At 41.5% G+C, this 72,089-nt stretch overlaps 1 protein-coding gene across 3 annotated transcripts; it reads left to right on the top strand.

Annotated features, from left to right (window-relative positions):
* The first annotated feature begins 24,162 nt into the window (after positions 1 to 24,162).
* taf1a (TATA box binding protein (TBP)-associated factor, RNA polymerase I, A) lies at positions 24,163 to 56,047 on the top strand. Of its 3 annotated transcripts, XM_072265189.1 has the most exons (12): positions 24,167 to 24,382; positions 24,770 to 24,826; positions 27,712 to 27,869; positions 30,019 to 30,188; positions 31,342 to 31,455; positions 31,868 to 32,066; positions 33,493 to 33,620; positions 40,242 to 40,400; positions 42,938 to 43,004; positions 44,057 to 44,180; positions 48,120 to 48,274; positions 49,457 to 56,047. In XM_072265189.1, the coding sequence occupies exons 3-12, from the start codon at positions 27,743 to 27,745 to the stop codon at positions 49,570 to 49,572; spliced, it is 1,359 nt and encodes a 452-aa protein (XP_072121290.1). In that variant the 5' UTR covers positions 24,167 to 24,382; positions 24,770 to 24,826; positions 27,712 to 27,742; the 3' UTR covers positions 49,573 to 56,047. The 3 variants fall into 3 exon arrangements, with proteins under 3 accessions (XP_072121291.1, XP_072121290.1, XP_072121289.1); XM_072265188.1 differs by lacking the exon at positions 24,770 to 24,826 and having other exon boundaries at positions 24,168 to 24,382; positions 49,457 to 56,046; XM_072265190.1 differs by lacking the exons at positions 24,770 to 24,826; positions 44,057 to 44,180 and having other exon boundaries at positions 24,163 to 24,382; positions 49,457 to 49,545.
* The last annotated feature ends 16,042 nt before the right edge of the window (positions 56,048 to 72,089 follow it).

The following is a 72,089-nucleotide window of genomic DNA, read 5'->3' as shown; positions in this document are numbered from 1 at the left end:
GTTGTCTGACGTTAGAGCAGGATATCAATAGGATGCAGAACTGGGCTAAGAAGTGGCAGATGGACTTCAACCCAGGTAAGTGTGAAGTGGTTCATTTTAGTAGGTCCAATTTGAAGACAGAATATAATATTGATAGTAAGACTCTTGACAGTGTGGAAGATCAGCGCAATCTTAGTGTCTGTGTCGATAGGACACTCAAAGCTACTGCACAAGTTGACAGTGTTGTTAAGAAGGTGTCTGCTGTGAAGGCCTTCATCGACCGTGGGATTGAGTTCAAGAGCTGTGAGGTAATGTTAAAGCTATGTAAGACTTTAGTTAGGCCCCATATGGAGTGCTGTGTTCATTTCTGGTCACCTCACTACAGGAAGGATGTGGATACTATAGAGAGAGTACAGAGGACATTTACAAAGATGTTACCTGGATTGGGGAGCATGCCTTATGAGTATCGATTGAGTGAACTCGGCCTTTTCTCCTTGGACTGATAGAGGATGAGAGGTGACCAGATAGTGTGTACAGGTTTTCCCCACCATCCGAAGGTAGAGCATTCCTATGAAACTGTTCGTAAGCCAAAATGTTGTAAAGCGAAGAAGCAACTACCATTTACTTATATGGGAAAATTTTGTGAGCGTTCACAGACCCAAAAATAACCTACCAAATCATGCCAAATAACACATAAAACCTAAAATAACAGTAATACATAGTAAAAGCAGGAATGAAATGATAAATACACAGTCTATATAAAGTAGAAATACTTTTCCACAATCATTACTGCACTGTTCTCCGTAGCGAAAATCTCACGCAAGCACCGTTGGCAGAAAATCTCACGCAAGCGCTGTTGGCAAAGACACGGTGCAAGCGCTCTCCAGTAATCTTTAAACTATGAAGCTGCCAAATCATACAAATAACACGTAAAAATACACAGGCTATATAAAGTAGAAATAATGTGTGTACAGTGTAGTATCACTTACGGGAATCGGGAAGACAGCGAGCACACTGATGATGGTGTGTTAGACTGAGTCGTCACAGGCTGGGGTGGTGCAGTGACCCCCCCACCCTCCAAGCCGCTGAGTGATACATTGCCGCAAAGAACGCAGGGGTCCAGCGGTAGCCGGGAGACACACAGCACATCTTTAAGAAAAAAACCGAAACAAACATGCTAATTAATTAGGTGCTGCCCGTAATTGTCGGCTCAGATCACTGCCGATTTCCGATTGCGTCTTCTCTGATCTGGGCCAACAATTACGTGTCGGCGGCACCTAATTAATTAGCATGTTTATTTTGGCTTTTTTCTTAAAGATGTGCTGTGTGCCTCCCGGCTACCTTTGCATTCTCTGCGAATTGGTATCTGTCCGTGGCCTGGGGGTTGGAGTGGTGGGACATTGGGGTGTCACCTCATTGTCGCCTGTTTCCATTAGAGCAGGCAGCTCATCTTCTGCTATTTCTGCCTGCCTCGATGTCGAAGATCAAGGTTCGTTTTCTGCTGTGGCTGATGTGGAAGGCTTGCTTGACTGCTGAGCCTCGAGCATTTTTCTGTCACACAGTTCTTTAATAAGGACTCCAACCATCCTGCAAATATCCCCTAAATCGACGTACCCTTTCAAAATTAAAGTCGTACTTTATCATTACTCATTCGGTTTTGATTGTTATCCTTTTTCCTTCCAATTGCATCAGCTCTTCATCTGTCAGTTCTTGGTGATGGGATGCCAAAAACTCTTCAACATCATGTTCGTCAGCTTCCACAAGCCAAACTCACGTTGTCCTTACTTCGTTCACCACGATCAAAACGCTTAATTATGTCTAGTTTTGCGCTAAGTGTAACACCCTTACGAGCTCTTTCAGGCTTTTCCGATACCATAGAACTCATCTTGCAAACGGCTGCTCACAGGCACATGTTAAAGCAAAGCAGCTCCGAATCCGGGGGAGAGCGGCTGCTCGGGGCGTGCTGCCTTTTATCGCGCGCTGATTTTTTTTTCGTAACAGTGAAAACACCTTCTGAAAGCGGAAATAGGGTACTAATGTAGGTCTTTCATATCAGTGAGGTTTCGTAAAGCGAATGTTCGAAAAGCGGGGGACAACTGTATAAGATGATGAGAGGCATTGATCGTGTGGAGAGTCGGAGGCTTTTCCCAAGAGCTGAAATGGCTAACACGAGGGCGCACAGTTTTAAAGTGCTTGGAAGAAGGTACAAGGAGGATGTCAAAGGTAAGTTTTTCACAGAGAGTGGTGGGTGCATGGAATGCACTGCCAGCAACGGTGGTAGAAATCAAACTGGGTGAATTCCAACCAAACTAAAAGGAGAGGGTGTGGCAGATGTGACAGCTTAACCTTCAAATCATCAATGTCTATACCATGGCAAAAGTGAGCATAGCAACAAGAGACAAGGTGGTCATCCTGCATCAGCAATGTCTCTCGCAGGAAGAAATTTCACGACAGACAGAAGTTATAAGGTATGCTGTCCAAGCTCTTCTGAAGAAGTAAAAAAAAGGGAACTGGCAAGGTTGAAGACCGTGTGGCTTGTGGCCAAGTGGTTAGGGCGTTAGGCTCAAGATCTGAAGGTCATGGGTTCAAGTCTCGGCCAAGGCAGTGTGTTCTGCCTTTGAGCAAGGCACTTAACCACACACTGCTCCAGTCCACCCAGCTGAAAATGGGTACCGGCAAAGTGCTGGGGGTTAACCTCACAATAGACTGGCGTCCTATCCGGGGGGAGGTCTCATACTCTCAGTTGCTTCACGCCACAGAAACCGGCATAAGCACTGGCCTGATGGGCCACAAAGGCTCGGGACAGACTTTAACTAAAGGTTGAAGACCAGAAATGCATTAGTTGCTCACTGAAACTGAGTGCAGCAGGCAAGAGATACATCAAATGGATGTCCCTTCTAAATCAGAAGAAGTGTGGCATTTCTATCAGCTCTGAACTCACAGAAACCTCTGGAACCCAAGTATAACCCTCTACAGTCTTGAGAAGTCTACTCAGAAGTGGTGTTCATGGAAGAGTTGCTGCCAAAAAGGCGTTCCTCCAAAGTGGAAACAAAGCCAAGAGACTCACCTTTGCACAAAAACACGAGGACTGGGGTGCTGAACAATGGCAGCAAGTGCTCTGGTCTGGATGGGTCAAAATTTGAATTTTTTTTTGAATCAAACAGGAGGTAGTTTGTCTGTAGAAGAGCTGGAGAGTGCTGTATGGATGATCGTCTGCAGACAAAAGTGAAGCATGGCAAACGTTCCCTACAGGTCTGGGGTAGCATTGCTGCAAATGGAGTTGGTGATCTGGTCAGAATTAATGTAACACTCAATGCTGAGAAGTACAAGTAGATTCTCTTCCATCACACAATACCATCAGGGAGGCATCTAATCATCCCAACTTTATTCTACACCAGGACAATGACCGCAAACACATAGCCAAGGTCATAAGGAATTACCCTGCAAAAAGAAGTACGAGGAGTTCTGAAACAGGTGGTGTGCCCACTACAGAATCCTGATCTCAACATCATTGCAAAGGTAAGCTAGCCAATAATATAAAAGAGGATTAGAAAAGATATTTTCAGAAATACAATACAATGTAAAAGCCTTAGGCATATGTAGAAAAGTCAGTAAATTGAAGATGCTTTCAAATAAAATGAAAGGAGAAATTTCTAAGTATCAAAAAAGTACAATTATGAACAGTAAACTAAATCAAATAATATTTGGTGTGCTACCCATTGCCTTTTAAAATTGCATCAATTCCCTTAGGAAAATTGGCTGGTAGGTTGTTCCAAGCATCTTGGAGAACTGGCCACAGTTCTGCAAACGTTGGATGTCTTGCATGCTTCTGTCTCTCCCGATAATCCCAGACAGCCTCAATGATATTGAGATCAGGGCTCTGTGGAGGCCATACCATCTGTTGCAGAACTCCTGGTTCTTATTCTTGCCGAAGGCAGTTCTTTATGACCTTGGTTATGTGTTAGAGGTTATTGTCCTGCTGCAGAATGAAGTTGGGACTTGTCTCTGTCAGCATTGATGATTCCACTAATTCTGACCAGATCACCAAAACCATTTGCAGAAATGCAACCCCAAACCTGCAGGGAACCTCCGTCGTGCTTCACGTTTGGTTGCAGTCACTCATCCATGTAGTGCTCTCCATCTCTTCTATGGATAAACTGCCTCATCTTCAAGCCAAAAATTTCAAATTTTGACTCATCAGTCTGGAGCATTTGCTGCCATTGTTCAGCACCCCAGTCCTTGTGTTTGAATGTGTGTGTAGGTGAATCTCCTGGCATTGTTTCCATTTTGGAGGAATGGTTTTTTGGCAGCAACTCTTCTATAAAGACTGCTTCTGGCAAGACTTCTCCAGACTATGGATGGGTTTGTTTGGGTTCCAGTGGTTTCTCTGAGTTTAGAGCTGATAGTGATTCAGGACTTCTTCCAATTTAGAAGGAACGTCAATTTGATGTATCTCTCATCTGCTGCACTCATTTTCTAGAACTGACCACTGCATTTCTGGTCCTCAACCTTGCCCATTTCTCTGCGCATCACAGCTGTAGGTCTCCAGTGTTGGCAACATCAAATGGAGCGTAAAAAAGATTTAGCTCACCTGGGAGGTCTGCGATGGTGTGCAGACCTTGCCAAAGCTGTGCATGCTGTTGGTGGAAAGTTGAGTCTGAATCTTGTCCCTGTATTGTTGTTTTGCCGCCTCAAATAAAAGCCACAAATGGAAATCTTGGTGAAGGGAAGACCACAACTAATCCAATTTTCTTTTCAGATCCCTAAATCCTCTAGATTCATCTTATGTTTTTCAACTGATTCCATTATCATGCCTATTTGCTTTATACCATTAACTTTTTGCTTAATTTAACATATTGTGTGAACAGATGGTGAATAATATCAGGGATTACAGAAGTGGAAAATATTGAGAAAAAATGTACGGCAGCCCATCCTATTTAAAGAAAAAAGATATTCTAGATATATAATGCCAATGAATGATTTTCAGGGATGCTACATGTGCATTTTGTACTTTATTCAGTATGTGAATCAACAGTGGTCTAGTGGGAAAGTTTAATCAAGTGTTGGAATGCATCTCAAATGCCCTTGATTATAAGGCGAGGCAGGTCAGTTTAATCCTTTGTAATTTTACTTGGAAAGCCACATTTGGAAGATGGAATTTGAATGAAATTTAAGTGAGTTTGCTTTCAAACTGACATTGATGTATTAGATCAGGTTCAAAAGGAAGAAAAAATAATGATTCTGGGAGCTACAATGCTGCATTATGATGAAAGACAATTGAACACTATCCCTGGAGGGAAAAAAATATTGAGATGAAACAACAATCCAACTTTATGTTGCGAGAGAATATGTAAAATAAGTGTGGTGATTTTTAAAATTGACAATAAGTTGTCAAGCCTGGACAGTAAAGGCCACTCTCAGTTTACAGAGACAGAACATGAGCACTCGTTGCTATTCTTTCAGTGCTACCACCTCTACGCCAAGGAATTCAAATAAACATATGCTCATACAGCAATGTATTCAGGTAAACCATTTGATACCTAAAACGATCATTGGACTAGAATATGTTAATGGGGGGAATATATTATACAGTTCAAGGCATGTCCATAAATTAGTTATCATGCTTTCCAATTTTGTTTTTGTTAGTTCAGTGGCCTGCAGTTAATCCATAAAGGAAAATTGCTTCTTCGCTTTACGATATTTCGGCTTATGAACCATTTCATAGGAACGCTCTACCTTCGGATGGCGGGGGAAACCTGTATACCTTCCTGTAAACTCAGTGGAGCATAGAATGACCCACAGCTCAATTATGAGTTGAATTGGTCTCTGTAATGTTTACTCATACAATTGATGGTAAGTGCATTGTACATCACTGTAATAAGGTTCTGAAAACAAATGCACCTGATTATGTCAATGAGCCAGCTGATCTGACAGCAGTGTTGCTAGTTTAGACCTCACTCTCCAGTCTGTTCCTTGCCTTAAACCTCTAATTTCAAGCAGTATTGCTTCACCCTCTCCCTTACAGACATACACGCCAACAATAGTATATTTTAAAGGGATTGGTTGCTACATGCTGCTACATTTGGTGCAGTTCCACATGTTTTTGGTGCTCTCCGGTTTCAAATTCCAAAGATTTGCAAGCAATTGTGTTGCAAGTGCTTGAGTACCTTTTTTTTAAATCAAACTTTAAAACTTATATAGACATCAAATACTCCCAGGTTTGGATGCACACATCATCACTACCCCTGGAACCTAACATGTCAGTGAAAAAGGTCTGAGATTGTGCAGCGCAGATCAACCATTTAAATGATGAAGGAAAGGAAAGGAGAGTTTTCATCTGAAGTTTCGTTCAAGTTGCTACACCTTCTGCCTGAGAAAGGGAAGAGGTTGGTGATATTATATAATCATTTGGAAATGCAGCTGTCATGGTTCGATAGATGTCAGTATGTACTAAATATCAGGCTTGCAAAAATATTAACTATTTGAGGAAGAACTGAAACAGATTTATTGACTGTGATAGGTTGAGACTCTTGGTATTGGGATCAGTGAGTACATTATACTTGTCTGGATAGCAATGTAGTTAAATTGAAAAAATATTCCCTCTTCCAGGCTGTTCACTGAAGTCCATAAGACCATAAGACTTGGGGCAGAATTAAGCCATTTGACCCATCCAGTCCGCTCCACCATTTCATCATGGCTGATCCACATTTCCTCTCAGCTCCAATCTCCTGCTTTCACCTCGAATCATGTCCTGACTAATCAAGTATCTATCAACCTCTGCCTTAAATATATATAAAGACTTGGTCTCCACAGCTGCCTGTGGCAAAGAATTCCATACATTCACTATTCTCTGGCTAAGGAAATTCCTCCTCATCTCCATTCTAAAAGGATGCCCCTCTATTCTGAGGCTGTGTCCTCTTGTCTTAAATTCTCCCATCATTGGAAACGTCCTCTCCCATCATTTGAAACATTCTCTCACATCTACTCTGTGAAGGTCTTTCACCATTCGATTGGTTTCAATGAGGTCACCCCTCATTCTTATGACTTCTTGTGAATATAGGCACAGAACCATCAAAAGCTATTCATATGATAAACCATTCAATCCTGGAATCATTTTCTTGAATCTCCTTAGAAACTTCTTCAGTTTCAGCACATCCTTTCTAAGATAGGGCCCAAAACTGCTCACAATACTCCAAGTGAAGCCTTACTATTGCTTTATGAAGTCTCATCATTACCTCCTTGCTTTTATATTCTAGGTCTCTTGAAATGAATGCTAACATCACATTTGCTTTCCTCATCACAGACTCAACCTGCAAGTCATCATGTTTCTTAGAATATAGCATCCAGCTCACTAGGCTGCTGGTCCATCAATGAACTCTTCAGCTGTCTACATCCACTCCCCTCTTTGTTAGGGATTATGGATCTCTGTGGATACAGACCACTTCTCTTTTCTACTGTGAGCACCTTAGAAGCATTGTGAAATATTGGTGTCTGCTGCTACTCTCTTGATCACTCTTTGTTTTACAGCACTACTCCAAATGTCATAATGTCATTAACAATTCCAACGTCCACTTTCATGTTCTGTTGAGGTGTAAAGGCTAAGCAAGATATTTTAACAAGATATGATTTTGAACCACCTGCTTATGCTAATGACAACACAGTCAGTGTTGGCTGCGCACAGAAATTACGCTAATGAGCAGGCAGGTCTACAATGCCAGGCTGCCTGCTCTGCATTCGACAAGTGCACAATGATCATGGTTTGTAGATCCCATTCCCTGCTTCAGCAAATATCTGATTTAGCTGAAAATATTTTCAAAATCAACCAGATAGAACAATCACGCATAACCAAACTTCATGATAAAACCATTGTCCATCATTTAACTGTAAAAGAGTACTTTTTATAGATTTAATCTACAAACGTTGTAATACACATTATGAAGTTTAACAAAGTTTATCAGGTATTCTCCATTTAGTTAATACCCTCACAATGTGATTGATATTCTAAATACTGTAATCTTCAATTTCCCAATATGTTATCAGAATCAGAATCGGGTCGAGTGTCACCAGCATATGTCGTGAACTTTGTTAACTTTGCAGCAGCAGAACATTGCAATACGTGATAAATAAACAAAATAAAACTGAATAACTGTAAGTACATAAGTGTATATTAAATAGTTAAATTAAGATATGTAGATAAAAAACAGAAGTTAATAAAGTAGTTAGGGAGTATTCATGGGTTCATGTCCACTTAGAAATCGGATGTCACAGGGAAGAAGCTGTTCCAGAATCACTGAGTGTGTGCCTTCAGGCTTCACTTTAAAAAGTTTAGTCTTTACCCTTTAAGTTAGCCATTGACTTTGAAAATGAAAGAATCCAATTTACAACAAAGAGAGCTAACTGAATAATTAAAATGTTTCAATTAGCTGAAAACCACAGTACACCTGCCCCACTGGTGACACTTTCTAATTTAAGGTGGTGCTTTCTTCTTAAATGCCATTAGAACTCATTAAGAGAAATTCAGGTATCTACCAGTTGACAAATTGTACCCTTTCAGTACATGGTGTATTTTGTAAATGTTACAGATTGTTGTGACATACTGCAATACTGACGCACATGTTATCACAGTTTATTTGACTCATGCCCTGCAGCAGAATAGTTTGTCTCTACTTAAGGCAATTCTAAAAGTCATTTCCTATGAATGCAACACATTTCCTTTAATGTGACATTAATAATTGTGAACAGTTGCAAGCATTTTCCAGATTCTGATTAAACTACTTTATTTTCATATTGCAAAATTATGTTATTAATAACTATAAAATTCCACCTGTCAAATGAAATCCAGATCTTATTTTAATTAAAGATACATTGACATCTGTTATGTATATAATCACACAACACTTCTGTAATTTGAATAATGAACCAGATGGAATTTAAAATTTTACATTTCTGTTATTTTTTGCAGTTCCAAAAATATTTCCAGTATAAACTGCTGCATATCAGAATTATAAAGTTCATGTGAACCATGCTCCTGTAGATTTTCATATAGTCAGTCAGAAGTGTACAGCCAACCAGGCAGGTTAGAGAGTTTACAGTGTGGGAAAACAGGCTTGGTGAGTTAAAGCAAGTCTAAATAAAGAGATAAATAATTAATATAAAAGTTGATTAAAGTTGTCAGTAGTTTAATAAGAGTAGATTAAGTTTTGTGTTTATCTGTAAAGCAAATTATTCTAAAAAAAAATTAGAGGTATGGAAAGACACATAAAATCTTTACCTTACACTACCCTTGTGCTGGGCAAACACAAGAACAGGATGTGGTTTGATGGAGGAAGCTTGAACTCCAGGTTTTGGAACGTGAGCATTAGTTGACACAACCAGTGCACTCATGAGGCCAAAATCTTGTGGATAGCTTTTTTTATGGGGTGGTCAGAGGAAGCCAAAAACATATGGGGACTGGATAACTGCCACGCAGTCATATTCAAAAGACAGGTGATTGCTTCATGAATCCTCTAAGGGTCAATTTCCTTCAGTACTGAAAGTTGATGGGAAAAGGCTCTTCTGGGGAGAGAAGCTACACACATGGGATCTCAGGTGTACAGAAAGTTCAAGAAAGAAATAACCACAGGTGATTGTCTAGTCTGAGAGACAGAAAGACATCACTGTATTTCTAGATCATGTGTGCTACCAGGATTAATGATGCAACTGAGAAAAAAAAAATTCTGTAACAGGTGAGTAAGCAACCAAGGTCACTGTACATATTAATGCCAATGACATGGGTAGAAAATGGGATGAGGACCTACAGGCAGGATTAAAGGAGTATTGGTACTGGTTTGTTATTGTCACGTGTACCAAAATATAGCACATGAAAAGCCTAACTTGTCTACTAAATGGAAAGGTGAAAACCAGGACTTCAGAATTGGTTTTGCTGCACTACTCCCAGTCCTGTGCACCTAGAAGGACTGAAATACAAGGACAATATAGATGAACATGTGGCTGGAGAAATATTGCAAGGATTTAGATTCTTGGTCCAGGTCCACTGGAATCAATTCTATAGAAGTGGAGCCTATGCAACTCAGATGAGTGGCATCTCAAAAGGGCTAGAAACAACTTCCTTGCAGCTAAATTTTATAATTGGGAGATTTTAAACTAGTTTAATGAAGGGGTAAGATATGAAGCAAAGATTCAGAAAGAAGGAAAGCAAATTAGAAAATGCAGGACTAGCAAGAGAATTTCACAAAGTTTGAGAAATAGTCAGAAAATGAGTCCACATTTGTTTGATGATAAAAAAGCTAAATACATGAATTGCAGTGTATAAAGCAGGTGAGCTGCAAGCACTAACAGACTCGTAATTATAATATTACAATTAACATGGAAACTTGCTTAGAAAGGAATTGCATCTTAACTTTTCTGGTCAGTGTTTTAATACAAAACAGAAGATAAAAATATAGTAACAGTAATATTAGTTTGAGAAACAATTACAGTTGTGGGAGCGGATGATAACACTGGAAGGATCAGTAAGTTGTCCAACGTTGGATGTTGGTTGGATGTTTGTTGATCTTTGCTGTATGTGATTTTTCATACATGCTATTTGTTGTGTATTTATTATTTCAGTAATATTTGACTAATATTGCAAATCTATTGATTGATTAAGAACTTTCTGTTGTTCACATACAGTAATTCATTACAGCAGGGGTCCCCAACCTTATTCGTAATGCAGACCGGTTTATTATTGACAATATTCTTGTGGACTGGCTGACCCGGTGGGGAGGGGAGGGGGGTAGGGTTGCCAACGGACAAGAGTAGCAGTCAAATACGTTGTGTTACCCCGAGAAAGACTACAATTATCATGAAGCCTTGCACAGGCACCAGTGTGCATGCGTGTACGTGCCGATTTTTTTCTACAAATCGGTTTGGTGATTCTGTATGGGGGGGGAATGTTAATCACGACCAGAATATAGGTGATAAGTGGCTAATACACTCAATTTCATTTCTAGAAGGGTTTATCTAACAAATTTAATATTAAACACACAGCGCATATTTTCCTCGCATGAATATAGTGATAAGTCAATTATCAGGGGAGGAGAGGGGAGCTTGAAGTAAGTGTTGAACGAACTTCCAGTAGAAGTGGTAGAGGCAGGTTCGATACTATCATTTAAAGAAAAATTGGATAGGCATATGGACAGGAAAGGAATGCAGGGTTATGGGCTGAGTGCAGGTCGGTGGGACTAGGTGAGAGTAGCGTTCAGCACAGACTAGAAGGGCAGAGATGGCCTGTTTCCGTGCTGTAAAATTGTTAGGTATATAGTTATATAAGTTACTTATAAGTCAATAACATCATAACATTTTAAGTAACATTTGGATATTAAACACACAGCACATATTTTCCCCATATGAACATATAAAATCATTGCAACACACCAATATCGGTGAATCAGTGGGAGCTCCGGGCTTGTTTTCCTGCAACAAGACGGTCCCATTGAGGGGTGATGGGAGACAGCGATACTCGAAGGGGGTTCCTTATGTCCAGTCTATTCAGCAATTTAGTTTTTGTTGCATTCATTGCAGAGATATGTTGGAAATGGAAGCAATGTTTTCAGTGCTTTTGTGGCTATCTCAGGATATTCAGCCTTGACTTTAATCCAGAATGCCGGCAGGAATGTTGTATCAAACATACTTTTCAGCCCGTCGTCATTTACAAGCTCGAGGAGTTGATCTCCTTCCCGCGCTGACATGGATGACGCGCGAGTAATGACCTCGCGTGCGTTCAAGTTCAACAGTGGGCGTGACAGGGAATGAGGAAAGGTGCAGCTGACTCATATGGCCAAATCATTTTGTTTCCTCGCGGCCCGGTAGCACATGCTTTGCGGCCCGATGGTTGGGGACTGCTGCATTACAGGTTGTACGTAAAAGTATGTGAATGTCATGTTTGTGTGCCTCACTGCAGTAAAAAATGAAGGGTATACATTTATCCTGGTTTTCTGTGTTTTCCTTTTGATATGGAGTTACAGAATGTAGCAATCATGATGAATAAGTTTTAAAATGAAGCTGAGATTACTGCCTATCAGTTAAATCATAGTGAGACGGTTGTATCAAAAAAAGTGCAGCATTTTATTTTTCTTTGCAGAGGAAGAAAGATGGTTGACTTAAAAAAACAGGGCAGAAAACAGACAAATTTCACAAGTTCATAAACAGTGGGTAGCAGGTGATAATAATAATAAACTTTTAAAAAGCGGAAATAGCTGACTACATCAGAAAGAGTGGTGCATACAATTGCATGGCAGATAGCTGGATCATGTATACTGAACGAATTGATCAGTATTTTGAAGCAAGTGAAGTAGTTAATGAAAATGAATGCCAGTCTTGTTGAGTGTAAAGGATGGAAAAGAATACAGTTTTGTTAGAAGTTTGACTGCTCCAACCAAAGCAGCCAATATGACCTTTACTGATATTGTGAAAGTAATGCTGGAACATTCAGACCAAAACCATTGTTGATTGCAGAGCACTTAAGGTTTCATAAATGGAATCAAAAGGAAAGGGAGTCCATTTCAACTTACAAGTCTGGATTGAAGAGATTGTTAAGCATTTTCAGTTTAGTAATGGGCTTAATAATGCTCTGAGAGATCATTTAGTTTGTGAAATCTTCAAAGAAAGCTTTCAAAAATGACTCCTAATTGAAGCAGAAATCACATTTAAAAGAGCAGTTGAAATTGCTGAATCAATGGAAACAGCAGTCGGAGATACAAGTGAGTTGCAGTCAGGAATGAAAGTGAGTGTGAACAAAACTGCAATGCCTAAAGAGAAACCTGCCTGGCCAAACAAATGGTGTTACTGTTGTGGCAGGGGTTCACATACACTAGACCAATGAAGATTGAAAAGCAAAACTTGTTGAAAATGCTACAAAATAAGACACATACAAAGGGCATGTCGGGCAGACAAAAATAAATGGATTGCACAGGAAAGAAGTAAGTTATGAAGTCAATTTGCAGTTTCAAAAAGAGCACTAATCTGTAGGCTGTTGATGAAAAATCTGAAAATGATGAGAGTGACTCAGGACAGCATAGCCTTGAGATTTACAATGTGTAAAAAATAATAGACAACAATATAGCTTACATCAGAAGTGAACAGCAAATCAATTAGAATGGAATTAGACACTGGCTCAGCTGTTTCAGTCATTCCACAAAACGATTCTGAATGGCATTTCAAAGATACTGAATTGCAGATATCCAGCTAAGGACTTGCGCTGAAGAGATGAAAATTCCTGTGGGAATGACATTCATCACAGTGAAATACCACATCCAACAGGCCACATTGGGCTTGCACGTGGATAAAACAGGAGGGCCAGAATTGTGGGTCTGAGATGGGCTGCGACAACTACAACTTGATTGGAGATCCATCCATCAGTTACATGCCACATCACCTACAATACAGTCAACTGAAAGTGAACCATGAAAGTTACTGGATGATGTCACAGCAGTGTTCAAGGATGGCATTGAAAAACTCAAATATATCAAGGCTAAAATAGTGTTAAATGAAAATGCCACACCCAGGCTTTACAAAGCCCACCCACTTCCTTGTGTCATACATAACAAGGTAGCAGGAGAGCTAGATCACCTGGCGACTAAAGGAGTTCTTTCCAAGGTTGAGTGGAACCCATGGGCAATGCCAGTGATCCCAGTAGCCAAGAAGAATGAGTCTGTCAGAATCTGTGGTAATTTTAAGGTCACCATCAACCCAATACTGAAAGTAGATCAATACCCTCTGCCCAGGATAGAGGATATCTTAACATACCTTTCCGGAGGGAAACACCTCAGCAAAGTGGACTTAGCTGAGGCCTACCTACAGATGGAGATGGGAGAAGAGTCCAAAGAGTTTCTCACCATAAACACACACAAAGTGCCTTATCACTATAATAAACTTATTTGTGGAGTAGCATCTGCTCCTGCACTCTGACAGAAAGTTATGGACCAGCTGGTGCAACACTGTCCAGGCACTCAGTGTTACATGGATGACATCGTTGTTATCAGTAAGAATACAAGGAACAGCTCCAAAACTCTAAAGACAGTGTTAAAAACATTAGAAGATTATGGACTTAGAGCGCAGTGCAACAAATGTGAGTTTTTTAAACTTACACCATTCACACACGAAGATTACACAAGTGTGCTGAGAAAATTCAAGCAGTGGTGGATGCCCCAAGGCCAAAGGACTTGTCACACCAGTGATCCCTTATAGGATTTGTCAATTACGATGAAAGGTTCCTGCCGAGACTGGCTACTGTGCTCCACCCCTTGAACTCATTCCTACAGATCAGGAAGAAATGACAACGGACAAACCTGTGTAAGGTGGCTTTCCAAAAGATCAATAAAATGGTGATGTCAGACACTATGCTTCATATCATCCAGTAAAACTTGCCTGTGACACCTCGCCTTACGGTACATGTGCGATCATGTTAGATGTTACGAGTGATGGAAGAGAGCGCCCCATAGCCTTTGCATTACTTTTCCATAGTTCTACAGGGAAAAAATATGCACAGATTGACAGAGTGTCGTTGAGTCTGGTTTGGGGTGTGAAATATTTCAACCAGTACTTGTATGGGAGAATCTTTACCCTCATTACTTATCACCTACCACTATCTTCAATCCACAGACAGGTGCTTCACTAACCACAGCAGCACAAATGCAGAGATGGGCTCTGTATCTTGGAGGACACAATCACATGACTGAATTTAAGAGGATGACTAATCATGTAAACGCTGATGGATTGTTCCATTTACCATTGAAGTACCTGAAAAATCTACAAAAGAGGACACATCTCTTGATGTATTCTCCTGAAAGCAATTTGAAAGTCTCTCTCCTACAGCAGAGGTGATCCAAAGGGAAACTAGGAAAGACCTTACATTGTCTCATGTCAGTATAGCTGTCCAAAATGGCTGGACTGTGCAGCAGAAATTTCATTTTCCCCATTTTTACAAGGGATAAGTTTGCCCTTGAAAGGGGTTGCCTTATGTGAGGATTGAGAATTGTTGTTCCATCCAAGCTGACAGCCGGCATCTAGGCATGGTCAAAATGAATGTGTTGGTTTGAAGCTTTGTCTTGTGGCCTGGGATAGATCAGAAAATCAAGCAGCTTACTTTCCATTGCTCGGGATTTCAACGTGTCCTGAAGATGCCAAGAGCAGTGCCTCTCCATCCTTGGGAATGTCCTGCATGGCCCTGACAGAAGATTCATGTAGATTTTGTCAGACCATTCATAGGCACAAATTTCTTGGTTGCAATGGATGCAGCTACAAAGTAGCCAGAAGTGTTCCCAATAGCCTTCACGCAGCCTTGCATACTGTTGATGTGTTGAGAGGCCTCTTCTCAAGCACTCGTGTTCTAGAACAGCCATTCTCAACGGGGGCCATATGGCCCCCTTGGGGGCCCTGGCACATTTGAACGGGGCCACCGACTGAAAACTGTGAGAAGGGGAGCCTCAGGGATTTATGAGGGCCCTGGTAACTGAACCGATGAAATACCCAAGCAGCAAACTTCACTGGAGTCAATGGTTTCCCTCCAATTTATAATAACTTTCCAACACACCGTTTGAATTCGGCGCACCTGGTAAATTCATTGCTTAAGCTCCTCCCACACAGCCTCACTTCGAGTCAGTTGTGAATCAGACTGCACCGGGTCAACGTATTCAGTCAAAGGTTCTCGCATCCATTATCGCCATACTTCATTCTCCGAAGATCAACATGTCTTGCTAGGCCTTTTTTAGCCTAGTAACTTTAAAGTATATGTGTTTGGATATATTATACGTTAAGGTAGGTTGTGAAAAGTGTTTATTACTGCATATAAAGTCACCAAAAAAAAATCCCTGGCTCCGGGTGACGGTATCTTTTGTCAGTAATGTATCTGTATTTCGCGCGCTTATTCCCAAGTCAAAAACATTTAGGCAGCCTTCCTAAATGACTTCTGTTCATGTTGTATCCCTGTTAGAAAGGGAGGCCTTGGAACCTGAAAAGAGCTCCTAAGGGGGCCGTGGCCAAGAAATGATTGAGAATCACTGTTCTGGAACACTGACAATGGGCCATAGTTTGTTGCCCAACAGTTTCTGTCATTCCTGAAAATGAATGGAATAAGATATATTACATCTGCTCTGTACCTGCCAGCTACAAATGGCTTAGTGGAAAGCTTTATCCAGAGTACACTGCGAGCAATGTCAGCAGTACTACGAGCAATGTCACACTAGCACTGAATCTGCAGCTCATCAATTTCCTCCTTGTATATCACAATGCAGCTCACTCTACAACCAACAACTCACCAGCTATGCCCTGCATGGGTCAACCATTACACTTACACTTGGATCTCCTCAAGCTCAATCTCAGAAGGGGTATGCAGGACAAACTGCCGAGACAAATTGAGGGTTCCTCAAACAAGCAGGCTTGTTGTTTCACTCCTGGACAAATGAGTGACTACAGAGGTGATCAAATGTGGGTACTTGGAAAGATTAGGAACAGAACTGGACCACTTTTTTACAAGTGGAGATTGCGTCTGATATTGTCTGGAGATGTCACATTGAACAATTGAGGAGAGCAAAGTCAATTGTTATGGAAGAAATGAGTCCAGAGCTGTCAGAGCTACTACCTGCAGTCCCAGAGTCAACTCCTACAACCACCAGGGAGGAGGACCCAAAACCTGAGATTGTTTCACTGCCACAAGTTTCTCTTGCTAAGCAGAGTGACCACCCCACCCCCTCCCTCCATCAAGAAAGATGTTATCACACAAGAGTAAGAAATCCTCCACAGTGATTAAATCTTCAGGCCTGAATGGTACAATTCAAAATTAATGACCATGCTCTCTCCCTTTGTTGAGGGCTGTGAGCTTCACATCATGAATTTGACTGAAAGGACATAATAGTCAATTTTGATGTGGTGTCCTTGTTCATGAAAGACTATAGGGAGCTTGCTAAAATAGCTGATAGTCTACACTCAGCCAGGTGGAGGTGGATCATTCCTCTTACTTTCCCTCTCAGTAAACCCTGACAGCAGAGCCTCCAGCAGACTCACACCTGTGGCTGCAAACCAGACAATGCTGGATCTACGCTTTTACCATGCACTCTTTGACACGATCACCAAGAAGTGCCAACCGCCTTGCAGCTTCAGCAGTCCCAGTACTTAAGGACATCGGAGGTCTGTGAACACCGTGGGTTCCAGCTGCCAGAGTCGTCTATTGTTCATTATGAACAGCCTGTGGGTGATGATTCCTTGGGTGACATGGGCGCTCAAGTGAGTGTGCTGTCAGCATCACCAATAAGGCAGAGAGTGATGGGCCCTCACTGGAGGCCACCCGCAGCGGCAGGATCTGGACTTCTGGGACATGACGTGTGACTCTTTGTTTCAGGAGATGACACTACACATGGGATGTTGTCTTGACTAAAGTTGCTAGAGTTCTACTTGGCGCAGATCTTCTGTGCGCCAAAAGAATGTTGGTAGATCTTAAGAACAGCTGGCTTGTGGATGCAAAGGACTTTGGGTCAAGTCAAGTTTATTGACATTTAATTATATACACGTATATCCTCAAATGAGACAAAGTTTCTCCGAACCAGGGTGTAAAGCACAGTAGTACACATACCACACATATAACATACACTAACATAGGAAAGTAAGGATAAAATCTACAGATGAATTACACATAAATAAACAAAGTAAAATGCATAACTTAAATATTGTCAGCTACAGAACAGATTAACCAGTGACACTTGCAGTGCAATGCGACAGGGAGTTCAAAAGCCTAATGGCATGAGGGACGAAACTGTTTTTAATCCTCCCTGTTCTTGTTTTTATGCATCAGAGTCTCCAGCCCGATGGTAGAAAGTCAAAGAGGATGCTGGGTGGATGGGTGGGATCCTTGATAATATTAAGGGCCCCTGTACCTCTGTATGATGACTCTGTCTAGTACATTCACCACCATATGTGAATTCACTCAGCTGCTGGGTGAACTCCCAAACCTCACCAAGCTCACATTTTCTACGATAGTCATGAGTCATACAGTTGAGCACCACATTTCCACAAATGGCTACCCGGTCCATGCCAGTGTGCGTAGACTAGCCTCAGAAAAGCTGGCCAGCGCGGAGGCTGAGTTTGGTAACTTGAAATGCTTGGCATTGTTTGCAGGTCAAAAAGCCCTTGACCTTTATCCCTCCACATGATCCCTAAGCCCAATGGTGGTCGCCATCCATGCGGTGATTTACCGCTGCCTTACCGCTATCAACCACAAATGATATCCGATCCCACCTGTTCAAGACTTTTCAGTATGTTTAGCCAGAACAATAATTTTTTCTAAAGTGGACTGTCGGGGGCTAACACCAGCTGGCTCTGTGCACTGAAGATGTACCAAAAACTGCTGTTATAACATCATTTGGTCTATCTGAGTTTCTGTGCATGCTGGTTGGGTTGAAAATCGCAGCACAGACTTTTCAGCGACTAATGGACTCCGCGTTAAAAGACTTAGACATTATTTTTGTTAACCTGAATGACATACTTGTCACCAGTGCATCCAAAACAGAACACTTTTCACAGTTTTGCACACTTGTCAAGCACCTAAGTCAACATGGGCTGACTATAAAACCCGCAAAATGCCAGTCTGGATTGTCCACTACTGACTTTCTCTGCCGCCATATCTGCAAAATGTGCGACACTCCCTGCTGTCATAAACCGCCGCTCTTATGGACTTTCCACTGCCCTGCATTACCAAAGCACTGCAAGAGGTTTTAGGTATGGTGCATTTATATCAGCGTTTCATTGCACAAGCTGCTGAACTTATGTCCCCTGCTATAGTGCTCTTAAAGGCAGTGCCCCTAATTGCATGCTTGAGTGATCAACAGACAGGATCAGAGTATTTGACAACGCCAAACGAATTCTTTTGAATGCAGCCCTACTGGCACACCCGCTCTCCAACATACCTATAGGCATTACTACTGATGACTCGGACTCTGCTGTGGGCATTTGGCAGCCACTCACCGACTTCAGCCAGCAGCTCCACACCTTCTCCACCCACCCCCCCCGCCCCCGAGGAAGCACAGCACATTTCACTGCAAGCTTCTCAGTCTCTTTTTGGCCATCCACTATTTGCATTTTCTACTGGCCATTTGCTCATCACAAACCCCCATGAGCATGCAGTGCCAAAGCATCATACCCTTGGTCTGCATAACAGCAGCACCACCTGGCCTCACATCTGGCATACAGCACATCGAAGGGAATAATACTGCTGTGACTGATTGCCTGTCACGGCCGCTGTCGATGCCATACACATCGGGGTTGACTCTGTTGCCATGGCAGCTGACCGAGCTACCGAGCCAGGGGTCCAGGCTTACATGACAGGAGTCACGGGCCTGCCGTTGGCCGAGGTTAAGTTCGGGACACAGCAGTTGCTCACTTGTGCAATGTCTCAACCAGTAGTCCTTGCTCCATAGTGCCTGCAAACTGAACCATTTTTAACACCATTTGTGGCCTCTTGCATCCTGATGGGAAGGATTCACAGAAACTGGTTTCTTTAAAAACTTGTGCCGTAGCACCTTAGAAAGGATGTGCGAGACTGGAGTGCAGCCTGTGTTGTGTGTCAGTGGATGAAAATTACCCATCACGTTTGGGTATCATTGGCACCTTTCAAGGTCCCTGAGCCATGGTCTGACCACTTCAATGTGGACCTGGTTGGTCCTCTTCCTCCCTCCCATGGTTTCACGCATCTCCTTCGCATGGTGCACCATACCACCAGATTCCCAGAGGTTGTCCCTCTAGTGTCGACGAAGGCTGTGGACATGGCTCAGGTGTTCATTAACACCCAGGTTGCTTGGTTCGACACCCCATCTTAGGTTTTTTTTCCACCACAGTTCCTGGTTCACGTTAGACCTCTGGGCCACAATGGCTCAGAATCTCAGAATTAAATTGCATCACATCATGGCGTATTTCTGACAGTCCAAAGGCCTGTGTGAGTAGTTTCACTGTTTCTTAAAAGCTGCTCTGAGGGTCTCCCCGATGGCCAGTTATTAGCACGATTGTCTCCCGTGGGTTCTGCTGGGGCTTGGAATGGTTACAAAAGAGTACCTGCGGTCCTCCGCAGCTGAACAGGCGGCCACTGCGGGTGCCAGGTGATTTTATTCCTGATGCCATGACTGCCTGGTAAGCACCTCAGCAGCGTTCCACCCTCCTCAGTAGATTAAATTCCTTTGTACCTATTCCTACCTCCCATCATGGCCTACAGCATTCTTGAGTTCCACTTGACCTACGTTCTACCTTGTTCGTTTTTGTCCAGCATGGTCATGTTAACACCACCTTAAGCTCCCTTATGATGGTCCATTCCATGTTTTGGAAGGGGGCAAAAAGACTTTATTGCAGGTAAGAAGGATAAACCTGAATGTATTTCTGTAGATCACCTTAAACTGGCCCACCTCATCCTGGATGGTACCACTGCCATACCCCCTGCATCACAACATGACCAAGTACATTTCAGCACACCCCTGGAAGAGTGAAAGGCACATGCTGTTATGCCAACCAAGGCACATAGGACCCGAGCTGGGTGGCTCGTACGAACTCCAGACAGACTCACAATGCCAGTTTCGATCAGTTCTAGAGGTCGGGGGGGGGGTGGGGGGAGGGTGGTGGTGCCTCTGTCAGGTAATGTAATGGGTGACAGATGACACGTATTGTTCATTATAGAAACTATCCTACATAATTCACAGACACCATCATTGATTTGTCGTGTTCACTTTGAGCGATGGTGTATGATATAGTAACGTCAGTGTAAGGCAACTGCTTTTGGTCTGTTTGTAATGCAAGGAAAGGGCTGAGGTTTTTGTTAAACACATGAAATGACTCTCACTTGTCTTATTGACAAATTTCTACACTGTAATAATTAAGTGGTAAAGAAGTATGACGGACCTGGATAGAGTTGCTAAAAATAATCTATTTCTCTTAGTAAATGGGACTGGGTATACTGACAAACAGGACTGTCTTGGATGGGCACCGTGGTTAGTATGGACCAGTTGAATCAAAGTGCTTGTTTCAACTGCTGGGTGACTCTACAGCACTATATGGATTAAGACGGAGGGTGGGGCTTTGAAATAGTTAGTAGAAGGATTAACAGAGCTGAGGGAAAGTCATTTCACCATGCACGTTACCTGTGGTATAGAGGGGAAAACAGCAAGGGATATTGCATCCCTTGGATTTAAGGAAATGAAGATGGAGATACTGTAAGAAGAAGGCTGAAGGTTAGAGATTACATATTTTACCAGGGTCAAGAAATAAAGGTGAAAGAACAGTAACAAATCCTCATGATATTTGAGACTTGCCATTCAGAAAATCTAATGTGTCCTATAACTGAGTTGTGAGAAAGTTTTCTTTCCAGATTTGTAGACGGAAGTAAGTAGAAAGCTTGCGGAGGTTTTATTGAAGAATACAAGAAATCAGAGGTGGCCTTATTGGAGAGTGCACTGAGAGAAATGGTAAGCTTTCTATGGTGGCAAAATGGAAGCAATAAATATATATGATTGGGTTTCTCCAAAGAGTTCATGGGGTATACGAGAGCAGTGAAAGAGAAGAAAGGGGTGGTACTGAGTTGTACTATCAGTTGTTTGCCTTTGCTAAGTGTTGTAGCCATCAGCTGCCTTTGGAAGACTTCAGCATAGAGTTTTCCAGAACAGGAGCCTTCGTCCCTTCACAAAGGTCGCCTTATACCAAGCGGTCTGTGTCACCACCCTCCTTTATAGCTTTGAGCTTGGGTAACCTACAGCCGTCACATCAAGTCCTTGGAGCGCTTCCACATAAGCTGCTTCCAGTGCATCCTGGGAATTACCTGGCGTGAGCGGGTGCCTCACACTGAAATACTTGTAAAGACCAACTGCAGGAATATTGAGGCCATGATCACCCAGCGTCACCTGCAGTGGTTGGGGCACGTGATAAGGATGCCCCCATGTCGGCTACCCCGCAGGGTGTTATACAGCCAGCTACATCATGGTCGACGCTCAGCTGGAGGGCCGAAAACGCGCTATAAGGATCAGATGAAGAATGCTTTAAGAAAGTGCAAGATCAGACCTGAGGACCTGGAGGATGTTGCTGCTGATCGTACCATGTGGCGATAGCTGTGCAGGGATGGGGATCGTATCCTGGAGATGGAAAGAACAACCAGAAGACAGCGGAAGAGAGCCAAGAGAAATGCAGCCATGGTTGCCACCATTACTGCATATACATGTCCAGACATCCCACCCTGCAAAAACTCATTTCAGGGAGGTAGCACCCCCGCCTCCGCAACCCCATATCCTCCCCCCCCCCCCCGTCGACCTCCCAGGGTGCATGTAATACTTTCTTTAGTGATTTTGTATAATCTGTAAACCAAGTTGGGTATATCCAGCAAATGTGATATTAAAATATGTACTTATATTATCATGTTTATTCTATTACAACTTTAAGCAAGTCTGCAGGGAGTTTGGCCTCATCACATAGGACATCAATAGCGTAGCTCCTTAGCAGCTAGCCAGCTAGTTTAAATCAGGGGTCCCCAACCTTTTTTGCACATAAATGTCGGCCCAGATCAGAGACGACGCAATCGGCAATTGCCTCTGATCTGGGCTGACATTTACGTGCCAGGCGGCACCTAATTAATTAGTTTGTTTATTTCGGTTTTTTTCTTAAAGATGTGCTGGGTGCGTTCCGGCCACCACTGCATTCTTCGTGGCCCGGAGGTTGGGGACCACTGAATTATAAGTCATTTATAAGTCAATAGCATTATAACATTTTAAGTAACGTTTGGATATTAAACACACAGCGCATATTTTCCTTGTATGAACATATAAAATCATTGCAACACACCAATATCGCTGAATCAGTGGGAGCTCTGGGCTTGTTTTCCTGCAACAAGACGGTCCTATCGAGGGGTGATGGGAGACAGTGATACACGAAGGGGGTTCCTAATGTCCAGTCTATTCCGCAATTTAGTTTTCGTTGCATTCATTGCAGAAAACTCCGCATTGCAGAAATATGTCGGAAATGGAAGCTTCGTTTTCAGTGCTTTCGTGGCTATCTCAGGATATTTAGCCTTGATTTTGATCCAGAATGCCGGCAGAGATGTTATGTCAAACATACTTTTCAGCCCACCATCATTTGCAAGCTCGAGGAGTTGATCTTTTTCCCGCGCTGACACGGATGATTCACCGGGGACATTCACAAATGGGTCACGGACCCATTCCTTTGCACGTCTTGGGTCACTGATGACCTCGCGTGCGTTAAAGTTCAACAGTGGGTGACAGAAAATGAGGAAAGGTGCAGCTGACTCATATCGTTTCATATCGCCAAAACATATTGTTTCCTCACGGCCCGGTGGTTGGGGACGACTCTTAGCATGAAGAGAGACCAATCAGGATGCTCGCTCTCCCTCTCCCTCTCAAAAAAATCTATTTCCAGGATATTGCGTATAATTTCCGAGCATCAGGGAGCCACTATTGATATGCGGGAGACACCCAGCACTTCTGGGTGAGGTGGAATGTCTGCATGTCCCACCTGCAATTGAGCTTGTGGGTCCAGGATAGGATTGCATAGTCATCAAAGAGCTCGCCGTTAAAGGAGCGGATTTCAATGACAACTGAGGAAGAAGAAGAGTAGTCACTGCACTCAAAAGAATTGCATTGAATGAAGGACATTTTCATATTAGGCGCTATATAAGTGAAAATCCTTTAAAATAACTTCACTTCTTTTTAGTGAAATTCTATTTTTCTTTCTTGTAAACAAGCCAGGATCCATCCCTTGTGTTTCATGTGGCTTTTCTATGGTTCAATTTAAAATACCCCTATCTCACGACAGCCTAGCCTTCTGTTGGAGGAACTCAACTGATGAGAGTATCTATGAGGGGAAAGATATTGTTAACATTTCTGGTCTAATAAATACGTCTAATCTTTAGCAACACACAAAAATAAATGCTGGGGAACTCGGCAATATCTCTGTAGGGAAATAAACGGTCTACTTCTCAAGACGTGTTTTTATCCCTGTAAGAACTACGATACATGTATTAGACATGAGATGGCGACTATGCAGCCAAAGTACGGAAAGGCAAAACAGTAAATAAACCCTGATCCCATAATTAGTTTACTCTTTGGACGTAACGAACTGGGAGGGGCGGTAAAATATTCAATGAATGCTCGAGTTACCATTAGCTTTGCTTAATGAGCAAAGAAAAGGATGTGGGCTCCAAGTGCTTGCTAAAGTTTAGAGCAACAATTGAGTGCGTACCGTGATCCCGGAAGTAATTGCAGACCGTACATCGGAACTCTGCAGGCTGGAGAGGAAGAGAGAGCATTTTCGGTGGCTCTGTTTGCTCTCGAGCTGGCGAGGAATTGGTAGATTACGAAACATCCTCTTAGATTTAGCGCTACTTTAACATACGGTAAGTTCTTCGAGGATTTACTTAGGTTAACCCCTTGGAAACTACAATTGAGATTTCGCTTTTATTCTGAATCTATTGCAAATAGCGCTCTGCAAAGTGTTAAATGGAAAGATATTTGTTAATACAGCGTTTGTGTGACGCCTTGGGTAAACCTGAGGTTGTGAAAGTTCTTTACAAATTAACAGCGCCTGGAAGTTTAGTTAACGTCGGCGTCTTAACTTCACGTACAATGGCATGCAAAAGTTTGGGCACCCCAGTCAAAATTTCTGTTAGTGTGAATAGCTAAGCGAGTAAAAGATTAACTGATTTCCAAAAGACCTAAAGTTAAAGATGACACATTTCTTTAATATTTTAAGCAAGAAAACATTTTTTTTCCATCTTTTACAGTTTCAAAATAACAAAAAAGGAAAAGGGCCCGAAGCAAAAGTTCGGGCACCCTGCATGGTCAGTACTTAGTAACACCCCCTTTGGCAAGTATCACAGCTTGTAAAATGCTTTTTGCAGCCAGCTAAGTGTCTTTAAACATTTTATTGACTCTGCCTCTGGTCGCTTCTGCCGTCAAGCTCTGAAGGCGACCCTCTCCGCCATGAGGAGGTGTTTGGCGTCCCTATCCCAGACCTCATATCCCTTTTGCCAATCAACTGTCCAGCTCTTGGCTCCATCCCTGCCCCTCCTGTCTTTTCCTATCATTTCGGATCTCCCCACTCCCTCTCCAACTTTCAAATCTCTTACTAGCTCTTCTTTAAGTTAGTCCTGACGAAGGGTCTCGGCCCTAAACGTCGACTGTACCTCTTCCCAGAGATGCTGCCTGGCCTACTGTGTTCACCAGCAACTTTTATGTGTGTTGCATGAAATTCCAGTATCTGCAGATTTCCTTGTGTAAGAGTCTTTCAATTCTTGTTTGGGGGATTTTCACCCATTCTTCCTTGCAAAAGGCTTCTAGTTCTGTGAGATTCTTGGGCCGCCTTGCATACACTGCTCTTTTGAGGTCTATCACAGATTTTCGATGATGTTTAGGTCAAGGGACTGTGAAGGCCATGGCAAAACCTTCAGCTTGTGCCTCTTGAGGTAGTCCATTGTGGATTTTGAGGTGTGTTTAGGTTCATTATCCTGTTGTAGAAACCATCTTCTTTATTCTCCAGCTTTTTTACAGACAGTGTGATGTTTGCTTCCAGAATTTGCTGGTATTTAATTGAATTCATTCTTCCCTCTACCAGTAAATGTTCCCCATGCCACTGGCTGCAACACAAGCCCAAAGCATGATCGATCCACCCCCATGCTTAACAGTTGGAGAGGGGTTCTTTTCATGAAATTCTGCACCCTTTTTTCTCCAAACATACCTTTGCTCATTGCAGCCAAAAAGTTCCATTCAAAAGGTTCAAAGGAACATCGAAACAAGCCTGATGCATTTTGGAAACAAGTCCTGTGGACTGATGAAGTTAAAATAGAACTATCAAGTCTATTGATGGACTACATTACTACTTCAGTGTTTTTGTGGTATTTGATGTTTTCAGCCTACTTTGAAGTTAGTAGGTTCAGTTTGTACCCAGGGATCCAGTTTACATTTTCAGCAGGCTTTCTAGTGTTGTGGGAGGTAGAATAAGTGGAAGGCATTGCTCTGCTTGTCCCCTCTTGTGAACTGTAACAGGGACTCAATGATGTGGCCTCCATAGCTGCCTGTGACGATCGGTTCCACAGATTCCGCATCCTCTGGCTAAAGAAATTACTCCTCAACTCTGTTCTTAATGGACGTCCCTCTATTTTGAGGTTGTGCCCTCTGATCCTGGACTCGCCCACTATAAGAAACATTCTTTCCACATCCCTTTTATGTAGGCCTTTCAATTGTCGATGGGTTTCAGTAAAATCCACACCCCATTCTTCCATCCTCCAGCGAGTGCAGACACTGAACCACCGTATGTTAACCATTTCATTCTGAGAATAATTCTCGTGCACCACCTTTTATGTAGGCCTTTCAATTGTCGATGGGTTTCAGTGAAATCCACACCCCATTCTTCCATCCTCCAGCGAGTGCAGACACTGAGCCACCGTATGTTAACCATTTCATTCTGAGAATAATTCTCGTGCACCACCGTTGGACCCTCTCCAGTGCTAGCACATCTCGTCTTAGGTAAGAGGCACAAAACTGCTCTCAGTACTTCAAGTGCAGTCTGACCAATGCCTTATAAAGCCTGGGTATTACATCCTTGCACTTGTATTCTAATACTTTTGAAAAGAATGCTAACATTGCATTTGCCTTCCTCACCACTGATTCAACCTGCAAATTAATCTTTAGCGAATCCTGCACAAGGCCTCCCGTCCCTTTGCACCTCCGATTTTTCTCCCTATTTAGAAAATAGTCCACATGCCTTTATTCCTTCTACCAAATTGCATGACCATACACTTCTCTACACTATATTCCATCTGCCACTTCTTTGCCCAGTTTGTCTAAGCCCTTTTGCAAAATCCCTGCTTCCTCAACACTTGGCCACAAAGCCATCAATTCTGTCATCCAAATCATTGACATCATATAGTGTGAAAAGAAGTGGTCCCAGTACCGAACCCTGCGGAACACCATTAAACATTGGTGCTTTCCCTTCAGCCCACTGGACGCACAGAAGGAAATGGAACAACACTGAAGGGTTAAGAGTGCAGTTTTTGCTCTTCTCATTTAATTTTCATTCTAAATAACCATGCAAATATTTTATTGCTGTTTTATTGCGTAAGCTGTGAACCTAGAATTATTAGTTCTTTGCCAGTTGTACCACCATTCTCTAAACAATTCCAGCATTCGTTATCAGCCCCTAACTTGGACTTGCGGGTGGACACTCAATGAATTGAAGAGTTCGGATAAGTGTGGCTTCCTGCCCTCCCAGGGATACCCTGCGAGGTATCTGATGGTACCTAACATGCAACAGGAGCCCAAGTAATACTGCTAGAACAGCTAGGCTTTTGATTTGTGTTTAGTAGCATGGCCTTGCTATTCATTGGGTGTGGCGAATCCTCTGCACACAAGCCAGAATGCCAGCGTAAGGGGCACTTTTGGATTGCACATCATATTTGGGAGAGGTGTGAGGGTGTTGTGGTTTCAGTGATGCATACTAACCTAAATAGTCATGTACATTTCTGCATATTGTTTTCTTCCTTCCAAAACTGATTTCAATCTATAGACTAATCAATATGAACATTTGTTTATGTTACAGTAAATATTCCATTGGGTCATTTTAATGTGAATTCAGGAAAATTTTTGATCCTGCTTTATGCTGAATATTATTGTCTTTATATTATGACATTGAGTTCCTGCCTCCTTAAATACAGTGTCTAATTTCCAGGTTATTTTAACTTCACATTGATAAGTTGAAGATGAATGATGAGATAGAACAGTTAATGGCAGAAAATGATCATTCCCTTAATATGGAACAAACTTGGACCAGCAGTTCCCTTCCGGAAATCCATTTGCACCTGCCTACAAGTGTACTTCAATTTCAAAGTATGTCCATCTCAGTAAGCTATTTATATATTGTCTCTTAATAATTTTATTACATGTCCACTTAATTAGAAGGGGCTACGTGTAGGAGCATCAGTAGACAACAGTACCTGTGATTAAAGGGATATGGAAAAATTGTTCAAAATAATTTTGCTGAATGTGATAAACCGGTTTTTCCATGATAGACATCTTGAAGTATAAATAATGCAAACATTGCTAGACATGTAGGCTGCTTTTGATCAGGGAAATGGTGTCTGTGGTTCACAAGATAGACCTGAATCCGCTATGATTTTTCAGTGACAAAGCCTCTCGCTGATTTCTTAAAGTTGCTTACCATGTGCAAGGCTTGAGTCAGGAGTCTGATGGAATTTTGTTTGCTTGTTTGAATGAGTGCAGCTCCAAATATTGGAAACATGAGAAGATCTGCAGATGCTGGAAATCTAAGCAACACGCACAAAATGCTGAGGAGCTCAGCTGGCCAGGCAGCATCCGTGGAAAAGACAGTCTTTATCCGGTCTTGGCCTGAACATCGATCGCATTCTTTTCCATAGATGCTGCCTGGCCTGTTGAATTCCTCCAGCATGTCGTGTGAGTTGCTCCAAAAATTGGAGCGTGCAGGTTTTGTATTTGGACCAGAGCGTCCACTGAGGTGTGAGTAGTATGAAGCAGTGTGTGTGAGATCCAATGGTGTCCATTGTAACACTTTTATTGGACATGTAGGTGATAGTTTTTATTTATATAAAAATCTTTTGATTTCAAAAGCCAATTGAGAGGAGTTCTGCTTGTAGCTACGAAGTTAATAGAACATAGAATAGTACAGCACAGTACAGGCCCTTTGGCCCACAATGTTGTGCCGACCCTCAAACCCTGCCTCCCATATAAGCCCCCACCTTAAATTCCTCCATATACCTGTCTAGTAGTCTCTTAAAATAGTGTATCTGCCTCCGACACTGACTCAGGCAGTGCATTCCACGCACCAACCACTCTCTGAGTGAAAAACCTTCCTCTAATATCCCCCTTGAACTTCCCACCCCTTATCTTAAAGCCATGTCTTCTTGTATCGAGCAGTGGTGCCCTGGGGAAGAGGCGCTGGCTATCCACTCTATCTATTCCTCTTATTATCTTGTACACCTCTATCATGTCTCCTCTCATCCTCCTTCTCTCCAAAGAGTAAAGCCCTAGCTCCCTTAATCTCTGATCATAATGCATACTCTCTAAACCAGGCAGCATCCTGGTAAATCTCCCTCTGTACCCTTTCCAATGCTTCCACATCCTTCCTATAGTGAGGAAATCATACATTTGAGGACAACCTATATTAGTTACAATTTAGCTGATCAACTAGGTAAAAATCACAAACTGCTTTGCTAACCAATAAAGCAAGTAGGTGGTATAACATTAAAAACATGGAAAATTTCCAACACTTTGTTGAAGATCACCAAACAGGCTTTTTGTCTGCAGGTTACAGCAGGTTTCCAAATAGTTCGTAAGTTGCATATGCAACTCCTGAAAATTTGTTTAAGTGCAGAGGCCAACCTAAGGTTTAGCAACCAAGATGTTTAACTCAGCCATTCTGATTTCTCAGCAGGACGGTATTCCTGTAAGGCAGAAAATGCAGAGGTCAGCAAATCCATCCCGCAGGTCCCCAGACATATTTGTAATGTATGGGTTACACACAAGTCAGCTGTCACTAGCCTGGGGAGGAGCTGTAACAAAAGATGCTTTCTGTTTTCCATATTCAATACGATATGATTGAAAATATTCTAAGCAAGTGAATGCCACAGTTCTGACTCTTAACAGATTTGATTGCTTTTTGTAGTCAAAGTTGGACTGTATTCTGTGTAAAAGATGAGAGGCTAACACAGCAAAAGGGTTAATGTATGATCTCTGTGCAGTGGTGTTTTACCTGTTCAATTCAGAATGCAAACTATACTAAAGATAGTACATGTCAAAAATATCTGGAGACCTAAAAATAATTAATTATGCAATAAATAATGGCTTTTTGTAAAAAGCTACTTTATAAAATATAGTTGATATTAGCTAGAAGAGTATTGTTGGTTCCAGCAATAAAATAATATGGCTCTGCTGTTCTAAGCTCTGTGTTAACCTTTCACAAGGATGCTACAGTTCTTAAGACTAAATTTCCAACATATAGATCTCAAAGATGGAAAACAAAGTGGCTTCCAAAGAACAGCCAAAATCTGTCTGAGACGGATTCACAAAGCTGTATTGCATCATGACTGGCAGACGGCGGCCGAACTGATGACCAACTACTTCCAGATGTTAGAGGACACCTCTCCTAGAAATCAACGATCAGCTTGTAAGGTAAAGAGCACCAGGAACATTGTGGAACGTGCACAACCTAATTAGCTGCAGTCATTTCAAAGTGTTGTTATCTGCCTCCAGTAATTAAACAGCTTATCAGGCACTTTAAGTCATTACTGATGGTCTAAAGTCACATGTAAAGCAGATAAGTTAGAGCAGTCATTTTCTTTCTGAAATTATCACTGGCAAGTTAATAGGATTTTTGCCGCAATCCAACAATCTCTTGGCCCTGTAAGTTAATTTCACATTATTAAAAAAATAGTAAGTTGATGTTCTCGGATAAGATTAGACATTCAGGCATTGCTGGATTGTCAGTAGAGTGGCACACCACCATTCTGTCAATATTTGCTGCAAATATGGCTTGATTTGACTTTGATTATAGGATGGGGTATATAGTGTGGTGTAGTGGTGCCGGGGCGACTAAGATTATTTTTGCATATGATTTGCGGTTCGTGCCTCTTGATGACAATTGTGACGAGCATTTCTGTGGGAAAATCACATTAGGGTATGGTATGGTAACCATACTGATCTCAAAGAAAGCTGTTAATCTGGCACTCTATATTAGTTTTCTGGCTTGCATCTCTTCTGTAATGTGTTCATCTTGTCATACTAATGGGGAATCTTTTTGAAGTTTTTGTTCTATTCATAGGAAATGATGATTGACCATTCATACTAATTTATGGTTGATACAAAGTATTGTTTATGCAGTTTAAAATGTAAGCCAGCTTTGTACCTGGTCTGTGTTTGTATAAGAATAAATCAAGCAGCAATTTGAAATTGCAATCTGGTGAAATAGTTGTGGGGAATCTGAGGAGAATTTCACTCAGAGGATAGTGTCAGCCTGGAGCAAACTGCCGGTGGAATTGATAACATTCACTTGTAACTTTTAAGAGAAGTTTGGATAGATACATGGAGAAGAGAGAAATATGGAGAGCTACAGTCTGGGTACAGATAGACGGGACTAGGCGCAAGACAAGGCTAGTATGGACTAGATCGGCTGGAGGGGCTGTAGTACTGTCCTGCCTTACCCTGACAATCTTTTGAAATTTCTGTTTTTAAAGATTTTGGTTTTTGAAATTAAGACTTCTGCATAAAGTGAGAATTTTATCTGTAGGCTTGTATTTAATTAACGTGCTCCCTGATGATATTTTAGGCAATTTGGAGGATGGGAGCCATAATCCTTCAGCATCATCCAAGCAGCTCTGTGGACGACATTGAATCCTTCACTAGGAAAATGAAAATCATTGGAGTGAAATATTACTTAAAGGTAACAAGAAAATTCAGATTAATGTAACATATTTCTTGGTTGCACAAATACTGCTGTTATAATATGAAATCATTAGATCCCTGGCACACAATTTCCTATATGGTATGTGTCACAAATTGGTTTTGCTTCATACAATGCTTTTGTTTAGTATTTTTACAGTTCATGGTAGAAGTCTTCCTTAATGCCTTTTTTTTGGGAATTAGACTCATGGGCTCAATATACTCTGAGGCTTATTTCAGTTGTATTTATTTAATGTGAGCATTAAATAAATCAGTACTTGGGCATTAAATGACCCTGGTTTGGTCGTGATAGACTGCATTGAGACATCCAGTGCATTGGCGTATATTTGGGTGACAAGCCTGTCCTGCTGCATGGTACCATCTGTAAATGCTGCTTTACATTCTATCCTAAGGCCTGCTTGGAGCATGCAATTCACCTACTGTGTAACGGAAAGACAGATGAAGCCTACAGGGAATTGTCTGTCGCTGAAACATGGCGATATGGAGAAAAATCAGCAACTCAGCAAGAAGTACTTAAACTCATCCAAGGTTACAGGGCATTGCTTGATTACTACACGTGGGCTAAAAAGAATCGTGCTGTTGATGAAAGGGGTGAGTGATGACTGTGAGCCGTGCTTTGTTCTGTATGGATATGATGGAGTAACAAGTCATCCTGTAGTTGGAGTTTGCATTGGCAACAAATGCAGCAATTAAATTTTTACAAACGTTCGTGTTTGGGAGAATTAAGTGTGCAGTTTTGTGCTCTAGTCCTACGGAATAGCAGGCCTTAAGTAACATTCTGCCTGCCTTAGGTACTGTAGCAATCCAGGTTGAGTGCTGGCTGGCAATGAAGTTTGCAGATAATACCACCGTAGTTGGCCATATCTCAAATAATGAGTCAGAGTGCAGGAGGAAGAAAGGGATCTAGTGACATGGTGTCATGACAACAACCTTTCCCTCAATGTCAGCAAAGCAGGAAGTTCATCTTTGATGTCAGGAATGGGCTAGTGCACTTGTTCCTGTTTACATCAACAGTGCTGAACTTGAGAGGGTTGAGAACTTCATGATCATAGGAGTCAACATCGCCAATAGTCTGGCCTGGTCCAACCACGTTGATACCGTGGCCAAGAAAGCTCATCAATGCTTCTACTTCCTCAGAAGGCTAAGGAAACTTTACATGTCCACCTTGGAGCCTCACCAATTCTGATCAATGCACTGGCTTGCTATGGCAACAGCCCTGCCTATGACTGCAAGAAACTGCCGAGTGGTGGACATTGCTAAACGTGTTATGGAAAATGCAGCCCTCCCCATGCCCAGATTCTGTCTATACTTCTCCCTACCTTGGTAAAGCAGCCAGTATAATAAAGAGAACTCCACCCATACCTGAGCCAGAGGTGGGACGGTTACTGTTTCCCTGGTTCTAGGGCAATACTGCAGAGGCTGTTGCTTGCTGCAGTCAACAGTTCTTGCATGTCAATTAGCAAATAATGCAAAACTGAGTTAAATTCTGGAGTCCCATGAGACTTACTGGCTCTTGTGATTACTTAAATGAGAAAATGTTGCCTGCCCCATTTGAGAATTTTAAATTTGAACACCCCTAAAGCAAAATGTCTTTTCTTTCTTCTGATGTGTTTATGTTATTCACTGGAACTGCAATAACCCCATACTTGTCAGTGTAGTGTTCCAATCCTGATCAGTGTTACACATAATATTTAATGACAACTCAACATCTTGCTTGTCCACTCCTCAACTCTGATGCATTGACCATGCTCTTCTCCTGTCTTGTTGTACAGCTCATTCACACTTGACTTCTAAGATTTGTACTAATGTCTTCTCCTCCCATCCTCACACCGTCCTCAGAGTTGCATAGGTATCTATCCCTAAATGCTTCTCCTTTCCTCAGACATGTGCACCTCATCCAAAGGCCCAGTGTGTTTTATCTGGAAAGTAATGTTTGTGTTTAAAGTGCTATATAAATCCTAGTTGTTTACTCCCTCCTCCCCAGCCAAAGAAATAATAATGTCTACTCTAAACCTAGCTAATGATGCAGTCGATTCAAGTACAGCACAAGAAATGCACAAGTATTTCCGACAAGCTTCAATCGGCCTGCATGATGCTGTCCAAAGCCCTGGTGTGTGGGATCCCTTTATACTCGGCTACATCAATGTAAGTTTTAGCATGTTTAGGTGTTTAAGCTAGAACTTCACAAAATCTTAACAGGATTGCAAGGATTTTACTATTTTCTCGGTATCGCTTTCTAAAGGTTAAATACAAATTTTGAAATGAGTAAATTTGCAGACACGTGAGATAGTAGATGGTGGAATCTGTTGTCACAAGTAATCTGATTAACTTTGATCTAAAACATCAAAAATTGTTCCCACTCCTCCCCTCTCCAACTGGTGCTGCTCGACCCACTGAGTTCCTCTAGCAGACAGTTTGTTTTTAGTCACTTGGTTCTGTTAGACACCAAACGTTTTGAATGTTTTAGGTATTGCTGTGTACAAATTGGCTATCACATTTCTCTGGGTCACAGAAAGAATGTCACAGAGCGTGAAATCTTTTGAGCCATCCTAGGGTCAGAAAATGTGTTAAATAAATGGAAGTACAAACGTTTGTATGTTTTTGGCTTCAGTCATATACTAGTAGACTTACTGGTGCTTGAAAGAATCTGTTTTACTGATACGACTTGAAATAAAGTGAATGTAGGTACAAGGAAAGGACAGGAAATGTGTATTTTTTTATCAATTAAATTTAGTTAATTTGAAGGAGAGAACTTTGAATGCAAACTTTGGTGTGTGACCACTAGATGGCGCTCCTGATATACCAAAACAGTCAAGTGTGACACCTTGGAAAGCCAAGTGATTTTTTTTTCCATATTTTTTCCATAAACCATAAGATATAGGAGTAGAAGTAGGCCATTCAGCCCATCGAGTCTGCTCCACCATTCAATTGTGGGCTGATCCAATTCTTCCAGTCATCCCCAGTCCCCTGCCTTCACCCCATACCCTTGAATGCCCTGGCTAATCAATAACCTATCTATCTCTGCCTTAATTACACCCAATGACTTGGTCTCCCCAGCTGCTTGTGGCAACAAGTTCCACAGTTTACCACCCTCTGACTAAAGTAATTTCTCCAAGTCTCTGTTCTAAATGGACGTCCTTCAATCCCAAAGTCGTGCCATCTTGTCCAAGACTCCCATACCATGGGAAATAACTTTGCCATATCTAATCTGTTTGGAACCTTTTAACATTCGGAATGTTTCTATGAGATCCCCCTCATTCTCCTGAACTCCAGGGAATACAGCTCAAGAGCTGCCAGATGTTCCTTTCATTCTTGGAATCACTCTTGCGGTAACCCTTTCATTCTTGGAATCACTCTTGCGAACCTTCTCTGAACCCACTCCAATGTCAGTATATCCTTTCTGAAATAAGGAGCCCAAAACTGCACACAATACTCTGTAAGTATGGTTTCACAAGTGCCTTATAGAGCCTCAACATCACATCCTTGCTCTTATATTCTATACCTCTAGGAATGAATGCCAACATTGCATTCGCCGCCTTCACAACCCACTCACCCTGAGGTTAACCTTTAGGGTATCTTGCACAAGGATTGCCAAGTCCCTTTGCATCTCTGCATTTTGAATTCTCTTCCCATCTAACTAATAGACTGCCTGTTTATTTCTTCCACCAAAGTGCATGACCATACACTTTCCAACATTGTATTTCATTTGCCACTTCTTTTCCCATTCCCCTAAACTATTTCAAGCTCTCTGTTTCCTCAACACTATCTGCTCCTCCACCTATCTTTGTATCTTCAGCAAATTTAGCCACAAATCCATTAATACCGTGGTCCAAATCTTTGACATACATCGTGAAAAGCAGCAGTCCCAACACTGACCCCTGTGGAACTCCCCTGGTAACTGCCAGCCAGCCAGAATAGGATCCCTTTATTCCCACTCTCTGTTTTCTGCTGACCAGCCAATGCTCCGCCCATGCTAGTAACTTCCCTGTAATTCCATGGGCTCTTATCTTGCTAAGCAGCCTCATGTGCGGCACGTAGTCAAAGGCCTTCTGAAAATCCAAATACACCACGTCTACTATATCTCCTTTGTCTACGTTGCTTGTAATTTCCTCAAAAATTGCAGTAGGTTAGTCAGACAGGATTTTTCTTTCAGGAAACCATGCTGGCTTTGGCCTATCTTGTCATGTGCCTCCAGGTACTCCGTAACCTCATCCCTAACAATCGATTGCAACAACTTCCCAACCACCGATGTCAGGCTAACAGGTCTATGATTTCCTTTCTGCTGCCCCCCACCCTTCTTAAATAGCAGAGTAACATTTGCAATTTTCAGTCATCCAGTACAATGCCAGAATCTATCGATTCTTGAAAGATCATTGTTAATCCCTCTGCAATCTCTCCAGCTACTTCTTTCAGAACTGAAGGGTGCATTCCATCAGCTGCAGGAGATTTATCCACTCTCAGACCATTAAGCTTTCCTGAGCACCTTCTCAGTCGTAATTTTCACTGTATCTAGACAACGGGGTGACCAGTCGGGGCACCCTTTGAGAGAAGGGTAGTGCAGTCTGATGTGACCAGAATGACCATTAAATTTTTCTTAATGCTATTGGTATCGCTTTGCTTTGGAAATTGAAGAGGAAAACCTCAGTTTATTAAAGATGAACGACGCGTGGCAAGGCAAATATAGCTCCTCCTCATTTAACGAAGGACACTTTTGATGGCATCATTTCTGGTTGATCTGCCACCCTTGTGCCTCTCGTTGTCATTCTGGAGACGTGCAGTCCTTTCATCCCCTGTCTCTTCATCTCTTCTACTGTTTATTCTTTGTCTCTGATCTTGGAGATGTGCATTTCTCTGTGTCTCTTCCTCTCCCCTCCTCCTGTGCCTGTTTTTGTCATTCTGGAGAAATGCAGCCCTTTCATCCCCTGTCTCTTCATCTCTTCTGCCGTTTGTTCTTTGTCTCTGATCCTGGAGACGTGCATTTCTCAGCTCCTTTGTCTCTTCGTCTCTCCTCCTCCTGTGCCTGTTGTCATTTTGGAGACGTGCATGCCTCTCCTGCTCTCTCTTCTTCTCTCATCTTTTTTGTCCTGATTCTTTGATCCTGGAGTTGTGCGGCCCTGGGTTCTTGTCCTCTCCCTCTCCTTGCTGCCTCCTGACGATGTTTGGTGTCATCGTTTGACATAACGTCCCCCTTCTCTTTCCACGCGGCATAATTAGGCTGACCGTATTTTTCTTACGCTAATGCTGGAAAGAAGACACGAAGCAGTAACTCCAAAGCCTCCAGGACGCTGATTATTCTTGATGATGTGGTTGGCACTCTCCTAATGGACGTGATATAGTCACCGCTGTCCTTTGACTGCAGCAAAGGGTTTGATGGGTGTCTCGATGTACGTCATTACAATAAGACTTAATTATCTCTTATTGATGGATCTCAGTTTGATCTGTCCCAATCCTGCACATGCTGATGGTGATTAGCAAAATGTGACCGCTCGAAATAGAACTGCTTTGCCCTTTTGCTCCGGTTGGTGTCACTGCTGTGAGCATCGTGAGTCGCTTCTGAGGCTGGCCGCGTGCATGCGTCATGGTGTCGCGTCGCGGTTTCCATCATGGCTGACATCGGCTCTCGGGTGAAAGTGGGGCTGTTGATTTTGGCGAGTGAGCAATTTTATATGAATATATAACCCTGAACTCTGCCTGCATTCTGTAAGTTAGCGCATTTTAAGTCAATTTAGCCAAAAATAGTGCCGCTGTAATGCACTGTTTGTGCTACTTGGAGGTCACAAACAGACAAACAGAGCATGAGATTTTTAGTAGTATATAGTTACTTCACTTCCCTGACACTCTTGAATGTCCAGTATGCTGCAAATGTCTTCCACTGTAAAGAAAATGAAAAATACTCATTCAGTTCCTCTGCCATCTCTGTGTCCCTCATTGCAATATCTCCAGCGTCATTTTCTATTGGTCGTATATCTACCCTCAACTCTCTTTTACCCTTTATATACTTAAAAAAGCTTTTAGTATCTTCTTTGATATTAGTTGCCAGCTTCCTTTCATAATTCATGTTTTCCTTCCTAATGACCTTCTGAGTTTCCTCCTGCAAGTTTTTAAAAGCTTCCTAATCCTCTATCTTCCCACTAGCTCTGGCTTCCATATATGCCCTCTCTTTTGCTTTTACTTTGGCTCTGACTTTCATGGTAGTGTCCTTCTTCCCTTTGAAAATTTCTTCATATATGGAATATATCTGTTATGCACTTCCCTCAGTTTTTTGCAGAAATTCCAGCCATTGCTGCTCTGCTGTCCTTGCAAATGTGCCTTTCCAGCCAACTTCGGCCAGTTCCCTCTCATGCCATTGTAATTTCCTTTATTCCACTGTAGCTAGCCACCTGGACACAAGCTGGGGTCTGATCAGCCCCAGCTGGGTCACCTGGAGGAGGTTGTATGATGTTGAAAGACCCGAAACACCCGATGATTCCAGGAACATCACTGAAGATGTGTCCAGAAGCATTAATAGATGTATGTACACAGCCTCTCATGCCATTGTAATTTCGTTTATTCCACTGAAATATGAAATACTGACACATTGGATTTTTTCCCCCTCAAATTTCAATGTGAACTCGATCATATTGGATTACTATTCCCTAAGGATTCCTTAAGCTTAAGCTCTCTTATCACCTCCAGATCACTGCACAACACCCAATCCAGCACAGCGAATCCCCTAGTGGGCTCGACCACAAGCTGTTCCAAAAACCCATCCCTTAGACATTCTACAAATTCTCTCTCTTCAGGTCCAGTACTGGCCTGGTTTTCCAAATCCACTTTCATGTTAAAATCCCCAACGATTATCATGACATTGCCTTTCTGACATGCCTTTTCTATCTCCTGCAGTAATTTGTAATCCACATCCCGGTTTCTGTTTGGAGGCCTGTAGACAACTGCCATTAGGGTCCTTTTACCCTTGCCATTTCTTAACACAACCCATAGAGACTCTACACCTTCAATCCCATATCATCTCTTTCTAATGATTTAATATTATTTCTTGTACACAGAGCCACACCACCCCGTTTGCCTACTAACTTATCTTTCTGATATCTACCGTATATCTTTGGACCTTCAGCTCCCAATGGCAGCCATCCTTTAGTTAAGTTTCAGAGATGGCCACAACGTCATATTTGCCAATCTGTAGCTGAATTTCAAGATCGTCCATTTTATTCTTTATGCTGCGTGCATTCAAATACAACACTCTCAGTCCAGTATTTGTTGCTTTCTGTTTTAACTGCACCACACCTCTATTGCCCTGTAACTCATGCCACTGGCTTTGTTTAAGCCTCATCTCCTTCCTGTTCTTTCTATAATCTCTGTTGCATGCTATCTTTGATTTATTTCTGTTTTCCCCTTCCTCAATCCTATCACTCTGGTTCCCATTCCCCTGCCAAATTAGTTTAAACCCTCCCTAACAGCTCTATTAAATGTGCCCGCTAGGTTATTGGACCCCTTTGGGTTCAGGTGTAACCTGTCCTCTTTGTACAGGTTGTATCTCCCCCAGAAGAGGCCCCAGTGATTCAGGAATCTGAAACCCTGCTCCCTACACCAGTCTCTCAGCCACACATTAATATGCCTGATTGTGCTATTCTTGCGCTCGCTAGCACATGGCACAGGCAGCAATTCTGAGATTACTACCCTGGAGGTCCTGCTTCTCAGCTTCCTATCTAACTTTCTGAATTCTGTCTTGAGTTGATGAAGGGTCTTGGACCTGTAACATTAACTGTGTTTCCTTTTTTAAAGAAGCTCTGTGATTGCTGAGTCTTCCCAGCATTTTGGTTTTAATTTGGATTTCCAGCATCTACAGTTGTTTTAGATTTTCATTATCAATAAATTTGTCCATCTTTCTTCTATGTCAACCTAGCAAAATAGAAAATGGGGAAGACATTTTTGTTTTATTTTAGTGTAGGGTTGAGCCAAAGAACAAGCAATATTGACTGACCTCTAATTAACCATTTCCATTAAATTATTTGGTTCAATCTGCACAACCTTAATCACTATCTCAGTATAGTAACATGATGTCTACTTCTCAGTACAATGGACTATATGTTCATTTATTCTGATTGTTTCTTGTAAAAAAAATGTGCATAACTTATGCTTATTCTTGTGATCGTTGTGTATCTGATGATGAGCCTGTGATGCTGCTGAAAGTAATTTTTCTCATTGCACCCATGCGTGCTTGTGCATACGACAATAAATTCAACTTTGACAGGGGTTTGGCCAGCTTTATTTTGATCTGATGGACCATGTACCTTTGGGTTGATCAGCCCTTTGGGTGTCAAGTTCAGAAAGCAGATCACTTTTAACCAACTAGTTCAATCTACTGCAATACCATTTTGGGTAGCCAGCCAAATGTTTGCACTAACCAAGAGTAATTTAATTTTGTTTGACAATCATGAGAAAATGTATCCCTGATTTTGAGATGTTCGTTTGAACATTCTCTCTGGTGAGTCTCTGCCCTCCATCTCTTTGACAGATTCTCAACCTTGATTGTTCTTTTATGAGATGTCGAATATTCAGTGTAGGCTGTCTCCCTTCCAAATATGCAACACTTTTACATCACAAACAGAACCAGATTACTCAACTGGTTAGGTGAATGTTACCTTGTCAAGAACAATTATGAAATGTTCATGAGCTGACATTTGGCTGATGTATCTTTACTTGGAATTGAATATCTACAGAAAGTGCATTATTCATAAACACTCAATAACATGTTGCTTTTTATTTCAGCTGCTTGACTTCTATGATGGATTTGAGGAAGCCCTAAAAGTGCTGAATGATTATGCTTATGACAGCAGATTCCCTCCAAATCCAAATGCTCATGTATATTTATACGAGTTCCTGAAGAGACACGATAGCTCACCTAAGAAGCTGTTGAAAGTACTGAGGGTAAGAGTCGTGTATCCAAAGTCTTTGCTGTAGTTCAATATTAGCAGTGATTTATTTTACCTCTAGATTGTACTCTGAGTTTGTTCTCTTCTGGCATAGAAACAATACTTCCTCTTTGTCACAGGTTTTGTGTTGAGTCAATGCTGTCTCCTGTTCATCCATGTACAGTACTTGCCTGTGAACTTTTAAGCACTGTCTTTAGCCTCTTCTACTTGCATTCAGAGCTCTGGCCACTACATCGGCAATAGAGGACAGGACAGGGATAATTGCTTGTAGTTCTTTACTCTTGTGTGTGGAATGATAAGTTCATACAGAACAAGAAATTCTGCAAAATTTAAGTCCTAGGATTGTGAATTGGGGTGGGGGGGGTGGTCTCCACTTGGTGATTTAAATTGACAATAGACCTATTTGGACTACAAGCACTGACTGAAAGTACTTGTGTATACAAGTTAAAACAGGTCAGTAAAGCTACCTTTGTTTTAACAATTAGGATTTACTTAAAATAGTTCACCTGTTCAGTTTTGGAGGTTTACTATTGTGTCTCCTTGTGCCAGTGTTAGAAGGCCTGCATTTGAAGCCAGCTGGATTAATTGGGCCAGGATGTAGTTGGCAGTTCCTTAAAGAACCATCAGCTAACAAGAATGCACTGGTCATTAATGTCCAAACTTTGTGCTCACCCGTTGCATCTCACAGATCAGCATCAACGTGCAGGTCAGATGCAACTCTGCTACTGAGCAACACACACAGAATACTGGAGGAACTCATCAGATCAGGCAGCATCTATGGAGGGGAATAAACGGTTGATTTCTCAGGCTCAGACCTTCATTAAGACTGGAAATTCAGGGGACTCAGAAGCCAGAATAAGAAGGTGGGGGAGGGAGATGAAGTAAGAAGCTGGGAGGTGATAGGTATAAGAGGTAAAGGGCTAAAGAAGAATGAATCTAATTGGAGAGGACATAGATCAAGGAAGAAAGGGAAGGAGGAGGGAAACCAGAGGGAGGTGATGGGCAGGTGAGGAGAAGATAATGGGTTAAAAGGTAATCAGAATGGGAATGGGGGGGGGGGGGGGAGGAGGAAAGGGGAGAAGTTACCAGACGTTTGATGTTTGTGCCATCAGGTTGGAGGCTGCCCAGATAGAATATGAGGTGTTGCTCCTCCAAACTGAGTTTGGCCTTTTCATGGCAGTAAATGAAGACGTGGATAGGCATGTCAGATGGGAAGTTGAATTGAAATGGGTAGTTTCCTTTTGTGGCAGACAGAGTGAAGTGGAGTCCCAATATGCATTGAGTCTCACAATGTAGAGGAGGTTGCACTGGGAGGTTCAGATGCCCCTGACAGACTCTGAGGTGAAGTGGCGAGGGAGGAGCAGGTGCTGCAATTGTCATGCTTGCAGGGACAAGTGTGAGGAGGGAGATCAGTGGGAAGGGATGAGAGAACAAGGGAGTCACCTGGAGAGCAGTTCCTACTGAAATTGGACCGTGTAGGGAATGATGTGCTTGGTGGTAGGATCCTATTGGAGATGGCACAAGTTATGGAGAATGATGTGCTGGATGTAGAGGCTCTGGGGGAGGGAGGCAAGGAAAACGGGAACCCTATCCTTGTTGTGACGGCAGGAGAATGAGGTGAGGATGAATATGCGGGAAATGGGAGGGATATGGGAGAGGGCAGCATCTATTGCAGTGGAAATGAAAAATGAGGACATCTTGTGTTCTTCATTGGAAAGACTCATCTTGAGAAAAGATGCGGCAGAGACACATCTCAGTTCCTGTCTCTCTGCCTCAATATTGGTTGTTTATTCCCCTCGATCTATTCTTGCTGCGTTCTTCCAGCATTTCATGTGTATTGCTGAAGATTTCTAGTATCTACATCATGTGTTTAGAACGCTATTACTGGAACCATTACTGAATGCAGCAGCAAAGATCCTGAGAGATTGGATGTCCTGAAAGGTGTTTAATTGGGTAACCAGCCATAAAATAAAAAAAATTTAAAAAAAAATAAATAATTAGTGGGTTCTGGACTCAAGGTCTCAGAATCTGTAAAATTCAGGCCATATTGTGGCTCCCCCTCCACTCAGCTTTACAAGACAGCCAAGGAATCCAGGCCTGGAGGCAATTGATCCCATGGAATCACAAAGGTAAGTACTGTCATCGGGTAAGGGGGCTGGTGAGTTCAGGCAGTGAACAGCACTGGGAATGACCCAGCCCATGATATCTCCACTTCTTTTCTGCCTGAACATCCCTTACCCAAGGACCTGGATAATTTACTTGAGTGAATAGCTAGCAGTTTATTGTCTTTCCTGATCATTCATTGGATTTGGCCATTTCTGTGAAGTGTATTGACTATAGAGTTCTATGTTCATTGAGAAGTAATCATTTATTCTCTCAAAGCTATTAACAAATCAGACATTCATTCGTTTTTAGTCTCTCCATCATTCTCCTTCCCTGCAACCTAAACCTATTTGATTTCTCATCCTTTCGCAGTCATAATGAAAAGCCAAAACTGACAGGTTTGCTGAATGTTTTTTGTTGACTTTCCAGGTGTTGTATCATCTGGTTCCTTCTCATGAACTCATGTTGGAATTTAATTCCCTGCTCCTGAAGTCAAGTAAGTAGACGTCATATCTTTTTTTTCTCTTCATGGTTATTAAACACCATTGGAGTATTATCTGCTGAAGTGGGATTGGCTGAGGCAATTTATCAGGGTAGTGCAAATGGAATTGGGTTTAGCTTACAATGTTGATCACTGTTCAAATGTTCTGTGTACAGAAATGGTCTATTTTTATAAATTCACTAAATCCTGCATTGCATTATACAGCCAGGGAGTAATTTTTCAAATGCAGTCAATGTTATTTACCAGGGATAACAACTGGCATTTGTACAGTCTGGTCCCACTCACGGTAAATGAATCAAAAGTAGGATGGCTTACTTCAGATGCTGTTGTCTGAGTAAAGGGTGATGACCAGAGCACCCAGCAAAAAATATGGAATAGTAACAGAACCTGAGCATAGAACCTTCTGAAGATGACAAATCTGATTTTTGACACATTAACACCATTTTCTGCTTTTACGCTGTTTTTCATAACTCAATTCCCTGAAGTCCATTCATATTTTAAGGAAACTTATTTGAATATTGTAATTCAGTATTTTGTAAAATAGCTCAATTTTAATGTCTTATTCATATCTCCTTGTGATGTTGGAGAGGGAGGCATTCAGCCCATCAAGACCATACTGGCTCAAAGAGAAATTGCATCAATTCATTGCCTTACTTTTTTCTCTTTCTTATATCCATCAACTGCTCCCAGAGTTTGTCCCACTCACCCATTCCAGGGCAAATTTGTAGTAGACAAGTTGTTAACCAACTCACTTCTTTGACAAGTGGAAGGAAACCGGAGTTCCTGAGGTAAAGCACACAGGGAGAACATGCAAACTCCCCAAGGACAGCACTGGACATCAGGATTGGGCATGGGCTGTTGGATCTGTGAGGCAGCAAAACTATTTGCAATGCCACTGTCTGCTCTGCACTGAAGTGTCTAGGACTTGAAGCCCTGATCACCTGAGTAAAAGAGCGGGTGGTAGTCAATACCAAATGTAACTTGTTAAGTGAAATCTAACATGGGTGCAACCACAGACCTACTTCATGTAGTTTTGTTCTTTTCAGAAAAAAGTTGTCATCATAAGGAAGGCCTCAGTGTTCTCTTCTGTCTGCTGGATTTCCCCACGTGGAAAGAAGACTGCAGCACATGGAAATGTTTAATGAAGCAAATGAAGAAAGCTATAGCCCAGTATGTACATTTGCAAAACATCAAGTATTTTTCACTTCAGTCAGTTCAGTCAATAAGCTTCTCTCAATTGGCAAATTGCCATATAATTGACCCTGCTGTGGGCCTTAAGAGAGTAATAATAGATCAAAAACACAAACTTCCTGATTGCTGCAAATGATCTTGTATCTGTTTCTTAAAAAGCGTGAAATCTTGAAGTGCTAGATCTTTGGAGATGGTTCATCAGTGTTTTGAGCTTAATCCTGCTGGGTGAGTTCTGCCCTCTGGGTAGTAATATGAAGGCTGACTTTGAGATGATTCACTCCTTCCTCAACTTCTGTCTAAAATCTGTCTGCCATCTGTGGAAAAACTTGCTGTGCATCAAATATATTTCTGTTCTCGAGTCACCTTCCATCGTGTTGTGTCCAGCATCTGATATTTCAAATGAGTTAAATTAAGTATCGAGTGCAATTTGTGGGTAAGCATAGTAAGGGATTCAGGATCCAAAGGAGTTTTATATAGGTTAAGTACTCCTTATCTGAAATGCTTGGGGTGGGAAGGTTTTTGGATTTTGGATTTTTTCTCATTTTGGAATATATAATGAGATAACTTGTGATTGCCATCATTTCTGACTCTGAATTTATGTGCTACTGGTAAGCAGACTTTGTCTTACACCTACATACTGATGCAGCCTTTCAGCATGTTAGATTTTCATCAGCAGCAATCTTGGCAAACTCATCAATGAATTTCTCTGCTGCTTCATGATCAGCAGGTGCTTTATCACCACAAATCTTAAAAAATTAATGCTCTGCCTTTTGTTCAATTTCTGCAACCTACCTGAATATTCACAATTACCTTCAATTTTCATTTTGTCATAAGAGATCTGCTTATCTCTTGATCAGCATATCGCTAAGTAGTGCTAGTTTTTTTCCAGTGCTGACGATCCACTCTTTCAATACACAATTGATATCTTTATTTTCTACTTTATGCAATGTTTTCCTATTTTTCATTAACTTCTGTTCATTAGATGTGTGAGATCACTTCTCAGAACTGTTTGATCTATAGAGATCTGTGCATTGCCTGGGAATCTTCCTAGTGCCTTGTGGAATTTTCCGTTTGTCATGTCATGCCAGCTCAAAAAAAATTCAGATTTTGAAGATTTTTTGATTTTGGAATTTTGGGTAAGGGGTACCCAACCTGAGTAATCCAAAATTGAAATTCTTGTGTAATATGCTGTTGCAACCCTTGGCTTTCAGCACACCTATGTAAACAGTGGATGAAGAGGGTCAGAAAAGAAATAGGGTGATTGTTAGGAATTTTAGATGAACTACACAAGACATTCACTCTAATGGATGAAGTATTACAGGGAAGCAAATTTTTTAGAGGGTTAACTATTGTAAGTATGACCAGATAAGTAGGAGCATGATTGTAACTATTTTATTAGTGTTAATTAAATTACACATTTGAGGTGACTACTTTTGCAGCTTTGGCCGAGTGCATTCTACAGCTTCAATGCAGCAGTGAAACTTATACTTTATTGTCGCCAAACAATTGATATTAGAGCGTACAATCATAGTGATATTTGATTCTGCTCTTCGTGCTCCCTGGAGTATAAATCAATAGTAAATATTAAAAATTTAAATTATAAATCATAAATAGAAAATGGAAAAGGGAAAGTAAGGTAGTGCAAAAAAATCGAGAGGCAGGTCTGGATATTTGGAGGGTATGGCCCAGATCCGGGTCAGGATTCGTTCAGCAGTCTTATCACAGCTGGAAAGAAGCTGTTCCCAAATCTGGCCGTATGAGTCTTCAAGCTCCTGGGCCTTGTCCCGGAGGGAAGAGAGACGAAAAGTGTGTTGGTTGGGTGGGTCACGTCCTGCCAGCTGCTTTGAAAAATAAACTCAATCTTTTCCGTTAAAACAACAATACGAAAGATTTTGTGATATTGTGCATGGATTAGTATAATTGGCAGTTGATCTTGTATGTCATATTCTTGCAGACGAAAAGATAACCTTTTCTGCAGTTACAGTGGCATGCAAAAGTTTGGGCACCCCGGTCAAAATTTCTTGCTGTGAATAGTTAAGTGAGTAGAAGATGAACTGATCGCCAAATGTCATAAAGTTAAAGGTGAAACATTCTTTTCAACATTTTAAGCAAGATTTGGTGTATTATTTTTGTTTTGCACAATTTTAGAGTGAAAAAAAGGAAAAGAGCACCATGCAAAAGTTTGAGCACCCCAAGAGATTTGAGCTCTCAGATAACTTTTACCAAGCTCTCAGTCCTTAATTAGCTTGTCAGGGTTATGGCTTATTCACAGTCATTGTTAGGAAAGGCCAGATGATGCAAATTTCAAAGCTTTATAAATACCCTGACGACTCAAACCTTGTCCCAACAATCAGCAGTCATGGGCTCCTCTAAGCAGCTGCCTAGTACTCTGAAAATTAAAATAAATGATGCACACAAAGCAGGAGAAGGCTATAAGAAGATAGCAAAGCATTTTCAGGTAGCCATTTCCTCCGTTCGTAATGTAATTAAGAAATGGCAGTTAACAGGAACGGTGGAGGTCAAGTTGAGGTCTGGAAGACCAAGAAAATTTTCCGAGAGAACTGCTGGTAGGATTGCAAGAAAGGCAAATCAAAACTCCTTTTTGACTGCAAAAGACCTTCAGGAAGATTTAGCAGACTCTGGAGTGGTGGTGCACTGTTCTACTGTGCAGTGACACCTGCACAAATATGGCCTTCATGGAAGAGTCATCAGAAGAAAATCTTTCCTGTGTCCTCACCACAAAATTCAGCGTCAGAAGTTTGCAAAGGAACATCTAAACAAGCCTGATGCATTTTAGAAACAAATCCTAGGGACTGATAAAGTTAAAATAGAACTTTTTGGCCGCAGTGAGCAAAGGTATGTTTGGAGAAAAAAGGGTGCAGAATTTCATGAAAAGGACACCTTTCTGACTGTTAAGCACAGGGGTGGATCAATCATGCATTGGGCTTGTGTTGCAGCCAGTGGCATGGGGAACATTTCACTGGGAGAGGGAAGAATGAATTCAATTAAATACCAACAAATTCTAGAAGCAAACATCACACTGTCTGTAAAAATGCTGAAGGTGAAAAGACAATGGCTTCTACAACAGGATAATGAACCTAAACACACCTCAAAATCCACAATGGACTACCTCAAGAGGCACAAGTTGAAGGATTTGCCATGGCCCTCACAGTCCCCCGACCTAAACATCATTGAAAATCTGTGGATAGACCTCAAAAGAGCAGTGCATACAAGACGTCCCAAGAATCTCACGGAACTAGAAGCCTTTTGCAAGGAAGAATTGGTGAAAATCCCCCAAACAAGAATTGAAAGACTCTTAGCTGGCTACAGAAAGCGTTGACAAGCTGTGATACTTGCCAAAGAGGGTGTTACTAAGTACTGACTATGCAAGCTGCCCAAACTTTTTCTTCAGGCCCTTTTCCTATTTTGTTATTTTGAAACTAAAAGATGGAAATAAAAAAGTAATCTTAAAATATTAAAGAAATATGTCATCCTTAACTTTATGCCTTTTGGAAATCAGTTCATTTTTTACTCGCTTAGCTATTCACAGTAACAGAAATTTTGACCGGGGTGCCCAAACCTTTGCATGCCATTGTATATCTGTTTCTCATTTACTTCTGTTAGGCTGAAGCTTGAAAGTATCTTTCTGACTTTGTGTTTCTTCGCTAAAGATCTGTTGGCTTCATGCATTGTAGTAGGCATAACATGTCAATCTTCAGAATAACAATGTATAGTAATTTTTATCAATCTGCAGTCATTAGTTGCTTACTGAAGGAAAAATTAAAAGAATTGTTGTTTGCTCTTGGCAGTCCTCTTTGGCTCTCATTCATTTTACTATTGTGAAAGAAACACTTGAATTTTAAAATAATTTAAATGTTCTGGTTTTTGATTATACTTAAGGTGGCTTTTTTGTTTTAGGGGTTACTCAGACTGGATTAAAGAGCAGTGGGAGTCACGACAAGATTGGTGGCCTGCCTTTCATTTCACCCAGTATCGTGCACGTAAGGATTTTGAAGAAAATGATACCAATGCTTACAGGAAAGCACTAATTGCAGGAGTCCTAATGGGCAAAGGTAAATCAAAGCTTCACTGAGCTACATTAGCTTTTTAAAAGGTTACTTAAAACAATTCAAAATGTAGAATTGTGCAATAGTATAATTGTATGTTTTTGTGAAAATATGTTTTCAGTTGTACAGCATCACCTTTTTTTTAATTGTTCTTAAAGGAGTTCAATGTGTAAACTAATAGAATTACACTAATCCTTTGGAATTTTCTTCCCTTTTGGATTCTTCAGGAGTCTGTTCTTGGAATGGCAACTAGTTGTTGTACTTTACATTTGAGTTTAACATCACCAGGAATGTGTTTTTCAGTAAGATTACAGACTTTGCTGTTATTTGATAATCTGAATGACTGACCATGGCATTTTAAAAATTAAAAATCTGTTTTTCTTTTAAAGTCAGTACTTCTTTTATGATAGCAACAGTCTGACGTAGTAGGTGAGTTTGAAAAGAAAGATATTGCAGAAGACAGATCCATTTAAGAAAAAAATGAAGGCATTCCACCAAATGAGCCTAGATCTTTGCATGAATGATGGAATTTTATTTTACTAGGATAATCTGTCCGGAAGTGATTTATTTATTTATTGAGGGTGCTTACGGGAAACCTAAATTGACTAGTCAAGTTTTGACTGCTGCTTCCATCAGTGAGAGAACTCTGCAGAGCAGCTTTGAATATGTGCTGCTGCCATGCAGGTAGCCCCAGGTGAGTGACAGATCCACAACTGCACAGCAATGTTGGAATCCACTAGTCCAGTGGTTCTCTACCTCCTTTTGCTCATGGCCCACTTGTAACTTGCACTTATCGGTGTGGCTCCCACCCTCCATAGTTGCTAAAGTTTTTTTTGTCAACTGTACTAATTATTCTGAAAGATGAGCTGATTGGTTTTTGACCTGGAACATGAAATCGTTCCCACCAATGCTGCCCGACCTGCAAGGTTCTTTTATTTTGTGAACGAGACGTGCGCACACACACACGTCTCAGCAAGCGTGTGCGGTGCCATCTAGCTTTGTGTGGAGTCTAACAGTGCAGCACGCTGACAGACTGACCAGCTGGAAAGTGTCAGTAACTTCAGGACTCTAGCATATATATGACCGCGCACTGAATTGCTGAGCAAGTAAGTGTTGACAGTTCAACAGTAGTGGCTAAACTCAGCCCAATATGTCTAAGCTTTGCTGCTGTTTTTGATTCCCATTCAGGTTGCAAATATTTCATCACCATATACCAACTGGGACGTAAAGTTCAGAAAGCAAAATTGAAGAAAATGAAGCAATATGTAAAAGATCACAGTCTGCTGCAGCTGAACGGACATTGACTTGAATAAGCCTGCCTGCTGTGTCAGCTGTGAGATTATTCTTGTTTATTTCCAGCTTCAACAAAGCTTGACTAATTTTGCCAAGGAGAGAACACTTGGAACTGACTTAACTGTTTTTCTTTGGGATCCTTCTCAGAGCTGAAATAAAAGTGGGGGGGGGGGGGGAGCCAGGGATAATATGGAGTGGAAATGCTGAAGGGAGGCTGACAGCTGTGGGAAGGTTGAGAGATTTCCCACTGATCATCTCCACTCTGAAGCACACTCTGAATATTTTTCAAGGTGCCAGTATTGTACAAAAGTGCCAATGGTCGAAGTATTTGGAAATATTGTGCTTTGCATAATATAGCTGTAAATGTGTGGTGGAATTAAAAACTTTGTATTGTAATATATCTATAAATGATACAACTATGTAATGTTGAATCTACAAGAGAGGATTTTTTTTTGTTAATAAAATGATGGTGCTGCTCTGAAATGATCAGTCTTCATTTCCAAAAATGGCTGCTACCTTAGTCAGAAATGGGAACCCTGCAGCTGCAATGAATTAAAGCATCACCAGTTTTGACCTAAACTAGTTGTTATAAAAAGTGAATATTTATTGTCAGCACTTAACTAATTGAATGTTATCTTTAATAACTAGAGCTCGTCAATATGTAGCTCTTTGCTACAAGCTATGCACATATTTAATTGGACTCCATCTGCATATTTGAAGTGGTCAATGTAGTTCAGGGTACCAGACCTTTCACTTACTTAAAGGACTTAGCTCAAGTTTGCCAGGCAACAAGGATGAAATTATTAAAGAATGAAAAAATTATAATTGGATTCCTTGATTACAGAAGAATAAGAAATGGTTTAAAGTATTTTGTCACAATCTGTTAGATGAACTAATTTTGTCTGCTTGAACTTTAGAGCTGGATTTGTAGCATTAATACCAGGGCTAGTCTGTTCAAAGGATGCTTGGTCATACAAAGTGTACTTTTCTCAAAAAGCAATGAATTACTTATTAAATGATCGATGCATCTGGTAATAATTTAACCTTTGGAGCCTAGCAACATTGTGGTGGTGAATATTTTTGTTAAATAATTCAGGATTATAGACTTGATTATTGGCAAAATGAAACTGGTATGTCCTACCCATATAAACCAAGGCAAGCCCAATAAAGCCAAACCATCAAACTACTCTCATCAGGAAAACAAATATGGAAAGTTATAAGAAGTGTTATCATGTTGTACATACTATATTTTTCTCAATGTTTCTCTACACAGTGTGCCCAAGGCCAGTCATTCTATTTAACACAGGCTTGATCCAAAATAACACTTAGTGATTTGTGGTTACAAGTTCAGAATATTGATCCCTGATCGTAAGTCAACACTATAATGCGAGGGGTATCATTCAGTGTAGACTTCTTTTAAATCTCTACTTTTTAGTAATTTGATACATGAAACAGTTTACTGGGTCATTTCTTAGGGTTGTTAAGTGTCCTTAGAGTTGAAATCATAAAAGAGGTGAATTAGGAAGGATGGCTAGATTTATTTTCTAAGAATGCTAGTGGATTAGAATAGAAGGTCAATTCATTGAGCAAAATGTTCACAATTTAGCTGCTGACAGCATGAAGTAGACTCCTCATCTGATTCCCTGATGTAGTGTTTAAATATTCAGAAGTGATGTCATTGGGATATATTGATATGAATGTGAATTGAGAGCTAAGTTGCAAATGTGGAACTCGTAGGAAGTACGGCATACAGAAGCAATGTTGTTGATATATTGCAGGTTAAGGGCCGATTTCTAAATTATTATCCAGGCTTATGGCAGCCTGTTATAGAAAAGCTTTGGTTTTTATTTCCATAAGACAAAGGAGCAGAAGTCGGCCATTCGGCCAGTTGAGTCTGCTCCGCCATTTTATCATGAGTTGATCCATTTTCCCATTTAGTCCCACTCCCCCACCTTCTCACCATAACCTTTGATGCCCTGGCTACTCAGATACCCATCAATCTCTGCCTTAAATACACCCAATGGCTTGGCCTCCACTGCTGCCCGTGGCAACAAATTCCACAGATTCACCACCCTCTGGCTAAAAAAAATTCTTCGCATCTCTGTTCTGAATGGGTGCCCTTCAATCCTTAAGTCATGCCCTCTCGTACTTGACTCCCCCACCATGGGAAACAACTTTCCCACATCCACTCTGTCCATGCCTTTCAACATTCAAAATGTTTCTGTGAGGTCCCCCTCATTCTTCTAAGCTCCAAGGAGTACAGTCCAAGAGCCGTCAAACATTCCTCATATGTTAACCCTCACATTCCCAGAATCATTCTAGTGAATCTTCTCTGAACCCTCTCCAATGTCAGCACATCCTTTCTTAAATAAGGAGCCCAAAACTGCACACAGTACTCCAAGTGAGGTCTTACCAGTGCCTTATAGAGCCTCAACATCACATCCCTGCTCCTATACTCTATTCCTCTAGAAATGAATGCCAACATTGCCTTCACCACCTTCACCACCGACTCAACCTGGAGGTTAACCTTAAGGGTATCCTGTATGAGGACTCCCATGTCCCATTGCATCTCAGAACTTTGAATTCTTTCCCCATTTAAATAATAGTCTGCCTATTTATTTCTTCTACCAAAGTGCATAACCATCTACTTTACAACATTGTATTTCATTTGCCACTTCTTTGCCCATTCTCCCAATCTATCCAAGTCTCTCTGCAGACTCTCTGTTTCCTCAGCACTACCGGCCCTTCCATCTATCTTTGTATCATCAGCAAACTTAGCCACAAAGCCATCTATTCCATAATCTAAATCGTTGATGTACAACGTAAAAAGAAGCGGCCCCAACATGGACCCCTGTGGAACACCACTGGTAATCGGCAGCCAACCAAAATAGGATCTCTTTATTCCCACTTTGTTTCCTGCCAATCAGCCAACGCTCTATCCACGTATGTAACTTTCCCGTAATTCCATGGGCTCTTATCTTGTTTAGCAGCCTCATGTGCAGCACCTTGTCAATGGTCTTCTGAAAATTCAAATACACAACATCCACTGCATCTCCTTTGTCTAGCCTATTTGCAAGTATTTTTAAGAAAGGAGTGTAGTTTTTAAAATATGTATCTTGTAACTCAACAGTGAATAACACCCAAATTTGCTTGTTTTCCACTTGCACAAGTTGTAGTCCTTGTAGATTTCATTCATTGCAATGCTCTGATTAAACATTGCATAATTTGACTTTTTTTAATGTCAAATTAATTTCAAGCTTTATCCCCAGAAACAATAGCACAGAGTGTGGAATAACTATTATTTTTGGGTGTTAATTTGTCACTTTGAATTGCAGAATTGTAGAAGCAATTTACACTCGTTTGAAATCTCCAGTTTTGATGTGAAATCTCTGGGTTCTGGAATTGGATGATTACAGTTCGAGATCAACATGAATTTGCTCTTTTTTGTTACAACTGACCTGAAAAAAAACTCGTGTAAAAAAATAAATAAATAAAATAAATAATAATAATCTAATTTATGTGCAAATTACCTTTATCAATAAATTGCACTTGGACCAAATCCAATGTGATGTAAGGGGATACATGGGAGATCTGACTGGTAGTGTAGTGGGGCTTTCTGGAGTTTGGAATTCAATTTTGAGGCCATCTGTAAAGAGTCTATTTCTTCCCCTTGGAATGTGTTAGCTTTCTCTGGGTGCTCCACAATCCAAAGGTGTAGGTTAATTGGTCATTGTAAATTTTCCCACTGATTAGGGTTAATCGGGTATGTCGGGTTGCTGGGTTGGTGTGGCTTGAAGGGCCTCCTCTACTGTGTCGCTAACTAAAAATAAAATTAAAATATACACAGTAACTACAACATCTATTTAATATAAAATAGACATGTTGACACTTGATTCTCTGCAAAAAAAAGCTCTCAGAAATAAACACAAAATCATCACATAAATGCTTAGGATTCCCAGCAATCCAGAAGTTGTTTTTGCATTATTTATGGTAGTAATAGGGATAGACATCATAAAAATAGTATATTTTTGCCAGTGCTTGGTCCCATCATGTTTAAGGGTGTTGGCACGGCAGAAGTAAACTTCAAGTACTTGGTATCAGCAACAGCCACTAGTCAGAACTAAAGAATTTGAGATGTGTTTAACATGGAGCTGGAGCTGCTGAGACAAAATTAAAATAGACAACATCTGGGAGGGATGGAAAAAGTTAGAAACTACATTTATTTCCACAGGAGTTGTCTGATCAGCCAAACTTCATCTATAATAAATAAAGAGAAGGGCTTTACATATCTGGCTAGCCTAGATTTGAACCAATTTGAGATTTTGAGATAAGCAGATTGCCTTTACTGTTTAATCAAACAAACTATTGCAAAAAAAACTTTTTTTTAAGAAGAGCAGTCTTTCAGCTGGGCTGGTAGCATCTGCAGAAAGCTGCATAGTGTTAGTTTTTGTGCACTAACCTGATTTCTGGCATCTGCAGTATCTATGTGATAACATGAGTATCCCTATCATTGAAAGCTAATAAAATGAAATAGAGTGGAGCTTTACAATCTTGTAGCAGTTAAGATATAATTTGAAATGTGATTAAATATGCAAGACAATAATTATCTTTGAGCTGTGTTTTTATTTTAAAGCAGAAGGGTCTGATTTGATTTAAATGTTTGAAACAGAAAACCAAACCATTTAAAATATGGTATTTATTTCTTGAGTTTGGCTACTGCAGCCACTGCTGGAAGACATCTATGCAACTAGTTCCTCCGTGGTGTTTATGCAGGATGTTGGCAATACATCCTGTTCTGGCATATATTCAGAGCATTGGAGATTCATAATTTATAATTACTAAGCAAATCCCAAGATTATCCAGCTATTTAGCCCAGCAGCAACAACATCATGATTATCATATTAAAAAATAAGTTGAATACAAAGGATCTCTCCTGGGTCCTGCATGTAAGTGCCATTATAATGAAGGTATGGCAGCACCTCTTACTTTCGTCAAAGTTTGCCAACTTCAAAAGAGGCTGCAGGGGATTATATACTCAGCCAGCAGTTAAGTGCAAAGTTGTTACTGTGGCACCAACCCGCCAATCTATCTTGCTCCTGTATGCTGCTTTGTTGCCATCTGGGGTTCTACCAACAAAAATATTATCGTCAGCAAATTTAAAGATGGTGTTTGAGCTGTACCTATCCACACAGCAGTCGTGAGTATGGACAGAGCTGAGAGGTGAACTAAGCATGTATCCTTGAGGTGTGCTTGTGTTGAGCGTGAGCAAAGAGGAGATACTGACTGACTGTAGTCTCCCAAAAAGGAAGTGAAGGATTCAGTTGCATCTTTGGTTATATAAAATAGTCATAGTCATACTTTATTGATCCCAAGGGAAAAATGACTGAGGGATCCCTGGTGGGAAAGGAGACTGGCTCATAGTATTTTGATAACACACTCATGAAATTGGCCGGCCATTGTCTGCACATGCTCCTGTCTACATCAGTGAGATTGAGAGGGTAGAGAACTTCAAGTTCCTAAGAGTGAAAATCACCAGTAACGTGTCCTGGTCCAATCACAGAAGTGCCAAGGCCTGGAAAGCTCACCAATATCTCTACTTCCTCAAGAGGCTGAAGGAATTTGGCATAGCCCTTTCAACCCTTCCTAGTGTTTATCCATGCAGCAGTTAACTACCCCTCAACCATCAGACTCTTGAACAAAAGAGGATAATGACGCTTATTATATTTCTGGTGCTCTCACAGCCAATGATCACACTTTAAGGTCTCTTTATCTTGTTATGTCATAGTTTTGTTACATTGCAAATTATTTATATTTGCATTTGCAGAGTTTGTTGTTCATTGATCCTGTTTACAGTTACTGTTCTATAGATTGCTGAGTATGCCCGTAAGGAAAATGGATCCCAGGGTTGTTTGTGGTAACGTGTATGTACTCTGATAATAAATTTTACTTTGAATTTTGGATTGTTATCCATCCCTTCTGGATGCATAACAACTTGGTGTTGTAACTGCACTGCACGTACCAACAAAAAAAAATGGCAGTAACTTGTGGACACAACTCAGCACATCATGAAAACCAGCCTCCCTTCCATGAACTCAACTCTGTCTATGCTTTTCATTGCCTCAGGAAAGCAGCCAGCACAATCAAAGAACCCCAACCCACCACCCCCCCGGCATTTTCTCTTCGCCCGTCTCCCACCAGGCAGAAAATACAAAGCCTGAAAGCACGTACCACCAGGCTCAAGCACAGCTTCCAACTTATTTCCATAGTATGACAAATGGAATCTCGACCTCACAATTTATCTCATTGTGATCTTGCACTTTATTTTTTACCTCCACTGCACATTCTCTACAGCTGTTATACTTTATTCTGCATTGTTATTGTTTAATCTTGTTCTGCCTCAGTGCAATATGTAATGATTTGATCTGTATGAACAGCATACATGATAAGCTTTTCAGTATATGGCCATACATGTGACAATAATAAATCAATTCCAATAATTGCAAGTAGTGTGTCCTATTTAATCTTGTTTTTAATTTTGTCACAGTGGTGTTACTTATGCAACTTATAAAATGTATTTAAAATAGTCAAAAATATCATAAAGCTTTGATTTGTATTTTGTCTTTACTGCTGGCACTGTCAAAAGATGTTTCAGATATGAAAATACAGATGAGGAATATTAGAAAATGAACAGTGGTGCTAGAAAGTTTGTGAACCTTGTAGAATTTTCTCTATTTCTGCATAAATATGACTTAAAATGTGATCAAATCTTCATGTAAGTCCTAAAACTAGATAAAGAGAACCCAATTAAATAAATAACACAGAAAACATTATACTTGTTCATTTATTGAGAACAATTATCCAATATTACATGTACTTGTTGGAAAAAGTATGTGAACCTTTGCTTTCAGTAACTGGCGTGACCCCCTTGTTCAGCAATAACTTCAACCAAACATTTCCAGTAACTGTTGAGCAGTATATTGCACATTGGGCTTGGAGGAATTTTAGGCCTTTCCTGCCTACAAAATTGTTGCAACTCTGAGATGTTGGTGGGTTCTTTGCATGTACTGCTTGTTACAGTCAGAATACAGTCAGAGTTGGTTAGCAGACAGGAAGCAAAGAGTGGGAATAAACGGGACCTTTTCAGAATGGCAGGCGGTGACTAGTGGGGTACCGCAAGGCTCAGTGCTGGGACCCCAGTTGTTTACAATATATATTAATGACTTAGATGAGGGAATTAAATGCAGCATCTCCAAGTTTGCGGATGACACGAAGCTGGGTGGCAGTGTTAGCTGTGAGGAGGATGCTAAGAGGATGCAGGGTGACTTGGATAGGTTGGGTGAGTGGGCAAATTCATGGCAGATGCAATTTAATGTGGATAAATGTGAAGTTATCCACTTTGGTGGCAAAAATAGGAAAACAGATTATTATCTGAATGGTGGCCGATTAGGAAAAGGGGAGGTGCAACGTGACCTGGGTGTCATTATACACCAGTCATTGAAAGTGGGCATGCAGGTACAGCAGGCGGTGAAAAAGGCGAATGGTATGCTGGCATTTATAGCGAGAGGATTTGAGTACAGGAGCAGGGAGGTACTACTGCAGTTGTACAAGGCCTTGGTGAGACCACACCTGGAGTATTGTGTGCAGTTTTGGTCCCCTAATCTGAGGAAAGACATCCTTGCCATAGAGGGAGTACAGAGAAGGTTCACCAGATTGATTCTTGGGATGGCAGGACTTTCATATGAAGAAAGAATGGATGAACTGGGCTTGTACTCGTTGGAATTTAGAAGATTGAGGGGGGATCTGATTGAAACGTATAAGATCCTAAAGGGATTGGACAGGCTAGATGCAGGAAGATTGTTCCCGATGTTGGGGATGTCCAGAACGAGGGGTCACAGTTTGAGGATAGAGGGGAAGCCTTTTAGGACTGAGATTAGGAAAAACTTCTTCACACAGAGAGTGGTGAATCTGTGGAATTCTCTGTCACAGGAAACAGTTGAGGCCAGTTCATTGGCTATATTTAAGAGGGAGTTAGATATGGCCCTTGTGGCTACGGGGGTCAGGGGGTATGGAGGGAAGGCTGGGGCGGTGTTCTGAGTTGGATGATCAGCCATGATCATAATAAATGGCGGTGCAGGCTCGAAGGGCCGAATGGCCTACTCCTGCACCTATTTTCTATGTTTCTATGTTAATTAGGTCAGGACTTTGACTCGGCCTCTCCAAAACATGAACTTTCTTCTTTTTAAACCATCCTGTTGTTGATTTACTCTTGTCTTTCAGATCATTGTCTTGTTGTATTAACCAACTTCTATTGAGCTTCAGGTGATGGACTGCTACCCTGATATTTTCCTGCAAAATGTCTTGATACAATTTTGAATTCATTGTTTCCACACCGATGTAAGCTGTCCTGATCCTGAGGCAGCAAAGCAGCCCCAAGTCATGATGCTTATTTCACCATGCTTCACAGTTGGGATGAGGTTTTTGTGTTGGTGTGCAGTGCCCTTTTCCCTCCAAGCAGAGCAATGTGCATGTCTGCCAAAAAAAAAAACTTTCGTCTCTTCTGTCTACAGAACATTGTCCCAGAAGTGCTGTAGAACATCCAGGTGATCTTTTGCATTCTTGAGACATGCAGCAATGTTTTTTTGTTTTGGAGAACTGGTTTCCTCCATGGTGTCTTTCTATGAACACCATTCTTGTTCAGTGTTTTTCTTATAGTGGACACATGAACAGAGACTTTAGCAAGTTCTAGAGATTTCTGCAGGTCTTTTTCTGTTATCCTTGGGTTCTTTTTCATCTCCTTCAGCATTGCACGTTATGCTCTTGGTATGATCGTTGCAGGGTGCCCATTCCTAGAGAGAGTAGCAACAGTACTGAGTTTCCTCCATTTGTAAACAATTTCTCTTATGATGTACACTCTGGTCTTTAGAAATGCTTTTGTAGCCTTTTCCAGCTTGATGCGTCTCTACAATTCTTCTTCTAAGGTCTTGTGAAAGTCGTTTTGATTGAGGCATGGTGCACATAAACAGTTCTGTCTTGAGTAGAGCAGGCTCTGTCAGTAACCTGTCTTTGTGTGTCTATTTTAAAGGGCAGGGCACCTCTACAACCCACATCTCCAACCTCATCTCATTGATTGGAATACCTGACTCCAAATAGCTTTTGTAGCAGGCATTACCCCAGAGGTTCACACGTACCTTTTTCAACAAATACATGTAATATTAGATCATTTTTCTCAAAAAATAAATGAACAAGTATAACGTTTTGTATTATTTATTTAATTGGGTTCTCTTTATCAAATTTTAGGATTTGCATAAAAATCTGATCACATTTTAGGTCATATTTATGCAGAAATAGAGAAAATTCTACAGGGTTCACATTCTGAAAGGACAGTTGAAGAATTACTTTCAAGAGACAGAAAGAGAACTAACAATGCAGGGTGAGACCTTAGAATTGAAAAGTTCCACTACATATTGGATTAGATGAGGATATAGAACATGGGAGCCAAAGTTGAAAAACTGAAGGACAAGATCTTGGCTAAAGAGCTGGAAATGATTTGTAGAGGAGTGAATGGGACAGGATGTGAAAGGATTTATAGGGAAATTGATTTCAAGTCATGCTTAAAATGGTGTTGGAATGGAAGGGGATATATACAATATGATTGTGTTGTGGAGGAGGCAAAGCTTAAGAAGTCAATGCTGGATAGTGCTGGAAAAAATTAAGTTAGTAATGGTATTTATCTGGGCTGAGCACTGAAGGGTGAAAGCTGATATTAAAGAAACTAGGAGAAGTTGTCTTGTGATTCAAGTGTTAGTGGATTTGAAGTCTGATTCAGCCTAAGTGATCACAGGGAAAAGGGACAGGAGATACTAGCTAGAAGTAAACTAGTACTGTCAGTTGGGAAATAGGCAGTGAAATGCTGAAATATAATTGCAGGCAAGGAAAATAAAGAGTTTTATCTGAAACGCTGACTAAATCAAGATCAAAAGAAAATCATTAAATTTGTGGAATACTTTTAAAAAGGTAGGCAGACTAGGACTATCAAATTCATTTTAATCTACTTAAATATTTTGGTCTTAATGATTCAATTAATCATAGTCTAATGAAAGAGTACAAATCCATGCTTGTAAAAAGAAGCCTTAAAATGTTATGGAACTTTCTTTCTCACATTCACTTGTATTTATCTTGTTGGACATCTGTTCCAAGTAAGTGTAAATGCAAGCTAGCTGTAGTCATAATTCATTGTAAATGGACTCATTTGGTGCCAGAAAAAAATATATCTTGATTATTATAGTGTTTGTTGATGAACAGATGCTGTTCTTCCATGCAGAGTGTTGTTCCAATTTTCTTTCAGAACAATTTATGGAATTCCAGTTTATTAACAATATAAGAATCCTTAAAAAGAAACATTATTGAGCTTAAATATTGTTAATTAACATGGTTCTTTCTCAGCCAAAATATTTACATCTCACTAAACTAGTGAGATGATTTCTTAAGCTAAATTGTTCATTTAAATAAACTTCACTTTACCTTTCATATTCATTTCAGAATTAAACTTAACATGACAAAGGGAGAGTACTAAAGATAAATCTTTAGTCCATAGGCAGGTAAGTCCTACATCATCAATGGCGGAGGAATTCCTGGAGAATTTTCTTCACCTGCGAAGGCAGGAAACTGATTAGGAGGCATCTTGGTTTAGTGCAGGGGAGATTATGTCTCATAAATCATTGTTTTTTGAGAAGTTAAGCAAGAAAGTTGACAAAGGCAAGATGATGTTGCTTATTGAGAATTTTGGCAAGGTCCCCCGTGCTCAGTTGGTGCTGAGATTATTCCTTAAGGGATCAATAGTGTGCCAGTGAACTGGATCCAAAATTGGCTGGGTGATAGGCTGAGGAGGGTAGTGGTGGCTGGGACCTATGCTGTTTGTAATATTTATCAATGACTTGGATGATAATGTAAGAAGTATGATTAATGTTTGAAAACAACATAAGCAGTCGTATATAGTGAAAAGGGTTGTTTAAAGACAATGCCCTGTTTTATTAGATTAGACAGAAAGTGGGGCAGTAAAGCCCTTTGAGAGGCCAAATTTCAGAAGTGTATGGTAGGAACTTTAGAAGCACCAGGAATACTATTACAAGAATTATGGTCATATATCCTTAGAGTATAGTATAAAGACTTACCTCTGAAGTTCTAACCCTTATTGGTGCTTCCACATTGAGTTCTTCACCTCAGAAAAGAAACTCTTCCTAGGCATAAATTATTATCTATGTAACCTGCCTAGTGGCTAATCAAACAACAATCTTAACTGTTCTTATTACTACAATGTGAGACTTTCAGGCAATCTACCATAACACATTCCGGTTTACCCCCATGATAAACTCCTCTCTCCATTCAAATACGCGGAGCAAGGGGGCCTAAGGGGATGTTGGTGTGCATCATGGCGAACGATAACAAATGAGGCAGGTTGTAAGTCAACAAGAACCCAGGAAAACTGTATGTCATGTTGGGAGGTAGGAATAAGTGCAAAGGACTTGAATTTACTGGGGAGGGTGAAACACTGCTGAGAGGCCTATTAAGCGGTTGTAGCATCAGGAGTAGAACCACCTGGCACTCGTAACAGCTGCCTGTATGCCAACTCAGCCACAGAGGACTGTAGGTCCTCTCTTGGAGCTGTTCTGAGCCCCAGCAAGGTCCATGGGAGAGGATCAAGGCAGTACATAGACAATAAGACATAGGAGCAGAATTAGGCCATTTGGCCCAATGAGTCTGCTCCGCCATTCAATCATGACTGATCCTTTTTTTTCCTTCTCCTCAACCCCAGTTCCTGGCCTTCTTCCTGCAACCTTTGATGCCATATCCAATCAAGAACCTATCAATCTCTGCCTTAAATACACCCAACAACCTGGCCTCCACAGCTACACATGGCAACAAATTCCACAAATTCACCACCCTTTGCCTAAAGAAATTTCCCCACATCTCTGTTTTGAAAGGATGCCCCTCTATCCTGAGGCTGTGCCCACGTGTCCTAGACTCTCCCACCATGGGAAACATCCTTTCCACATCTACTCTGTCTAGGCCTTTCAGCATTCAAAAGGTTTCAATGATATCCCCTCTCATCCTTCTAAATTCCACTGAGTACAGACCCAGAGCCATCAAACATTCCTTGTATGATAACGCAAACAACAGGAATTCTGCAGATGCTAGAAGTTCAAGCAACACACGTCAAAGTTGCTGGTGAATGCAGCAGGCCAGGCAGCATCTCTAGGAAGAGGTACAGTCGACGTTTCAGGCCGAGACCCCTCGTCAGGACTAACTGAAGGAAGAGTTAGTAAGAGATTTGAAAGATTTACTAACTCTTCCTTCAGTTAGTCCTGACGAAGGGACTCGGCCTGAAACGTCGACTGTACCTCTTCCTAGAGATGCTGTCTGGCCTGCTGCGTTCACCAGCAACTTTGATGTGTGTTGCCTGTATAATAACGCTTATCGGTGTCCCTGATGCTCTAGGATGATGCCAGAGTTATTGAATGTATCGGCCATCGCAGTCACTTTGAAACTGCCAGGATTTTGAGAACAAAATGCCATTGTTCATACAAGCTGAGGCCCAATTTGCACTGTGAAAAATCACTGCTGACAACACCAAATATTTCTATGTGGTAGCGTCGCTCAGCAACTTCATGGCTGTGTGAGTGATGAGCCTACTAGAACACCTGCCTGAACATGATAAATACCAGTCACTGAAAACTCACCTTTTACAGATTTATAGACGATTGTAAGGGGGTTTCGTCTTTTTTGTTACTGCGGAGGTTAATTAAAACGGCTTCTTTATTATGTTATAATCGGGAATGCTTCTTTGTTATGTTAAGTACTGTGAAAGTCTCTAGCTAGACATTTGCTTGGGTTAATACAGATAGCAGGGTGCTATTAACCAATTAGGATAGTTGTTATGACTTTGGTGTATCTGGAAGATTTGTATGCACAGGGTTTTGGGGCAGAAGGCGGGATAGAGAGACACAGAGTGGCCCAGGTGCTGTGAGTCCGCTAACGGGGTCGGACCCTGAGCGGGGCGTTCGGCGAGGAGGGGAGACGGAGACGGACTCGTGTGGAGCGTCTGGTCGACAACCATTGTTGGTCCCAGGCGGACGGTCGAGGGGGTCCGAGGGGTCGCAGGGTGAAGAAGAAAGGTCCTGAGCTCCAACTGTTTGTGCACGAAGAGATTGAACTTTGATAAGTGTGGCGCCTTTTACTTTCCTTTTATATTTTATTCTCTATTAATTATATAGTTCCAGTAGTATCTATAAACTGTAAATAATTTAATCCTATCTGGTGTATTGTCTGTTATTTGGGCGGGGTGGGGTACATCACACAGCATCCACACAAACTAATTACCCAGTTTGCCGGGGCCGAGGGCTGTTTCCCTAGACGACAGCGAACCCAGCCACCCTGAGGGTGGCCAGGGGGGCTACACGATCAAAATGTAAGCTGTCCAGTCCTGTCATCAGCGATGCTAAGCCATCAGAGCTAATGGACCACATGCTGTTTTTCCTGTGATATCACCATCCTTGTTTTATTTGTGAAGAATTCTCCATGCAGCAAATGCCTGATCAATTTCACATAGCCCTTGCTAATGCACCCGCGTGGGACTTTAGGAAGCTTGCTAAAATGGCTGATTATCTACACTCAGCCAAGCAGCAGTGTTTTTACCACACTTGCTTTGCTACAAATGCTAGGAAGTGCCAACCACCTTTCAGCTTCGACAGTGCCAGCGCATCAGGATATCAGAGTATCAAACAGCAGTCACGGGCCTGTGGTTGGCTGATATTCAGTTTAGGGAAGCTAAAGTTTCTCTCCTGTGCGATGCCTTAACTGGTCTCCCTTGTCTAAAAGTGCGCGCAAACTGGAGGCGGACTGTTTTTAACTCCATTGCATTGGGGCTGAAGGCTCTCACAGAAACTGGTCACACTGAAGTTTGTGTGGGACGGCCTTGGAAAGGACTTGTGTGATTGGAGTGCAACCTGTGTGGAGAGCCAGCAGGCAAAAATTATCCACCATGTTCAGGCATCTTTGGCTCCTTTTGAGATCTCTGATCAATGGTTTGACCATGTTCATGTCAAACCATTGGCTCTGCAAAACCCCACCCCAACATGTGGTGATTTATGTTTAGAAAAAATGTAACAACTCATTTATTGAATTCCAAAAACTGAACACGAAATGTGGTAACAGAACTTTACACGATTACGTCATCATGTCAGACCAGCCTCTTAAAGTGAACCCAATGTCGATGGTTGTGAATTATGTATGTTTCCACCAACTAAATTAACCTGCAATATTAGCCAGGTATTGATATTCATTTAGAACACTTTGTATCTATGTATGGGGATTTAGCAGACCTGCTGCAGCCATGGTCAACGCAACTATGTTAGAGAGTTCATGTTGATGGTTATCAGAAAGGCAATGAGAGTTTTCCAGTTCTCACAGAGGAATATTAGAAGTGAATTAATGTTAGATACATGAGTATCAGAATGACTGTAGAATGGACCACTGTAGAGTTGAAATGGAGCTTCGTGACATATGACCTTTTGCCCTCCTGATTTCCTTCTGGAATACACTTCTACATCCCTTCTATTCTTCCAGGAATTCACTTGATTCTAGATGCCTGTACTTTCTGCTTTTACCTGGCCAGGGCCTCAATATCCCTTGACATTGAGGGTTCCCTATTCCTACCAGCCTTATGCTTCACTCTAACAAGAGCATGCACACCTTGAGCTCCCACTATCACACCCTAAAAATGCTCCCACTTGCCTGTCTTCCCTTTGTCCAAGACAAAGTACTCCACTCAACTTTTACAAGCTCTTGTTTTGTACTGTCAATATTCGCCTTGCCCCAATTTAAAATTTGAACCTGTGGACCAGTCTGTCCCTTTCTATAACTATTTTACTACTAATAAAACTGTGGTCACAGGTCCCAGGGTGCTCTCCCACTGTTACCTCAGTCATTTGCCCCAGGAGTAGACTGAACTCTCCTTACTAGAGTCCCATTGCCCAAGGACATTTTCTTGCAGTCATTTGGTATCACCATGTGCATGACATAACCATACATGTTAGTTGAAGTTAGACCATAATAAAGTATGCATTCTTGTTCCAAAACCCTGATGCCTTCCTGAGACTTCTCGAAGTCAAAGCTTACCAGTACCACAAGATTGGTTACAGGCTGCCTTTAAATATACTACAAATAGCAACTGTGTGTGTGTGTACTCCATTTCATCAGCTGCAAGTGGCCAGCTCTTTATAGATAGAAGAGTCCCATGAGTCGAAACTGAGCAACAGTGAATCATAAGAGTTGAGAACTACCCAGTTTTTCCACAGGGCACAATTAATTCCACGAGCTGAGAACTCAGTTGCTCGCAAAGCACAATGAATCTCACAAATTGAGAGTTCAATTCTATGCTGTCTGTAATTACTCATACACATTGAAAGACAATTTCTAACTCAGAGAACAATTAATCTTAGGAATTGCGAAGCCAGTCATTCAGTAAACAATACAATAATATTCTTCTTTGTTCCTTCCATTATCTGTTTTAACAGCAGAAATGATAAACCGGCATTCCACATTGAAAGTTTGATGTACAGAAACCTCAGTTGAGATCATTATGGATGTGAAGAACGAAATAATGATTACCAGCTGGTGTTCCACAGATTCTAAGCAGAATACCAATTTGTAGTTTGGAACTTTGTCCTTCCTCATCATATCTGACACTCATATTATTTGGGTGGAGATACTTCTCTACCAACGGAGGTGTAAGGCACTCTTTCCCTCTGCTAGCCTGAGGGTCACCCTTGGGCAAGGTGTAGCACCTGCTTAGCTGCCCCCCCACCCCACCCCCGATCAGGGCCAGGTGAAGACATGGGAGCAGGTGGTGGATGGTCATACGAGCAGCTACTGCATATCACAAGTCCTGGTTATGCAACCACTGACGCCAAGCAGACAATGAAGTGTATTGATAATGGCTGGGATCACCCATCTGTAAAGACACTGCCTAGAAGAAGATAATGGAAAACCACTTTTTTAGAAACATTTGCCAAGAACAAGCACGGTCATGAGACTAGGATAGCCTACATTATACAACACAGCATATAATGATGATGATGATGATGATTTGGTGAAATGAAGATTGATAATGACTGGAGGGGAGATAGGAAGGATATAGGAGTAATACTGGACTTGGTTCAACTTAAGATTCCAGTCCAATTTGGCTTTCATTGAATATTTTAGGTGTACTGTAGTTTGGAGTGATCCCTCAAGAAGCTTTCCTCAACCCTCCTCTCCATAAAATCTTAACCTCAATTACCAATGTTTCATAAATATGCACTACCGGATTGAAAATCTTTGTCATATTCTTACCAAATACTACAACATTTTTTGGAAGTTATGCATCACATCACTGTTCCAAATAAAGAGGTGTGACAAAACAGGCTCCCAGAACTCAGCTGCAACCATTCCCAATCCTGATCATTACAAGCATTCTAAATCATTTTGGAATGATTGGCATTTTGACACCTCCTCCCTCAGAAGAATTAAGTGTCTTCCAGCATCTGGCCATTACTGGTGGTATCTGATAACCTCTCTGTAGGCAAATGCAGAAATAGATAACGTTCCATTAGTCTGGAACTTTTACAATCCTCTAAATTTTGTTGTTGGTATTTAATGTATATTTTATTGTCCAATATAGAAATTAGTTTATAACAAGAATTGTTTATCTCATGCAAAATCATTTGCTGTTTAGGTACATCACATATAAACCCACAATGCAGAAGCCGCGGCACTTTATATACAGATTGCATTTGTGTAGGATTTACTTTGTACTAGAGGGAGAGGTCTTTAATACTGGAGTTTAATTTGGACAGGAAATAGAGGTTCCAAGCTGAACTGACAAATTAATTTTCATTAATTTAAAAGAAGCTTTACACTTATTCCACCTATGACTTAGACCTTCCTCCAGCCAACAGTCCTCTGCGTGTGTGTGTGTGTGTGTGTGTGTGTGTGTGTGTGTGTGTGTGTGTGTGTGTGTGCGTGTGTGCGTGTGTGTGTGTGTGTGTGTGTGTGTGTGCGCGCGCGAACATGTGTTTCTTTGTAAGGAAGAGGGCTTGGGAGGGGAGAAATACTCAATTTGTATACTCATTTTTTATTGATTATTAAAACCCTAAACTTGTTGTTAGTTCCATTAACATATGTTAGAATGCTAAACTGGTCAGTAACTAACAAGTTATCAACAGAAACAAGCACTCAGTGTTTTTCATCTGTAATTCCTTTTTTAAGTTTTAATCCACCTAACCACTTGCAAAGGAGCATTGTAATAAAGAAAACAATTGTTGTAGATATGATGTAAGTTAAACTGCAATCATAAAGTGTATCACAAAACAGAAATAAAAAATCGTGCAGGTCTCTGAGAGGAATAACAAAAATACAAAATCTGCACTAAATCACAAAGCCTTGACTTTATTGTCCTCATCTTCATGTTTAAATCTCTCTAGGACTGAATCCCTTCCTATTCTTACTCAACTCTGAATACATTATATTTCTTCAATTCTAGCTTGTTATTCCTCCGCACTTCATCAACCCATCGGATTTGGTATTTTCATCATCCAAAATTCCTTCTGCTAAAGAATGCACATCTTCAATACTCGATCACAAATCAACAAGAAAAAGCAACATTCTGATTTTCCTAATCCATGTGCCATATTACAAAATAGCAACTGCTTTCCCTGGAAGGTTCTATGAAAAAGAGAGTGGAAATAGAAGAGAGTACCAGAGTATGGAGATGATGTAGGTTACAAGGGATATTGTGCTGAATGTGGAGGCAGGTGAGCTGAAATGGATGCTCAAGGGAAACCCAATCACTGCTCTGGGTAGAAGGTGGAAGGTGGAAGAGAGCAGATGTGCAGGAAATAGACCAGTTGCAATGGAATAGAAGCTATGAGTAGTGAAAAAGGAAGACCACCATTACCTGTATCATTCAGTCTTGCTTGTTCTCCCACCCTATCAAAGTCAAGTTTATTGTCATGTGTACAAGTACGTGTGTGCATAGGTGCAATGACAAACTGCAGCAGCTTCACAGTCACATAGTATCATGCAATCACGATTCACCAGAGAAACTTAATTATACACTACTTTCGCAAAAAGGTGCAATTAGAGCAAAAGCAAAAGTCCATCTGAGTACAAGGTGATCACAGTGTAGTTTGGTGATTAGGGTTTTGTCAGTCTGTTCAGGAACAACATAGTTGAAGGGAAGTGATGTGGGATTTCCGGCTTCTGTACTCCTCCCCACAGGTACCTGCAAAATGCTGACATGGCCTGGATGGTAGTCAGCTTTGATGTTGGATGTTCCACTTCCTATAGATGCTACCAGTGGCGGGAGTGATGTGTCCACTGTGTATTGGGCGAAGCCCACTGCTCTCTGCAACTTCACAAACATTCCTACATGTCTGAATTGCCATACAAGACAATGGTGCAACCAGTTAGACTGTTTCTATAGTACATCTGCAGAAGTTTGTCAGAATGTTCAGTGACAAGCTCAACCTCCTTAACATCCTAAAAAAAGTAAAGTTGCTGGCTTGCTTTCCTTATGATTCCATCCATGTGCTGGGCCCAGGACAGGTATTCTGATATGTTAACATCCAGAACTTTAAAGCTGTTGACTCTCTCCATCGGCAGTCCCTCACTCTAGAATGGTGTATGCTCATCCTCTTTCTCCCTCCTGAAGGCAACAAACATGTTGCTAGTTTAGCTGATGTTCACGGAAAGGTTGTAAATGCAGTGTCACACAGCTAACTCATTGCCACCTGTTATTTATCCAGCACCTATGGTGCCAATGGCAAATTTGAAGATAGCAGTGGAACCGTGCTCAGCCACGTAGTCATGTGTGTGAAAACAGCAGAGCAGAGGGCTAAGCCTACAGTCATAAGATGCACCCGTGTTGATGGTCAGTGAGGAGAAGAAGAAAAAGAAGAAGAAGAAGAAGAAGAAGAAGAAGAAGAAGAAGAAGAAGAAGAAGAAGAAGAAGAAGAAACATAGAAACATAGAAACATAGAAAATAGGTGCAGGAGTAGGCCATTCGGCCCTTCGAGCCTGCACCGCCATTTATTATGATCATGGCTGATCATCCAACTCAGAACTCCGCCCCAGCCTTCCCTCCATACCCCCTGACCCCCGTAGCCACAAGGGCCATATCTAACTCCCTCTTAAATATAGCCAATGAACTGGCCTCAACTGCTTGCTGTGGCACAGAATTCCACAGATTCACCACTCTCTGTGTGAAGAAGTTTTTCCTAATCTCGGTCCTAAAAGGCTTCCCCTCTATCCTCAAACTGTGGCCCCTCGTTCTGGACTTCCCCAACATCGGGAACAATCTTCCTGCATCTAGCCTGTCCAATCCCTTTAGGATCTTATACGTTTCAATCAGATCCCCCCTCAATCTTCTAAATTCCAACGAGTACAAGCCCAGTTCATCCAGTCTTTCTTCATATGAAAGTCCTGCCATCCCAGGAATCAATCTGGTGAACCTTCTTTGTACTCCCTCTATGGCAAGGATGTCTTTCCTCAGATTAGGGGACCAAAACTGCACACAATACTCCAGGTGTGGTCTCACCAAGGCCTTGTACAACTGCAGTAGTACCTCCCTGCTCCTGTACTCAAATCCTCTCGCTATAAATGCCAGCATACCATTCGCCTTTTTCACCGCCTGCTGTACCTGCATGCCCACTTACAATGACTGGTGTATAATGACACCCAGGTCTCGTTGCACCTCCCCTTTTCCTAATCGGCCACCATTCAGATAATAATCTGTTTTCCTATTTTTGCCAGCAAAGTGGATAACTTCACATTTATCCACATTAAATTGCATCTGCCATGAATTTGCCCACTCACCCAACCTATCCAAGTCACCCTGCATCCTCTTAGCATCCTCCTCACAGCTAACACTGCCACCCAGCTTCGTGTCATCCGCAAACTTGGAGATGCTGCATTTAATTCCCTCATCTAAGTCATTAATATATATTGTAAACAACTGGGGTCCCAGCACTGAGCCTTGCGGTACCCCACTAGTCACCGCGTGCCATTCTGAAAAGGTCCCGTTTATTTCCACTCTTTGCTTCCTGTCTGCTAACCAATTCTCCACCCACACCAATACCTTACCCCCAATACCGTGTGCTTTAAGTTTGCACACTAATCTCCTGTGTGGGACCTTGTCAAAAGCCTTTTGAAAATCCAAATATACCACATCCACTGGTTCTCCCTTATCCACTCTACTAGTTACATCCTCAAAAAATTCTATGAGATTCGTCAGACATGATTTTCCTTTCACAAATCCATGCTGACTTTGTCCGATCATTTCACCGCTTTCCAAATGTGCTGTTATCACATCCTTGATAACTGACTCCAGCAGTTTCTCCACCACTGACGTTAGGCTAACCGGTCTATAATTCCCCGGTTTCTCTCTCCCTCCTTTTTTAAAAAGTGGAGTTACATTAGCCACCCTCCAATCCTCAGGAACTAGTCCAGAATCTAACGAGTTTTGAAAAATTATCACTAATGCATCCACTATTTCTTGGGCTACTTCCTTAAGCACTCTAGGATGCAGACCATCTGGCCCTGGGGATTTATCTGCCTTCAATCCCTTCAATTTACCTAACACCACTTCCCTACTAACATGTATTTCGCTCAGTTCCTCCATCTCACTGGACCCTCTGTCCCCTACTATTTCTGGAAGATTATTTATTTCCTCCTTAGCGAAGACAGAACCAAAGTAATTATTCAATTGGTTTGCCATGTCCTTGCTCCCCATAATCAATTCACCTGTTTCTGTCTGCAGGGGACCTACATTTGTCTTAACCAGTCTTTTCCTTTTTACATATCTATAAAAGCTTTTACAGTCCGTTTTTATGTTCCCTGCCAGTTTTCTCTCATAATCTTTTTTCCCCTTCCTAATTAAGCCCTTTGTCCTCCTCTGCTGAACTCTGAATTTCTCCCAGTCCTCAGGTGAGCCACTTTCTCTGGCTAATTTGTATGCTTCTTCTTTGGAATTGATACTATCCCTAATTTCTCTTGTCAGCCACGGGTGCACTACCTTCCTTGATTTATTCTTTTGCCAAACTTGGATGAACAATTGTTGTAGTTCATCCATGCAACCTTTAAATGCTTGCCATTGCATATCCACTGTCAATCCTTTAAGTGTCATTTGCCAGAAGAAGAAGAAGAAGAAGAAGACGACGACCAGTGGGAGCTGAATTCTGAAAGAAGGCAGTTCTTTTAAAAACTTCTTCGAGTGCAAGAAGGACGAGACTGCTCAGGCGCGTGATGTAACAGGACAGCGCGGAGAGTTTAAAAAGGAGACCACCCTATACAGCGGGCAGTGGTCAGAGCGGGCAGCAGAGTATGTGGTAGCAGAGTGTAAGGCTTTGGCTTCAACAGGCTTCGGCGGTAAACGGAAAGAGGCAAGAGCAAAGCACCAACTCTTTTTTTTCCTCTCCCCCCCTCTTTCGCGAATCGGCCTGGACAGACAGGAAAAGCAGGGCTCACACAGCTATCGGTAAGAGCTAACAGTTTGAAAAGTTCACCTGTTTGGCGAGATAAGTGGGTGAGTAGACTTATTTTTCCTGTTTCATTCCTGTAGACTTAGATAGCATGCCTTCAGGGTTAGTGCATTGTTCAAGGTGTCAGATGTGGGAATCCTGGGAGACCTCCAGCCTCCCTGATGGCCACATCTGCGCCAGGTGCACCGAGTTGCAGCTCCTCAGAGACAGTGTTAGGGATCTGGAGCTGCAGCTTGATGACCTACTGCTTATCAGGGAAAGTGAAGAGGTGATAGACAGGAGCTACAGAGAGGTAGTCATCCCTAGGCTACAGGGGTCAGAAAACTGGGTCACTGTCAAGAGAGGGAAGGGAAATGCTTGGATAGTGGAGAGCACACCTGTGGCTGTCCCCCTCAGCAACAAATATCTTGTTCTAGATGCTGTTGAGGGGGATAACCTGACAGGGGACGCCCACGGTGACCGGGTCTCTGGCACTGAGCCTGGCACTGTTGTGCAGGAGGGAAGGAGGGAGAAGAGAAATGCGGTAGTCCTGGGGGATTCCATAGTCAGGGGAACGGACAGGAGATTCTGTGAGCCTGACAGAGATACCCGCATGGTGTGTTGCCTCCCAGGTGCCAGGGTACGGGATGTCTCAGATCGGGTCCAGAATATTCTGAAGGGGGAGGGTGAGCAGCCAGCTGTCTTGGTACATGTTGGTACCAATGACATAGGACAAGGGAGGAGGTCCTGATGGGAGGAGTTAGGAAGGAAGCTGAGAAGCAGGACCTCCAGAGTAGTAATCTTGGGATTGCTACCTGTGCCACGTGCTAGCGAGGGCAAGAATAGTAGGATCAGGCAGATGAATGCGTGGCTGAGAGACTGGTACAGGGGGCAGGGCTTCAGATCCTTGGATAATTGGGATCTCTTCTGGGGGAGGTATGACCTGTTCAAAATGGACAGGTTACACCTGAACC

Source organism: Mobula birostris, chromosome 8 (genome assembly GCF_030028105.1).
Source record: "Mobula birostris isolate sMobBir1 chromosome 8, sMobBir1.hap1, whole genome shotgun sequence".
NCBI lineage: Eukaryota > Metazoa > Chordata > Chondrichthyes > Myliobatiformes > Myliobatidae > Mobula > Mobula birostris.
Note: the sequence above shows the minus strand (reverse complement) of the source record. Positions and strands in the feature narration are given on the sequence as shown.

Bases quoted from the DNA above. Each gene is read 5' to 3' on its own strand.
- taf1a (XM_072265189.1), top strand. From the start codon at position 27,743: ATGAATGATGAGATAGAACAGTTAATGGCAGAAAATGATCATTCCCTT. The intron at 30,189-31,341 runs GTAAAGAGCACC...ATGATATTTTAG, and splicing joins ATCAACGATCAGCTTGTAAG to GCAATTTGGAGGATGGGAGC. The intron at 33,621-40,241 runs GTAAGTTTTAGC...TTTTTATTTCAG, and splicing joins TTATACTCGGCTACATCAAT to CTGCTTGACTTCTATGATGG.